This window comes from Capsicum annuum, chromosome 3 (genome assembly GCF_002878395.1).
Source record: "Capsicum annuum cultivar UCD-10X-F1 chromosome 3, UCD10Xv1.1, whole genome shotgun sequence".
Classification (NCBI taxonomy): domain Eukaryota; kingdom Viridiplantae; phylum Streptophyta; class Magnoliopsida; order Solanales; family Solanaceae; genus Capsicum; species Capsicum annuum.
Genome location: NC_061113.1, coordinates 8,635,682 through 8,707,770, shown reverse-complemented (window position 1 = coordinate 8,707,770; position 72,089 = coordinate 8,635,682). Strand labels below are relative to the sequence as shown.

Here is a 72,089-nt window from a genome sequence, read left to right as displayed (position 1 = left end):
AATATGACTATAGAATATCAAGTAGTTTTCATTTCTCATTTCATGGAAAACCATTTTTTCTCCCCCCTCAAAAGGTATTTTAATGATAAGTTTTATAGGAACTGGAAAACCCTACTTGGTCAAATACCTAGTGGAAAACTCATATGTTCCTCTCATTAGAATATTTCTAAACAAGTTCCTGGATAACAAGTCTAAACATTTTTTCTTAATGAGATTGATATTGATGATACCGACGATACTGGAAATCAAAAAAATATTTATCTAGTTTGGGGCCAATTTTAGGCGAACCGCACAAAAAATACATTGAAGCATACTTACATTATTTGAATTTTCTTTTTCTTTCACCTATTCGTGGACTTACTTTCTACATTAATTACAGAAAAAGTTTATGTTATATATGTGGATCATAAATAAGTATCTTATATGCTGACAAATATTAGAAATAGTTCTTACACTAATCCTAATAGAATGTTCATGTTGCACTTCATGCCATAGAACTTAACCCCAGTCCACTCTCTGGATTAATCTTCGAGGGATGTCAAAGGTAAAACAATAGAAGAAAATCGAGGGGAGCCGTATCCAAAAGGATACATCTTCTTTCATATGATATCTTTTTAGCATCCTTCTACAGGTATACGCTACATCTTTGTTTTGTTTTAAATCTATTTTTGTTAGAGTTGTGACTCAAATTATGTTGAGCTAGCCCTGAAAGTCCTGCGGTATGGACGTTAATATTTTTGGGCCTAGGAATTTTTTGTATGCATTTATTATATAAGTGCAATTAGTGGGTCTATTTTGATTATTCAGAGAATTCAGTCTTCTCCACATTGTACTCTTTCTCCATTATAGTGAAATCTCCTATGCCTCTGCCCGTTGTTTTTTCCGTTGGGGTTTTCACGTAAATCTTATGTGTTATTCTTGATTTTTTCTTTTCACTTGTGGTTTGCTTATTCTATCCGAATCATAAGAAACTGGTATCAGAGCATGTTCGATTATTTTCTCGGGGATGGAAACCATGAAGTATGATATTCCGCTGTTGGATCGCAACACCAGATTTTTATTATGGAAGGTTAAGATGCGGGATATGCTCGCGCAGATGAATTTGGAAGATGCTTTATTAGGGTTTTAGAAGATTCCTTCATAGTGGACGAACGGGGACAAACGACGTAAGGATTGGAAAGCTCTATCTCAGATCCACTTTCATTTATCCAAACAAATTCTACAGGTGTTTTGAAGGAGACCACAACCGCTGTGTTGTGGTTGAAACTGGAATCTTTATGCATGACAAAGAGCGTAACAAGTAAGTTGAATCTCAAATAACAACTTTATTCCCATCGTATGTCCGAGGGTTCGTCTTTGAAAGATTACCTATTTGGCTTTAAAGAAATCATCTCTGATTTGGGGACTCTAGAGGTTAAGTACAATGAGGACAATCTAGGGTTGTTTTTATTGTGTTCGCAACCTATATCATACACGACCTTCAGGGATACGATTTTATATAGTCATGATACCTTGATGATTGATGAAGTCTATGATGCATTATTCTCTAAGGAGAAGATGAAATATCTTGTGAATTTGTCGGAGACTCAAGGAGATCGTCTTATTGTTCGAGGAGGAAGGACTCTTGAGAGGAATTCTGGGGGTGATAACAGGAATAGGTCAAAGTTCAAAAACAGAAACAAAATTAGTAATTACTGCAAGAAGAAGGGTCATATCAAATACAAGTGTTGGAAGTTACAAAATAGAGAGAAAAGAGAAGCTCCAAAACCAAAGGGAAACCAACCAGAGAAGTCCAGTGAAGCCAGCTTTGTTGAAGATGGTGGTAGTGATGAAGAACTCTTGGTAGTTTTTTGTGGTAACTCCAAACCCTGTGAGGATTGGACTCTTAATTCAGCTTGCTTGTTTCATATGGTGTTGTGTTGATGGAAAATAACACACCTTGTAAGATATCTGGTATTGGAACAATCAGGATCAAGATGTTTGATGGGGTTGAGAGGACACTTGGTGATGTGCGGTATGTCCCAGACCTGAAGAGAAATCTTATTTCGTTGAGTACCCTTGATTTGAATGATTATAGATACACTGGTGAAGGTGGAGTCCTAAAGATTACTAAAGGTACTCTCGTTGTGATGAAGGAATAGAGTAAGTCTACAAATTTGAATTTCCTTTAAGGATCTACTATTACAGGTGATGCAGCTATTTCTACCTCCTCTCTATCAAAAAGTGACATTGCAAAACTTAGGCATAAACGTCTAGGGCATATGAGTGAAAACGGGATGGCTGAACAAAGCAGGAGAGGACTTCTTGATGGGCAGAGTATTACCAAATTGTAGTTTTGTGAGCAATACATATTCGGAAAGTCAGAAGAGAGTCAAATTTACTAAAGGCATCCACTCGACTAAGGGCACACTTAATTACATTCATTCCAATCTCTGGGGCCGTGCTAGAGTACATTCTAGAGGATATGCTGATTACTTGTTTACTATTATTAATAACTATTCCAAAAAAGTTTGGGTGTTCTTTATAAAGCAAAAGAATGATGTGTATCCTACTTTCAAGGAGTGGAAGATTATAATTGAAAAGAAAATAGGAAAACAGGTAAAACGCCTTCGGACTGATAATGGTCTAGAATTCTGTTCAAATAAATTTAATGCTCTATGCAAGTCAGAAGTAATTTTGAGGCACTTGATAGTTCGTCATACTCCGAAACAGAATGGTGTGGCTGAACGACTGAATAGGACTATAATGGAGAAGGTCCATTGTATGCTCTCTAATGCTAGTTTACCCAAGTCTTTTTGGGCTGAAGCTGCTTTTACAACTTGTCTTCTTATAAACCGCTCTCCCTTAGTCGTGAATAATAAAAAGACTCCACAAGAGGTATGGTCTGGTACTCCTGCTAGTTATTCTGATTTGAGGATATTTGGATGTCCTGCCTATGTTCATGTTGATAATGAAACGTTGGAACCTAGATCTATCAAGTGCTTATTTATGGGTTATAAGCATGGTGTTAAAGGTTATAAGCTTTGGTGTCCAGAAAGCATAAAGGTTATAATTAGCAAGGATGTTGTGTTTGATGAAACTGCCATGCTTCGGGATCCCTATGAATCTAGTGTTTCAACTCCAGATGAGCTTAGTGACATGAATTAGCAAAAGTCATTTACCCACGTTGAATTTCAAATTGGAGCAGAGTCCACATCAGTGACTACTTCTCAGTCAAGATCGGAGATACAGAGTGGTACTATTTCTTCTTCACCACTAGTGACGCCACAATGTTCTATTGCTAAAGACAGGCCTAGAAGAGATATTAGACCTCCTCAGAAGTATACTAAAGCTGATTTGGTTGCTTATGTATTAAGTGCAGAGAAAGGTATTGATTTCGGTGAAAAACCTTCTTCTTACTCAGACGCAGTTAGCTGTGATGATTTCGGCCGATGGATGATTGCTATGCAGGAGGAGATGGAATCACTTTATAAGAATGACACATAGGATTTGATGAGATTGCCAAAAGATAAGAAAGTTTTCTGTTGCAAGTGGTTATTCAGAAAGAAAGAAGCAACATCTGGAGTTGAAGATGCTAGGTACAAAGCAATACTTGTTTCTAAAGGTTTTAGTCAGGTTACCGTTAGGTTCTAGGTATTGACTTCACAGATGTGTTTTCTCCAGTTGTAAAGCATAGTTCGATTCGAGCCTTGCTTGGTATTGTAGCCATGCATGATCTTGAGCTTGAGCAGTTAGATGTCAGAACTGCATTCTTACATGGAGAACTTGAGGAGGATAGCTATATGCAGCAACCAGAGGGTTTTGTAGTCTCAGGAAAGGAGGACTATGTATGCTTTCTGAAAAAGTCTCGTTATGCCTTAAAACACTCTCCCAGGATGTGGTATAGGAGGTATGACTCCTTTATGACCTCTCATATGTTTTGGAGGAGTAGTTATGATAGTTGTTTCTACTTCACGGAGGTAAATGATGGTTCATTCCTGTATCTTCTTTTCATGACCCGAACTAGGGCCTGGCCATGAAGGACATCCCGAACCATGAAGGCCCGGACGTTCTACTCTATCTGGTAGCCATGCACAACATTCATATAAAAAAAGAACATGCGGAAATACAATTTGATGCGGAAACATGGTCATACTCTGAATTCAATTTAACAATAAAAATGAAATTCGAAATCAACTAAACAACATCTAGAACAATCTACGAAATCTCTACTACATGATCAAATGACAACTTTCTAAAAACTGGGACAAGTCCCCCAGTAGAACAAAATAAAAAAATAACATAATCTGATATAATAGGGCTTCTGGAACAAAGAAGACTCAATCATTTCTCTCTGGATACTCTATTGCTTAGCTAGGCCCCTAGATTGAGCCTCCCAACTTGTGAGGTGGGGGGTCAATACAGATGTACTAGTACGTAGAAAAAATCCAAAATAATAATTTATATTCAAGAAATAGAGGTCGAGAAGGTCGCGAAATAATTCATCAAAGATTGGGTGCTAAAAAAGATACTAAGTCCCTTTGAAACTTAGAGAAATTTTTGAGTTTTACTCTATAAACATGCTACTAGAAGCTAATACATGTATGATTTTTGCGGGGTGCTACATTATTCCCCCTTTGGGATCATTCGTCCCCCAATGATGGTGCGAAACACAAATAAGTACGATTTCAAGCAGACTAAGGCCATAAATGAATAAGACAAAGATTGTACCTTCTATTTCGTCATTCACCGGATCAAATAATTCTGGGTATCTACCTCTCATGTCATCTTCTAATTCCCAAGTTGCTTATTAAACTTTCTAATATTTCAACAACACTTTAACCGAAGTTATCTCCTTGCTCCTCAATTTCCTAACTTGGCGATCCAAGATTGCTATAGGTTCTTCTTCATAAGATAAGGAGGTCGTCACTTTGATCTCTTCTATAGGAAATACTAATGAATGGTCTTTAATAGATTTCTTCAACATGGATATGTGAAATACTGGATGAACAGAACCCATATTTTCAGGAAACTCTAACTCGTACGCAACCCCACCTATTTTTTTAAAAATCTGATAGGGCCCTACATAGCAAAGACTCAACTTACCTTTCTTCCTGAATCGCATGACTCCTTTCATAGGGGAGACTTTTAGAAACACCCAATCACCAGCCTCAAATTCCAAATCCCTCCTTCAAACATCGGCATAGGACTTCTATCGACTCTGAGCTGTCTTAAGCCATTCTCTAATGATTTTTACATCCTCCATTTCCTGATGAACAAGATTAGGCCCAAACAACCGTGTCTCACCCACTTCATACCACCCTATTGGTAACCTACATCCACTTCCATACAATGCTTCAAAAAGAGCCATCTTAATACTGGCATGGTAGCTATTATTGTAAGCAAACTCTATAAATGGCAAGTGATCTACCCAGCTACCTTTGAAGTCAATTGCACAAGCCCTTAACATATCCTCAAGGGTGTGAATGGTGCACTCAACTTTTCCATCAGTCTGAGGGTGAAATACAGTACTTAGGTTTACTTGGGTACCTAAACCCCTCTGAAAAGATCTCCAAAACTGCAAAGAGAATTGTGTACCTTGGTCAGATATAATGGATACGGGTGCTCCATGCAAAAGGACTATCTCCTCAATTTATAACTTGGCATAATCATCTCCCGAATAGTTGTTCTTCATAGGCAAAAAATGAGCTGACTTGGTCAGCTGATCAACAATTACCCAAATAGAATCATACTAATTTCGGAACCTCGAAAGTCCCGTGATGAAGTCCATAATGATCATATCCCACTTTCATATTGGAAAAGCTATCTCTTGGGAAGTACCACCTGGCCTTAAATGTTCAACTTTAACTTGTTGGCAATTCAAACACTTGGAAACAAAGTCAGCCACATCATATTTCATATTATTCCACCAATATATAGATTTTAGATCATGGCACATCTTTGTAGAGCCCGGGTGATCAACATACCTCAAAGTGTGAGATTCGTTGATGATTCTTTTCCATAAACCATCTACATCTGGCACATATAATCTACCTTGATATCTTAGAGTCCCATCACCACCAATTTCAAAAGACATCACCTTATGTTGCCCCATATCTCTCTCTTAATTTGCATCAAAATGGGATCTTTGGCCTGCTTCTCTTTAACTTCTGCACAAAGGAAAGATTTGGCCATCTCATGAATAACCAATCCTTCATCTTTGGAATCCAAGAGTCGTACACCTAGATGTGAAAGTCGGTGAATATACCTCACCATCTCTCTCTTCCCTTCCTCTACATGAGAAAGACTGCCCATAAATAACCTACTGAGGGCGTCGGCTACTACACTCACCTTGCCCAGATGATAGTGCAGGCACATGTCATAATCCTTCAAAAGTTCCAACCAATGCCTCTAACAGAGAATTAATTATTTCTGCGAGAAAACATACTGTAAACTCTTGTGGTTAGTAAATACATCAACATGTACCCTATAAAGATAACACCGCTAGATTTTAAGCGCAAACACGACATCCGCTAAATCAGAGTCATGGGTGGGGTAGTTTCGCTCATGCACCTTCAACTGCTTAGATGCATAAGCCACCACCTTGCCATGCTGCATAAGTACACACCCAAGTCCCACTCGGGATGCATCACAGTACACAACAAAACCCTATGTACCTTTCAAAATAATCAAAACAGGAGCAATTGTCACCTTGTCTTTCAACTTCTCAAAACTATTCTCACATGAGTTAGACCACACAAACATCACCTTTTTCTGAGTCTACTCAGTGAGTGGAGTAACTATGGAAGAAAAATTCTCTACGAACCTTCTGTAATATCCCGCTAAACCTAAGAAGCTCCGAATATCGGTTAGAGTCGTGGGTCTGGGCCATTTTTTGACTACCTCAACCTTTTGGGGATCAACCTTAATCCCGTCACTAGACATAATATTCCCCAGGAAAGCAATAGCAGTAAGACAGGATTCCCACTTTGAAAAATTTGCATACAACTTATGATCTTTGAGGGTCTGAAGAATAATTCAGTGATGATTGATATGATCCTCCTCACTCTTAGAATAAATCAAAATATCATCAATGAAAACTATAACAAACAGATCTAAAAACTGATGGAACACTCTATTCATCAGGTCAACAAAAGTTGCAGGGGCATTAGTTAACCCGAAGAACATGACTAAGAATAATAATGACTGTACCGAGTTTGGAAAGCTGTTTTAGGAATATCTGACACTCTAATCTTCAACTGATGGTATCTCGAACGAAGGTCTATCTTTGAAAAATATTTAGCACCCTAAAGTTGGTCAAAGAGTTCATCGATCCTAGGAAGAGGATATTTATTTTTAACAGTGACCTTATTTGATGATAATCTATGCACATACGTAGGGAACCATCTTTCTTTAGCACGAAGAGTACAGGTGCACCCCAGGGAGAAACACTAGGATGGATAAAGCCTTTTCTAGAAGATCTGCTAGCTGTTCTTTCAACTCTTTCAGTTCTGCAGGAGCCATTCTATAAGGTAGAATAGAAATGGGACAATTATCTGGCAACAAATTAATACCAAAATCTATCTCCCTATCAGGTGGGAGATCATCTGGAAAGACTTCTGAAAATTCATTTACCACAGGGATAGATGGAAAGGAAGGACTTTCAGTATTAGAATCTTTAACCCGAATAAGATGATACAAACAACCTTTGGAAATAAGTCTATGGGCTCTAAGATAAGATATAAATTTCCCTCTAGGTGCTAAAGAATGCCCCTCCCATTCTATCACTGGCTCATTTGGGAAAGAGAAAGTAACCTTTTGGGTTCTACAATATAGTACAACATAACATTAATAGAGCTAGTCCATCCCTAGGATAACATCAAAATCAACCATATCCAGGTCTACGAGGTCTGCTATAGTATACCGACCATAAACAGTCATCACACAGTTTCTATACACCCTCCTAGCCATAAGAAAATCTCCCACCAGAGTGGAAACAGAAAAAGGCTCAACAATTACAGTGGGCTCAAACCCAAGACCAAAAGCTACATAAGGGGTCACATAAGACAAGGTAGACCTGGGATCAAGAAACACATACATATCATGCGAGAAAATTTGTAACATACTGGTAACTACATCTAGTGAGACCTCTGCCTCTTGGAGGTTGGTCAAGGTATACAACCGATTACAACCGCTACCGACGGCTGAAGTGGAGCCCTTTTGAGATGGTGGTGGTACGAAAGAATTAGTCTGTGACTTGGCTCTTCCAACATTACCTCTAGTAGAAGGTCAATCTCTTTGAAGGTGACCCACTTAGCCACAGGAATAACAATTTCTCGTCTCGAAGTAACACTTCCTAGGATGATTCCTCCCGTAGATACTACAACGGGGAAAAAATCTGGCGGGCTACATCACGCTACCCTATGAATGGGTGTTCTACATCCTTCATCAACAATTAGCCTGAGGATAAAAGGGTCATTGATCACGTAGAGGTCTGGGCTTGGGGGCACTGGCTGTAGGCTGAGCATTACCCCAATTCTTTCTCTTCTGCCACTTGTTACCCCAATTTTCACTCTGCTGTTTTGGCTCTCTTTGCCTATCTATTTTTCTCCCTAGATTCAGTGACTTTATTTTTCTTCTTCTCAACTGCTGCATGTGGACTGATAGTCTGGTGAAGTCCATGTCCTAGTTCAGTATTTCTCCCTGACATTCAAGCACTAAGTCAACTGAAAGGCCAGATGCAAATTTCATCATTCGGGCTCTCATATTACCAGTCATATCTTGAGTATAATGGGCTTCAAAGTGTACTCCTCAGCTTTGGATTCCCTCAATTCAAGAGGAAAGAACCGATCAAGGAAGGCTTCCACAAACTAGCCCCAAACTGTGGGCTCAGCGCTCTTACCCTTCGCATCCTCCTACTCGTTATACCACTGATTTGCAATATCTTTAAGCTGATAACCTACTAATTCCACACCTTTCACCTCATATACATGCATAACTTTAAAGATCTTCTCCATTTCATCCATATACTCCTATAGATCCTCCTATTCCTTGGTGCCAGGAAACTTGGGTGGGTTCATTCTCATGAACTGACCCACCCTAGTAGCCTCAGATGTAGCAGATGTGGACCTAATATCTTCTGACTATTAAGTTCGTGTGGCCACAAACTGTGTAAGCATATGAATAGATTTTCTGAATTCTACATTAGACACCTCTCTCTCGAGGTTGGTTGCGGTTAGTCCCCATTCGGGGAGCTCTGGGTGCCCTGGGTGGGCTGGTCTGAGTAGGTGGGACTCACAAAGTAACATCAACCTACGAAGTCTGAGCTCTATTTTGGGTACTCATTCTATGAGTGGGACGGACCTCATCAGTCTAGGCATTATCGTTAGTATGATGAGGAGGTATGATCATTTTGTGAAATATAAGAGATCATTGATTAGAGGATTGATTAGAGTTTAAAGAATGAACTATATCACAAAGAGGTGAAACATTCCTAAATGACTAGTAGCCTCCTACTTATAAGTGTGGCGCACTACACACCCATAAAGAAGACTCTATCAGACGCGATTTTGCAGACACCCTGGGATTATGAATCATGCTCTGATACCAAGTTTTTTTATGACCCAAACTAGGGCCTGGCCGTGATGGACATCCTGAACAATGAAGTCCCGGACGTCGTACTCTCTCTGGTAGTCATGGACAATATTCATATAATAAGAGAAGATGCGAAAATACAATCTAATATAGAAACATGGTCATACTCTGAATTCAGTTTAACAATAAGGAATGAAATCTGAAATCAACTAAACAACATCTAGAACAATCTGTGGAATCTCTATCACATGATCAAATGACAACTTTCTGAAAACTGGGACAAGGCCCCAGTAGACCAAAACAAAATAAATAACATAATATGATAAAATAAACCTTTTAGAACAAAGAAGGCTTACCACTGCACTGATCACTTCTCTCTGGATACTCTACTGTTTAGCCGGACCCCTAGATTGAGCCTCTGAACTTGAGAGGTGGGGGAGTCAATACAGATGTACTGGTACGCAGAGCAAATCAAAAGAAATAATTTCTATTCAATATATATGAGAGCAATTTAAAATAGTTCATAATTATGTCATATCGTAAAAATCATATGGGCATTTTTAAAAGACTCTGTAAAATCATCAAAACTCTGTAACACTCTTTAGTTTTACTTCTACGCTAGGTTGTATACCATATAATTTCATAGTTTTCACCAACTACCTTATCTTAATTGCTGCCAAGATAGGAGTACTAGTGAGGCAAGAGCACACAAGATCACAGAAGAGGGTGCCACAACCCCAATCAAGTTATTATATCGTGGTTGGGCTCAAATCACGAAGCAGGGCTCCAAACCATAAGCCCCTATTTGGAATGACAAAGTACTAGGTACACAAGATAACATAGCAGGGTACCAAGTTCTCATGTTGGCAAATAACAGTTTCCAGCATAGAGTCATTTGACTAGGGCTTTCTTCAGGTAACCACCTAACTCACATCAACCCAGTTTTTAACTCTTAAAAACATAGATTTTCTTAAATCAAACTCTAACTCTATCATGTCATACATTTATATAGTATCGTTATACCATTGACTTGCAAGTCACATTCTATGAACCATATAGCAAATTATATCTCTGTTCTCAAAACACAGACTTTAGGACCACCATATCAACAATCCTTTTCAAGAAACTCATTCTTTAAAACTCATGTAAGCATATGCAAGGAAACTCTCTTTGTCAACATTTCAAGAATTCCAGGTGGTCATATCAAAGTTCTCAATTACATTCATTTCTTTCTCTTTAACACAAGAACATCTTAGTTACATCAAGAAACACCCTCTCATTATTTCTAAATCATGTTTCACTTACTATGACATTGATAAAACTACTTTCAAATCACAAGGTATGCATTTCAACTTTTTTCCGACAAAACCATAATCTTTAATTCAACATACGAGAAGGGTTTCATAATATGTGCGCTTAAACAATATTCAATATCAGTTTTCATACATATACATATACTTGTAAAAAAAATTCAAGGGGGAAAGACCTAAAGGCCAAATCAACAATAGGATAAAAACATTTAAAATGCATAATTAAAAATAGATTCTAAAACCCCCTTTAAAATTCATGCTTGATAATCTTTATATCATGATCTAGTGTTTACAAGCCAATATAGTTTTTAGGATAAACCCTACGTACCTCAAATTTAGAATTTGATAGATGTTTCTTGAAGCCTACAATTTGGGAATTCTGAATCTTCAATCAATTTCTAAAACCCACGGTAGAATCTTGAGGGATCTTGATTCTTAGGTTGAGACCTAAGTGTTTAGTTCTTGAGGGAGTTGGAGAAAATGACCATATTTTGGTCTATTGGGGGCTTGTAACGACCCGAGACTACCCCCTAGTCGTTACATAGTGCTCATGACCCCAGAGGACCACAAGCTAACCTTTTTTCTGATATTCGTACCTGAACACTGCATAATATCTGGAAATAAAAGCGGAAACAAGAAGAAACAAGCCATAAGGTTCAACACATCTATAAATACTCAAACTGAAAACTGGATACCGCTACATCTATCCAAAAAGCCTCTAACTAACTGAACTTTGGAGTTGATAGGACATGTCCCCAACTAACTCCATCAACTGAAAGTAAAAAAATTATGATACAATAATAGTATACAAAGGATCATCCTCCAATAAAGAGGACTTTTTATGTCTACTGCTGCTGACCGGGACTTAACTGCTGATGGAGCTCTCGATCTCGTGCCTCTGAACCTATGGTGTCAAATAAAACACCATAGTACAAATAAGTCAGTATGGAAATGTACCTAGTATGCAGATGAGGTAAGGCTAAATGCAAGGGCTCGTGCATAAACAATTACATAACTGAATAATCATGAGAGTACCGAATGAGAACACATACATGAATGCACAAACCATAATCACGATCATCACAACTCTAAATACTTAAACTCGAATATCACTTTATAGTAATCTTAACTCACTAGTAACACTGAGATACTGAATCACTGAATCATCTGATACTGATAACTGATTAACTGGATATACTCACATCAATGACTAGATTCTGAGCTCACTGCTCTTGACTGACTAGATTGGAGGTCAACCTCTCTAATATGACAACAAAAATACTAAACAGAATTTAATATGGAGATCAAGCCTATCTGACGGGAGATCTCTAGATATGATAAAAAGAATACTCAACTGAATCTGAGACTGTGAACAAGCCTATATGACGGGAGATCTTTATATATGATAACAAGAATACTCAACTAAATTTGAGACTGAGATCAAGCCTATCTGATGGGAGATCTCTAGATATGATAACAGGAATACTCAACTGAATCTAAGACTGAGATCAAGGCAAACTGATAAGAGATCTCTAGATATGATAACAAGTATACTCAACTGAATATGAGACTGAGATCAAGCCTATCTGACGGGAGATCTCTAGATATGATAACAAGTATCTGTATATGAGACCAAGCCTATCTGATGAGATTGTCCATGAATCAATGGAACTATCTGAGTTCCTTACTGAGATAGATGACTGTACCACACAGTCCTAATTTCTGAAGATTGATACTGAAACTGCAATTGTGGGAAGTAGTTACTTAACCGACATGCCCCGACCTCCCATAGGTGGGGTCCAACCTGTAACCCCAACTGGAAGGGTGTCAATACCGTGCCATGAGTAAAGACCTCTCTGGTCAAGCCTCTCTAACGGGTGACCCTCATAGAAAGTCGGCCTAAAATCTCTCTATCGGTGACAGACTCTACTGACGGGGATGCCTGCATCCTGCGCTGGCTACGCAATTCTGGAGTTTGGGGATTTCTCCTAATGATTCAACCTCTCTGACGAGGAGCCTCCATCCCTTCCCTCACTCGGTGCTAGCTCCTACTCCCAACTAAAAGACACTGAACTAAATTTTTTAACTGAATACAAACTGAGCTAAACCTGGTACTGATCCCATTTCTCAAATAACCTGATTAAATTAAGTTGAATTCACATGGTTTCATATCTGACGAAATACTACTGAATCACGGTATCGGACTGATGATACAGAGTTGAATAGATTACTCGGTCACTACCGAGGCCAGAACTAAACACTTGAATACTACAAGATCTGAGCTGAGAACAACACTAAGGTTAGATTACTAGCGATACAGAGATTACTGAGATTTCTGAGATTTTTTATGTTCTGTATCTGTCTAAGGATACAGGGTACTATAATTCACTGAGTTTTGAGAATCATGGTTCGACTGGATTATCGTGAAAACTAACACAGGCTCTCGACAATAGCTAAATTGTCCGGCATAAATACCACCAGGACTCAATAACATAGAAGTAAAAAATAACCCTTCTTGACTAGTCATAACCACGGTCATTCATTCATCATCACAATCACTAAATCATCTCTTCAAGCATTTAGGAATCATAACCATATATTCTTTATCACAATCACTAAGGCATCACTTCAAGTATTTAGGAATCATAACATATATTTACCATAACAATCACTAAGGCATCACTTCAAGCATTTAGGGATCATAACATATATTCACCATCACAATCACTAAGGCATCACTCCAAACATTCAGGGATTATAACATATATTCACCATCACAATCACCAAGGTATCACTCCAAGTATTTAGGGATCATAACATATATTCACCATCACAATCACTGAGGCATCACTTCATGCATTTAGGGATCATAGACATATAATAGAGTAGGAGAAGCATACTATTAGATCACACTTCATTCAATAAGGTCTTACATCAAGTACTTCGTACGTAGGTTAGTCTTGGCATATAATGAATAATGCATAATTGGGGAAACTTCATACTATCATGGCACAATTTACTCATCGAGCACTTGGCATTTATTAAAGGCTTAACATGTATCAAAGAGCACAGAATTGTGGAATTTCTTACTATTATGTCTCAACTTGTTCACTAAGGCCTTTCAACAAACACTAGGCATGCATGGGTTGCGCCTAATTGGTATTTTTATGTTATTATTCCATAATTCATTCACTAAGCCATTTCAATAAACACTAGGCATGCATGAGTTTATACCTAATTAGGGATTACATGCTATCATGGTACAATTCATTCATTAAGGTATTTCATCAAACACTAGGCATGCAAGGACTCGTACATAATTGGGGGGTTCCTAATCAACATGATCTAATGGCCTTAATTCCTTCACATAAGCATTTTATCAAACATATGGGGAGCATATTTTGCTCATTCAACCAATTCTACACTTAATTGAAATGAACAAATCATCTAACAGGCAACTTGAAGAGGATTTATCATGCACATCACATGGGTATCAAATACTAAGGTCAAAGCTTGATAATCTTGTAGAAAAACATGAATCACAACTCAATCATAGCAGGAACATCAATTTCAACTCATATGAATTATTAACAACTCATAAACATACAATCTTAGAGATTTAGAAAAGGGTACTTGAGCTTCTTGGATGAAAGGGACCCAATAATCAACATCTGCATACCTTGGGGAAACTTCTTTCTTAAAAGCCCTTGGAGTGATTCTTGATTTTTCTTGATTCTCTTAATCTTTCTTGAAGAAGGAGTAAGTCTTTTGGTTTTTGTAAAACCTTAGTTTGATGTTGAAAATGGGAAATCAGGCTGAGAAAGAGTGGGAAAAGACCCGAAATCCCTTGGAATTAAAATCCAAATTTAGAAAATAAATCCCAATTTTTCATACTGGCGCGATGCGCCATAATCGCATCTGCCAACTGGAAATTGGACAATTGGGAAATTGCATGACAACGCGATGCGGTGGAAATTGCATTGCCACTTTGGTTGCGAACTTAAACTACACCACAATGTGGTGGAATTGGAAAGGCTTATTGAAATTTGACAATTGCCATTTTGGCTGGCTAAAGTGCCAAGTGGCACACTGTCTCACTAAAATGGCTCTAACTCTTCACCAGAGTGTTGGATTTAGGAAAATTTGGTATCGATGGAAAGCTTATTTGATGCTTTACATGAAAAAAAGTCGATATTAGAGAAATTATACATGGTTCAAAATATTTCACATTTGGAAAGACATCTCTCAATCTTTAGGACCGAATTTATGCTTCGCCGAACACGCTCTAAGTCTCAGACTAGGAAAGAACTTTATGGAGTGTTACTGGGCTTAATCACATGTTTATGGCTGAATAAGGGTAGGGAAAATACTAAAATACCCCTAAGGAAACAAAGAAAGTCGCAACAGTCCCTCAGTTGATAGGTTGATGTGCTGAAGTAAATTTGGCATAACTTTTTATTCTAATGTTGGATTTGAATGAAATTAGTTTCATTGGCAAGAAGACTCAAATAGCTTTCATTTCATATAGAAAATATCTCCCAGTTCATTATATACAAAAATTTATGACATTTGAAATTGACCCTGAAATTATGGTCTGAAATGCGCCCAGAATGCTGGAGCATTTCAAAGGCATTTCAAACCAGTTTGTTATGCCCCTAAAATGCACCAAGACATACTATTTACTTTCCCCATTGCTTATCAATAAGAAAATCATGAAACGGAGGTCGAAAAGATCGCGAAATAATTCATCAAAGATTGGGAACTAAAAAAGAGACCAAGTCCCTTTGAAACTTAGAGAAATTTTTGAGTTTTACTCTATACGAATGCTACTAGAAACTAATACATGTACAATTTTCGCACAGTTTTACACTTCTCTTATATGTTAATGATATGTTGATTGTAGTAAAGGATATGAGAGAGATAATAAAAGTCAAATCCCAGCTCAGTAAGGAGTTTGAGATAAAGGATCTAGGACCAGCAAAGAAGATCCTTGGCATGAAAATTATATGGGATAGAGAAAAGTGTAAGTTATACTTGAGTCAGAAAAGGTATATTGAGAAAGTACTTCGTAGGTTCAATATGCAAAATGCCAAACCTATAAGTACTCCATTGGCAGCTCACTTCAAACTCTCGACCACTTTATCTTTAAAAACAGATAATGAGTGTGGCTATATGTCTTGAGTTCTATACACTAGTACCATCGGGTCTCTTATGTATCCGATAGTGTGTTCCCAACCAGATTTATCTTATGTTGTCAGTGTAGTTAGTAGATACATGGAAAATCCTAGCAAATAACATTGGAAAGCAGGTCAGTGGATTTTCAGATACTTGCATAGATCTGCTAATATTTTTTTGTAGTTTGGGAGAAACAGAGATGGAGTAATTTGGTATGTTGATTCTGATTTTGAAGGAGATCATGATAAAAGGAGATCCCTTATGAACTATTTTTTCACCATTGGTAGTTGTGCTATTAGTTGGAAAACTACATTATAGTCTATAGTTGCTTTATCAACTACTGAGGCAGAGTACATGGCTATTACCAAGGCTTTCAAGGAAGCCATTTGGTTGAAGGGTCTGTTTACTGAAGTTAGCAAAGACTTACAGATTATTACGGTCTTTTGCGACAGTCAGAGTGCTATCTTCCTTAACAAAGATCAGATATTTCATGAGAGGACCAAGCACATCGATGTTCGAAATCATTTTATGCCTGAAATTATTGCTTATGGTATTATTGTGGTAAGCAGGGTTAGTACCCGTGATAATCCTGCTGATATGATGACCAAGATACTATTAAGTGCCAAGTTTGATCATTGCTTGGACATGGTTGGTGTTAGCTGTTGAGATGTGCCCATAGGGTCTTTTGCGGAAGAGGTGGAGAGTTTGTCTTGGAATGGATTTGAGTTCTGAATTAGAATTTGTATCAAGGTGGAGATTGTTAGAGTTGTGACCGGAATTATGTTGAGTCGGCTCTAAAATTCCACGGTATGGACCTTTATGTTTTTGGGCCTAGGACTTATTTGTATGCACGTATTATATAAGTGCAATTAGTGGGTTTATTTTTATTATTCAGAAAATTCAGTCTTCTCTATATTGTACGCTTTCTCCATTATAGTGAAATCTCCTCTACCTTTGCCAGTGGTTTTTTCCATAAGGGTTTCTACGTAAATCTTGTGTGTTGTTCTTGATTTTTCCTTCGCACTTATGGTTTTCTTATACAACAAACTAATTGTTAGTGTTTGTCTTAACTTTCTTACGATAATTGGGTTTTCCATTAGGTACCATAATTGGGTTTTCCTTTTAGGAAAAGGAAAATATATTGTCCATATTTGGCTAATCCTTATTCTAGTAGGAAAAGGTTATAGACTTTATAAATAAAGGCTCATTTCTTCTAGTTTTGTATTATCCACAATGTTGTCCTAGGGGTTTTAGAGTTTTGTTTGGGGGGAGAGTTTGTGAGACACAAGTATTCAAGGATCACTTGTGTGAACCTCTTTTCTATTCTGAGTGAATTTTGTGAGGTTGTCTCTCTTGACAGTTTGTGCTCTCTTTTTATAGTGAATTGCTCATATTCTTTTGTGGAAGTAGGTCGACTGACCAAACCACGTTAAGTTCTTATTTCTCTTTTGGTGTATTTCTCATTTATCTTCTTATGTGGCATTTTTTGAGGTTTACTTTGGTAGATTTTGCATAACACCTAATTATTTAGATCCTAGCAAGTGGTATCAGAGTGAGATTAAAATCGGGGGGGTCATCTTGGCAGATTCAATTCTAGTCACAACCTATTTGACAATAATGAAGATTTTAGTTTGAGAAATTTTATCAGTGTTACTCTGTGTAGAGGCAAGATTTAATGAAGGAGATTTTGGAGATGAAGATTGAACTTGTTGAATACTACATGAAGAAGGTGGAGCAAATTTATTTTATCAGAAATTCAAGCCAAGGGAGAAAATTGTTGGTGTTTGTCCTAACTTTCTTACCATAATTGGGTTTTCATTTTAGGAAAAGGAAAACATATTCTTCATATTAGGCTAATCTTTATTCTTGTAGGAAAAGGTGATAGACTCTATAAATAGAGGCTCCCTTTCTTCTAGTTTTGTAGCATCCACAATATAGTCCGAGGGGTTTGAGAGTTTCGTTGGGGGGGGGGGGACTTTGTGAGATACAAGTGTTGTGGGATCACTTGTGTGAACCTCTTTTCTATTCTGAGTGAATTTTGTGAGGTTGTCTCTCTTGACAGTTTGTGCTCTCTTTTATATAGTGGATTGCTCTTTTACCTTTTATAGATGTAGGTCAATTGACCGAACCACCTTAAATTCTTGTGTCTCTTTTGGTGTATTTCTCATTTATCTTCTTATGTGGCGTCTTTCGAGGTTTGCTTTGCTAGCTTCCACATGACACCTAATTATTTCGATCCTAACAATTTTTAAATCGTGGAATGCTGTAATTTCCAACATTACATTCACGAAAGTTCATTGTGATCAATCCAAAGCTCTAGGATGTAAAATCTCTTGTTACTGAGATGCACTTGTGAGTTCGAATTTACATATATGGACAATCTTATTAGAATTATTAGAGAAAAACAACCATTTCCTCTTCTATGATTCCAAAGAACACATTTTTTAGGCTCAAATAATGGCTTGGCACTATTGAAGAAACCTAAGGCTTATAAGAAATTTGTTCGGTTGAATGCATCATCTAGACAAAAACACATTTTCGAGTGCCCATACATGAAACCTCATGAATACACATTTCCTCGTGCTTGTGGGTTATGTTATGATTCTTCCGACGATGATAACAAAATTGTGTATTGATCTATAACTTGTTTTATGTTGTGTACTCTATGAGTAGGGGTTCTTGGACAAATAAGAAACTAAAACCTACCCCCTGGTATCACAACAACATCTCCTTGGCTGCGAACTACTGCCTAAATCAAGTTCACGTGTGTGCAGTCAGGGAATTAGCATTGAAGGTTATGTATATTGGTCTCTGAATAAAAAACTTGATCATTATGTACGTAAAAATTCTACAAATATATACTTGATGTGAAGTCGGACGAATTGAAGGAATTTCTGACACTAATTTTGATTGTTACAGATGTCATTTGTCTACTCTGATAGGTAGCATTAGTGCATATGGAGGTGACAGTCATTTTAAAAAATTGGACATATGGATCATGAAACAAGTTAATTGGAAATGGTTAATGCTAATTTAATTGCAAGCGTTTTCTCAAAAATTATAAGCATTTGTGCCCCAAGGAAGATGGTGAAGCTATCTTTAATAGAGTAGGGTACAACAAAATTGAGTTCATTTCATTTTGCGCCTTAATGTGTGCTCTCTTTTTTAACTTAAACCCTATCCTATTTTTTAAATAATTTACACCCTAATCTCTTTATTTCTTTACAAAACAGTAAAACCACTCTTAAAACAATTTTTTCATGAGGACGAAATAGGAATAACAATAATAATGATTTTATATTTAGAGAGAGATCTCCAAACAAAAAACAACTAGCTACCACAATTAAACAAATCTTATTGACGGATACAAATGATTTAAGTACCAAAAAATCCACAATCGAGAATGGTAACTTCATAATCATATGCATTTCCTTTTAGAAATTTGATGTGTCCAAGTGCAAATGCACGTGAAACTTACTCTTGAAGACACTTGGAAGTACAATATATATATAATACATGAAAGTACAATATATAGAATACATTTCTATGACTAAAGAGCTCCAACTTAAACATCCGAAACTTCTTGCAAGATTTAATATCAATTCAGCGCGAGCAGAAGAATCTCATATTATTTCAGTAGTTTAGCAGCAATATGTTCTGTAATAGCCATGCTGAATGTTAGGCCTGGTGATTCAATCCCAAACTAGTTAACTAAACTAGATATTCCATGACTTTCCTCTCCCTGCAAAAAACGCATTTGAGGGACTGTCAGATTTAGCAGACAGAACTACAACTGAGATATAACTGAAAACTGATTCCGACAATACTTGTCAAAGTTTGGAGAAAGATCCGATGAGAGTACTTTCTATAACTTGCTCACAGGGAAATACCTGAACCGTTAATCTTGTAGTGATTACTGATCAGTTAATCACATGTGATCAGGGTAGCACAATACAACGATGAAATAGATCTACTACGGAACTTAAGGGACCATTCAGGTTGAAACTTAGAATAAATTCGATGTGTTACCTGAACAGCAAAATCAGTAGGACCCTCTTCTGGACCAAAAAGCTTTGGTCTGATGCCTTCATAACCTGGCTCAAAAGACCCATCCTTCAGACCGGTGTAGTATTTTTGTGAAAATACTTGCTAAGACTCCATTGATGGAGCTAAAAAGAGGAGAAGAATCAAAATTATAACTGCTTTAAAAATTGTTTGTTACAATCAGATTATTGTGCCTTCTATAGGCAACAACATATCGAATAACTACCTTTCTTCTAGAACACTCTATTTGACAGCTCATTGCCACTCACTAATCATTGTCTAACAACCTCTAACAACTTATACAGCTAACTCAGCAATATGCTCCTAACTAGTCGAATGTCTACTCCTAGCAGTATTACACATCAGTGGAACAGGTAGTCGTGTATGTTCCAAAACATTCCCCCTCAAGTTGCAGGGTACAGAACATTCAACACACAAAGCTTTCTAAGTAAGTGGGCATGTTGAGCAAGACTTAGGCCCTTGGCAAGCAGATCAGCAAGTTGATCTGTAGAGTGAACATGTAGGGGCTTAATCAATCCATCCTTGATTTTGTCCTAAATGAAATGACAGTCAATCTCAATATATTTGGTTCTCTCATGGAACACAGGGTTGTTGTCCTATTGAATGGCTAAATTTCTGTCACTATAAACTGAAATGGGGAGGTTGATAGGGACCTTAAGTTCCTGAAACAATCCAACCAGCCAAGTGAGTTCAGCAGAACTCCTAGAAACAGTGTAATGCTTCTTGGACTTCCATGATATGAGTGATTCACCAAAGTGAATAGCATAACCAGTAACTGATCTTTTGGTGTTTGGACAGGCAGCCCAATCAGAGTCACACCAGCAAGTCAAAGTATTAGCAAGTTTAGCCTTTAACCCGACACCTTGGCGAACAAAATTTTTTAGGTACCTGACTACCCTAGTAGGTGCTTCCCAGTGAGACTTCTTGGAATGTTGCATAAATTGGCTGAGAGTCTGGACAACAAAGTTAATGTCTGGCCTTGTAATAGTGGAATACATAAGCTTCCCAACAAGTCTTTGGTAAAAGGAAATATCAGACAACAGTTTATCATCTTGTGCACCTGTTGCATGATCATACTCAATAGAGGTGAGCCTGGCATTAGACTCTAAGGGATAATAGCAGGCTTAGCACCACTAAGACCAGTTTCAGCAATCAACTCTAGAATATACTTCCTTTGGTTTAGAATGATCCCTGATTTTGATCTTAAAACTTCAATACCCAAAAAATACTTGAGATCCCCCAAGTCTTTCATCTTAAACTACTGATGCAACTTGATTTTGGTATTATTGATCAAGGAGGCACTGCTTCCAGTGATTAGTAAATCATCAACATAAACAAGAAATATAACAGTATCATTACCTTAATGCAGGGTGAATAGGGAATAATCATGTGCACTTTGTGTAAAACCAACATCAAGTAAGGCATGAGTAATCTTAAAATTCCATAAGATGCAACTGGAAGTTGACACTTCTCCAATAAATATATAGTCCACCCTTTTGCCTACCAATCCCCTTCACCTTGCCATTGAAAAGGTCCTAAAAGATACACAAATCAGGATAAAAAGAAACAAAACATAAAATTTCCTTGGGTATCTTGGCAACTGACAAAAAATTGAGTTTGAAGTCTGGAACATGTAGAACATCTTTGATCACATCATCTGCAAAAATGTGAGCTTCTCCCATGTGTGAGATTGTCACTTTATCACCTGTTGGAAGGTACAACTTATCCACATGCTTGGAGTCTAATCTGGTACCTCCTTTGAACAAGTGCCTATGTGCAGACACATGATATGTATCACCTAATTCTACAATCCAACTGTCAGAACATGCTTTGGACAAGAAACAAGTAGTAATACCTGTTGTATTGACTTGTTTCATATCTGTTGTGTCTTTGTTCAACATAGTCATAATCTGAGTGTATTCTTTCTCAGTGAATGTGTGAGGCTTGGACTTTGGTGTGTGAGTCACTTCATGACTAAAACTATCAGCATCAACTTGTCCAGCTACCACAGTTGAAGCCTAAGAAATAGACCTGTGACCAGTGTTTACAAAGTTGTTACCACCATTGTTTCTGGATAGATTGTTACTGCAAGTACACTGTGATCTGAAATTAGAGTTGTATCCTTGTTTCTTTCTGTTCTTCCAGTCATTTGGATAACCTACCAACTTATAGCAAGTTTCCTTAGTATGACCCAATGGATGGCAATAATCACACTTTCTGCCTCTATAGTTAGAGTTTCTTTGTCCAAAACCATAATTTCGATTCACTTGCATAGCAAGTGGTTCTGATCTATTATTCACAGTCATCATACATGCTGAATATTGTATTTCATCCTCTATGAGCATAGCATAAGCTTGATTGAGAGTAGGAGTCACTCCTTTGAGCAATATCTGTCTTCTAGCATGGTCATCGGACTTGTTCAGGCCACTTTAAAATTGTAAAAGTCTAAGTTGACATATATGATCTGAGTATTCTCTAGATGTAGGGCAATCACAACTAGGATTTTGCACTAGTACGTTATACTCACTCCATAAACTTTTCAATTTGGTATAATAGGCTGAGATTGAATCTGTACCTTGAGAGTGCATGTTAATTTCGCGATGTAACTGGTATATACGCATACGATTCACCTTGTCATACCTCTCCTTCAAATCCTCCCAAACTGCACAAGCATTTGTGGCATAAGCAATGCCAGATAAAAGACTCTCACTCATAGTGTTCATTATCCAGGAAAGCACAATCGCATTACATGTTTCCAACTGCTTATGAATTTCTCTCTATATGATTCCTTGCTGTAGGCACCAGTGACAAATCCAAACATCCTCTTCCCTAAGAGAGAAATACTCATCGATCGACTCCATAAACTATAATTTTCTAAACCAGTTAACTTGATTGAAACAAATACAACACCGAAGCTCTCAGATGCACCAATGAAAAATGGATTACTTTGGTCGATTTTAGGTTGCTATGATTGATAGAATGCAGCTGTAATATAGATCGAAATTGCCAAAAAGGAGTTGAAGGCAGAGATTCAAAAAACACAGAAAACTTAGTGAAATGCGATCTAAAACACACACTTAGTGTGGAGCTCGTGGCTTTGATACCATGTGAAAATACTTTGCTAAGACTCCATTGATGGAGCTAAGAAGAGGAGAAGAATCAAAATTATAACTTCTTCATAAACTTGTTTGTTACAATCAGATTGTTGTACCTTATATAGGCAACAAAATATCTAATAACTACCTTTCTTCTAGAACACTCTATTTGCCAGCTCATTGCCACTCACTAATCATTGTCTAACAACCTCTAACAACTTATACAACTGACTCAGCAATATGGTCCTAACTAGTTGAATTCCTACTCCTATCAGTCAGTGGAACAGATAGCCGTGTATGTTCCAAAACAATTTTCTTGTCGCTAGGTAGAATTGATTTGAACGATCTTCATGCACAGAGTAATCAAACCTAGAATATCATAAGCATATCATATCAGAGACTAGATTTCTTCTACTCCTATATTAGTCTCGTAATGCAAGAAGAGTAACTATTTCCAGCTTTAAGCAAATCTTTGGACTATCCTGCGATTCCATTTTCCATTTTAAGTGGAAAGAATGTAATGGGTTGAAATACTCAAAAGGAAAAGATACTTTCAAACCTTTCAATATGCAAAAACTTACATTATCTAAACATTCATCACCTACAATTTCTTGAAACAGAAAGGAATGCACCAACTTTTGAGCTTCAGTTGGTGCAAACAAAGATGAAATGTCAATTCAATAGCTTGATGTCCATCATCAGAGATAATAACAAGGACATAACAGACAAATTCAAAATTTCTAGTGTCTGCAGTAACGTTTTGATACTAACTTAAATGTAATCTATTTATCCAATACAAAAGAATTTGAACTGTTTGATGTTTCGACATATATAAGAATCTTTTTTTCTAGTTTATTACTCTTGTTATAGTGAGGGAAACTGATATGTTTCTTCATATGAAAGAAAAAGAGGAGAGCAAATAGGTAAAAGTTGTTACACAAAAAGAAAAATAAAAAATATGGAGAGCAGGGCAAGAAACATATCATCCCAAATTTTTACCTTTCAATTTCTCCTTCTTCAGTCGATCTTGCAATTTTTTTTTTTATTTTCATCCATTGATATTTACTCATTTTGTAATTTATCTTCAAAATATGAAGAGATAATACATAAATATGACCCTAAACTTGACCCCAAATTAAAACTTTGACCTTAAACTTCGATAGTGTAAAAATAGGACCTTTAACTATTCAAAACCTGAACAAATGTGATCTCTGATTTTGCAACCCCATGCGTGATTTTCACTCGCTCCTATGTGGAAAGATAATCCAATCACACGGTTCCACATCGTTAAAATGGCTGACTTGGAGAGAGGTCATATTTGTGCAGTTTTGAATAATTAAAGGTCATATTTGTGCACTGTCAAAGTTTTGTTGTTTGTGTTAAAACAAAGTCGTTTTTATTATTATTATTATTATTATTATTATTATTATTATTATTATTATTATTTAAGGATTGAACCCAGGTAGTAGGCTGAAGGAAGTGCCCAAGATGAGCAAATTACACTCTAAGTGCCTTGTTTCATGTGGTTCAACATTAATGTACGTACATAAATATAGATTTTCTACCTTATATATACAACATAATTTTTTTACCGAGTGGGTTCCCCCATGGCAACCATGTAGGTCCGCCCCTACGGTAATTTAATAACGTTTTAATAATGTTAATTTAATAATATTTTAATAATGTTAATTTGATAACGTTAATTATACATACTACTACTACTATCTTTAATAACATTAATTTCATAAAGTTTTATTAAAACTATAATTTTTTTATTATTAGTATAGTTTCATCTTTAATTTAATGTTTAAATACATTATATTTAGTTATATTATATAACTTAAATTCACGCTCTGCTTTATAATATATATACATACTCGCACAATTTTTCATATGAGGATGACCCACCTAATTAATAAATCTTCAATATTGCTCTTTTTCCGCAATGACAAAAGAAATTAGATGTCATTTTAATCTTTGAGCCGAAAATAATGAAAAATAATAGTGAAAAGTCATTTAAAGGTCATATTTGTGCAGTTTTGAATAGTTAAAGGTCATATTTGTGCACTGACAAAGTTTAAGGTCAAATTTATGTATTATGCCGTTAGATTTTAAGCTGGACGCATCAGTTTTGCGTGTTGAACATGCGTTTTGCCACGTAGGATCGGATGTCATATTGTGCAGTTTCGAAGAGTTAAATGTCACATTTGTGCATTGTCAAAGTCTAAGGTCAAAGTTATAATTTGGTATCAAATTTAGAGTCATATTTATGTATTATCTCAAATATGAATTACCACTTTGTTTACGGTTGGAGAGTTTAACCTAGTTATTGATGAAAAAATGAATGGCAGGAAGGATTTATTTCATCTAACCTCCTACACTAAAAATTAAATAAATTTATTTTTTTTTAAAAAAATATTGTTATTCCTAGTTTGCCCTCATGAAAATGATTAAAAAAGTGATTTTACTATTTTGTAAAGAAATAAAAAGATTGGAGTAATGTAAGTTTAAAAAAAAAAAAAGAAACATTAGGGTGCAAAATGCAACCAACTCCAACTATATTTATATATATTATCCTAAATACCAACCATTTGTTGGGGCAACTTATAATTCAAATCTTAAATACTATGTGTATTCTCTTGGAGATACACGTTTGGATAGCTTATATTTCCCTAGACTTAAGGTCATACGTTACTTACTATTGGACCATTTATTTAAAAATGTTGATTTTTATTTAGGCACCTTTTGATCTGGGGTTTCCAAGATAGTGCTAAAGACCGAGTCTTTTCAACATGATCATCAGAAGGGATTTGTGGGGCTAAGTGATTGAAGCAAATTCATTCCATCTTGACTGACACCATTCAATCTTGGTCGTGAACTTTTCTCTTCTGCAGCTAATCTTAATTTGCCATATTCATGAATCGATTTGATGCAAAGAGGAGCCTTGGAGTAAGTGGTAAAGTTTTGTCACGTGATCAGTAGGCCACGAGTTCATGTCGTGGAAATAAACTCTTGAAGAAATGCAACGTAAGGCTACAAGTAGACTCTTGAGTTCAAGTCGTGGAAATACTCTTGCATTAAATGCAAGGTAAGGCTGCAAAATTGACTCTTGAGTTCAAGTCGTGGAAATAGACTCTTAAACAAATGCAAAGTGAGGCTAGTTACAACACACGCTTGCGGTTCGGCTCTTCTCTGGATCGTACATAGCGGGAAATTTAGAGCATAGAACTCCACTTTATGAATGCATTAGGTGTTGTGGGATATGTTTGTGTTTTTTCTTCACGTTTTCGCAGTTATTTCAAGTTTTTGCGAATCAAATTGATGGTTTTTAAGACCCGCCATTAACTGTATTGACTTTATTCCGAAATATGTATTCACTTTATTCTGGAATCCTTATTTGGTCATAAGGTATTTTCATTTTATTTATTTTTTCTTTTTAATTTTTTATTTTTTTTTTGAAAAAAGAGCTAATTTTTTATTTTCATAAAATAATTCCAGTTATATGATGTAAAAGGAAAAGCAATGAAACACAATCATGGAGAGTTGTCTCAAAAAGGATACCCTTGTTTTTCATATAATATCATTTTCAACAGCTTTATTAAGGTAAACGATGTATCATTGTTATGTTTTAAATTTGTTTTAAAATCATGGGATGCAATGATTTTTGATAATATTACATTAACAAAAGTTCATCGCGATCAATTCCAAGAACTAGGACGTGAAAAGATGTTAAAAAAGAGCATACAACTTAAGAACCATACACCATACAAGAGAAAAAGGCACAACATCAAAGACATGGGGCTTTATAAAGATACAAGAAAGCAATTGCTACAAAAACAACTACAACATACATAGCTTACATCCTTTACTACAAAGCACTAATATTATACAAGGCAGTAAGCAGAAATGCCCAAATGGTCGAAGAACACATACAATGACGAAATCGATTAAGCTAGCTAAAAAGCTGTAACGCTCCAAAATGGTTTCGAGACGTCACACAGTGCTTAGGACCACAAGTGATCCCAAACCCTTCTACTAGCATAACTCATAAGCAACTGTATAAATATGTATAAAATGATTGAGTTTACTGTGCGGAAACTTGAAAATGATGAAATCTATGAAACTACAATACTCTTGAAAATGATGAAATCTATGAAACTACAATACTAATACAACTTTTACAATCTGATAAAGTCTAAAAAGAGGGACTGAATTTACATAACTGACTCTAAATGACGTCTATGAAGCATCTACAATACTAACTATAGATTGCTAGGACGCGACCCCAACTACCACTAATCAATACATAGGAAAGTAAAGTATATAAATAACATCTAACTAAAGTTGCTGAAGTAGGAGGACTCATCATCTGCTAGCTGGAATCTGCAACTGTATGATTCTGATTGTACATACCACTACTTGTACCTATATTATGAGACAATGTAGCACATAGACGTATATGTGGTTCAGTACTTTGAGGATGTACTGAGTATATGGGAGGTGAATGCATAAGTAGCTTAAAATGGATGCACATTGCTCTTCTACATTTGGAATAAAATGGATCCAAATTCCACACTAGCACTAACAGGGCTAATCCTCACATGGTGAGCCTAGAGGTCTTTGACTACAAAAGGGCCCATCAATGGTGTTACAACTCATACAAGTGTGGAGAGAAGTGAAGTCCTGGCCATAGGTATAGGCTTAAACAACGAATTGCATCATTGGTGAAACTATGGAGATGATAGAGAACATGTAGGATGTGAAATTTTTCCCATAAGCAAATGTTTTAACTCTTTCCCATGAGACAAGTATTCATATCATTTCAAGATAATGAAATTACATTATTGACCAACAGGAAAAAAGTTAGAACTTAGATATGTTGCCCATTCTAACTCTTGCCTATAAAACAAACGTTTAAAATATTTTTAGACAATGAACTTGATTAATTAACTAGAAATTCTACCTTATAGGCAAAAGTTAGAACTTAGATATGTTACTCATAAGACAAACTTTCATGACATTTCAAGAGGATAAACCTGCACAATTGACCAAAAAATTCTGTCTTTTTGAAAACGTTAAAACAGGAACAAAAAAATCATCAAGGCCATACACTTTGGGGACAAAAATTCAAAATCGAGCATTTGGGGAACAAAAATTCAAACCGGTCGCTTTGAGGAGAACTAGGCATAATTTCCTCGAGTGAAAAATCAAAAAAAAAACAAACCAATTTGGGACCAATTCGGGTCGAGCCAAACTAAAAGTGCTTGGAAGCATATTGAACAATTATCGTAACATAGTGCAATCTTTGGGATATCAAAAAATTTATAATTATTAAAATTCTTTTTTTAAAAAGAATTTTTGAAAATTTTTATAAATTTCTTTTGTGATTTCGTTAAAGGAATTATGATTTTATTAAAATAAATAAAGTATTCGTGAAGAAATTCACATAATATTACTGAGATTAAAGTTCCGATTTAAAAGTGATATTAATTAAACATAGTAACTTTTAATGGAATTTAATCTACAATAAAAAATATGATTTTGATTCTTAGAATATAGGGGTATTGATTTAATTTTGTATTGTTCAATTTGGAAAAATGTCATTCAAATTGAATATAAAATTTTGTTTGGTTCAATATTTTTTCTTGATTACTTTCAAGCAAGTTTCACTAATTCAGCTACTATTATATAAGAGTAAACTTGTAGTGAACAATTATATTTTTCACTTATAAAATAATTTTTATTTAAATTGATAAATCAAATAAATAAAACAAATAAACATTGTCCATGTATTGAACCAGAACCAGAGCAATTAACCCGCCACCCTATTGTATTCACTAATTTAAAAAGCATAGTGTGTTTGTAAATATGAAATTTCAAACTCTTCATTAACTGCTTATTATTTATTTAACATCATTTTTTATCCTCTTAGTACAAACAAGAAAAACTTACTAAATTTCCATTGTGGATTTACTTTTCTACCTTAAGGTAAGAGAATTAAATATTTTGGATGACTCCAGATGATAAAAATATATATTGCAGTATGCCCATTTATTCTTGCACCGTCAAACTTGACCTCAATTCATTTTCTTTATCGCTCTTCAATAATAATGTCAAAAATGAAATCACAAAAGACAATCGAGGAAAGCCGTTGTCAAGAGGATACACCTGTTTTTCCATCTGATATCTCTTTCAACATCCTCAAAAAGGTAAACACTACATCTTTGATACACTTTAAGAGTGTTTCAAAATCATGGAATGCTATGATTTCGACATTACTTTCACGAAAGCCCACTGTGATCGATCCAAAGAGATAGGATGTAAAAAGAAAGTGTTACAAAAAAATACGGGCGAGTTTGATTTTTTTATATTTAAACAACCTCAATGATGTTATCATAGATAATCGACAATTCCCGCTCAAAGAATTCATAGGTGCTCAAATCCTGTGCTCATATGATGGCTTAGTATTACAGAAAAAACCTAAGGCTTATAAGAAGTTCGTTTTGTGGAATCCACCACCATCCGGACACCACCACATTCTTGAGTGTCCATATATGAAACCTTAAGAATACACATTTTCTTGTTCTTATGGCTTAACAGTGATAGAATCATAACACATACCATAAGCACAAGAAAATATATGTTCATGAGGTTTCATATATGGACACTCAAGAATGTAGTATTGTCCAGATTATGGATTCGACAAAACAACTTTCTTGTAAGCCTTAGGTTTCTTCAATATTACCAAACCATTATATGAGCATAAGACATGAGCACCTAGGAATTCTTTAAGAGGAAATTATTGTTTATCTCCGATAACTTCATTAAAATTGTTTAAATGTATAAATTCGAATTCGCCAATATTTTTTGAAACAAAAGTTTTCACTTCATAACGCTTTGGAATCATCACAATGAGGTTTTGTAAATATAACCTCGGAAATCATATCATTTCATGGTTTTGAAACACATTCAAAGTGTAACAAAGATATAGAATTTACTTTATAAGGATAGTGAAAATGATATTATCAGGAAGAACAGATCTATCATCTTTGATACAGTTCCCCTTATTATCTTTTGTAATTTTGCTTTTGATATCATAATTGAAGAGCAATATAGAGAGTGGCTCAGGATCAAATACTGGGACGCAAGAACAAATATCATTCTTTGTTTTGGTAACATTGTAAATCATTACCATAGACAAACAAAAAGTCATCAGTTGTACATCCTAAGAGCCCTTTAGTCAGCCATGCCTCTACAAGGCAGATGAACTAAAGCCTCATTCCAAAACTATTACATGTGTAACCGTTGCATTAATTCCCTACATCTACCCAATTTCTTGGCTATATAAGAGAACTCTAATCTATGATCTAGCTCCTGTTTTATCTGTACTATAGTTGTCTCAGTATGTACAGTTTGTCTTCTAAATATTTTCCAATTACGCGCCCTCCAAAGTTGATAAACCAATGCACTCCATATAGCAGCAACAACCTCCTAATGAATGGATGGCCAACGTTTCCCTCTAATTCGCGCTAAGACTTGATTCAGATTGCCTCTCAGAAGCGCAATGCCCATCGAAGCCAGAAAGGAATTTCGCACTGTATTGAATCAGGTGCATTCCACAAATAAATGTTGTGCAGTCTCCTCCTCATTTGAGTTGCATAAACAACAATTTGGATTATCAACAAGTATTTTCAACTTCACTAGCCTCCCCTTAGTCAATAACCTGTCATTCTATTAGGGTTTATTGTAACATATATTTGTATCATTGGTCGTTGGCAAGATATTTATAAATGGTCAACATAATTACACTCTTACCTTAATATAGAATAGTAAGTCCATAAATTTTGCTGTGAGTACTTTATTTGTATATGGTTCTCATGTTGTATTCAACAAATTTTGCCGCGAGTACTTTATTTATTATAATTAATTCATAACTACCTTTAACCAAATTACATAAGAAATTTAGGGAGATTTTATTTTAATAAATAGAAAAAAAGAGAATTTTAACTAGCTAAAGTTAATAATTAGTAGAATACTATCACACACTTTTAATTTCTATTTTGAAAAATAGAATTCTAAACTTATGCCACAAATGAACGTCTAGAAAGTTGGGACTCATGAGCTCTCCTATGTGATCTGCACACATAATGTTAGATCGAGGTATGTTCAATACGCATTCAAAGAAAAAGTACTATAAATTTCCTTATGTCCAAAAGGCTGCTCTATGTTTGACGATAACTGTCCAATATGCGTCAATGTATTTTTAGTGTGACTCACCCCAAATTGGCTCCAAAATATCTAAATAACTTTATTTTAATTTCCCACTCTATATCCCACACGCAAATTAGAGACCGATTAAATTCAAATTCAAGCTGAGAAGGCCCACATCAGGGAGATGAGGGAGCTTTCGACAAAGGTCATAGATTTGAGAAGACACTTGTGATATCGACAAAGCAATGACAAATATATAAAATTCAATATATGCATTGATGTGTAGTCCTTGGAAAAAATGATCGTTATTACTATTGGCGAAACCAAAGATGGAGTTGGGTGGTTTGAGTATGGTCGTGGGGGTGCTTGTGTCGATGTAGAGGGTAACCTTTTTAAGGTGTTGCTACAGTAATGATTGCAACCATAAGGGTGGATCACGACATAGCACATGCGGAGCATGGTGAAATGATCAATGAGGCTAGAATCGGAGGGAATTGATTGTTGTTGTTGCATTTCTTGAACACTCGTTTCTTTTTGCAGTTTCTGTGCAAAATTTTACTAAATTAATTTTGGAAGAATTTGAGCACGAGAGTATTAAGGTGCATACAGATATTTATAGATGAGTTTATTTTCTTTTAGTTTATTCTACGGATCTTTTGGTTGTCTTGTTTCCTATATTAGCTAGCAATGTGGTATCCCATTTTGGTGTGTGCTTTTATATTATTTTGTTTGTTATACTGTTATAGTTGGGGCTTTATTGAAAACAACCGCTCTACTTCATCTGAGGTAGTGGTATGGACTGCGTACAGATTACCGTCGCTAGACCCCTTGTTTGTGGGAATAAACCGGGTATGTTGTTGTTGTATAACAAATAATGGTAAAAAAATCATTCCTTTTAACCTATAGGGTCATCACTCTTGTGTAGATTAGTCTTTCTCCCTTTTGAAATTAATAAAGATTTTAGGCTAACATAAGGGTTTTTCGAGGCCAAAACGATAACAAAGAGCCAAAGATATAGATTTTCAAATATTGTTGGACCCTTGTTTCTATAGATTTTCACACACTTCATTGGCTGTTAAACCATAGCTTTGCTGGAAATCAAGAGTCCCCAATGATAATTGAAAAACCAAGCTAAGGCCCTCAAACAAACCACCTCTTGGACTTCTTGTTATTTCAAGGTTCATGTATTGGATCTGTCGCATCCTACTTGTTCTCTATCATCTACCCAGTTTCACCAATGATGCAATTCAGTTGCTTAAACTACACTGATGGAAAGGACTTCACTTTTCTCCACACTTGTAACACAATTGGTTGGTCCTTCTGTACTCAACGACCTCTTAGCTCATCCTATGAGAATTATCCTGCAAGTTCTGGCCTTAGTTGTATATGGTATTACTGTTCCATTGACTTTAGGACTTAATGGGATGGTAATAGGATTGCATCCCTAGCACTCCTCTTCCCCATTTTCTCCATAGCCCCTAAGGCCTTTTGCTGCATTCCAGCAATTTTAATAGCAGCCTTCAGAATCTCATAAACATTGTCATTTAGATCAAAGATATTATACCTAAGACTTATTGGGATCTCACTCATAAAGGGGACAAGGAATGGATCGACAAAGGAGCAAATTATATGTCATATTTTAGTTTGACAAGATATAGTTCACTTGTGATACATGTTACCTTTACATCTTATAGTCTAATTTGTTTTCGAGATTGTAGAGTCAAGTTAGGATACTATATATAAGAGTCTTAATTCAATCATTAGTCTTTATTTTTTTCCTTTAGTGCGATGACATTAATTTGTTGCAAACATTAATAAAACTGGATAATAGGTATCTCGCATCGTAGATTTACATTAATTAGTCAAGTTTCGTGCTTTTAATCCTCCTAGCTAGAAATAAAATGAATTCATACAAGAGTATCAAATGTTAGTCACAGATAAATCAAAACCAAACATAACTTACAACAGAATCCATCCTTCGCCAGAGACAAGGAAATTTAGTAATGAGGCATATCCCATTCCCTCCTTCAAGCTATGAGCACGGACTTGGCCCTTAAGATCACCAGTCTGTACGTATAATAGTAAAAGAACAATGTTAAGACTAGTGTTTTTCCAAGACTTCATTTGGATAACTAGTATATATATATATATATATATTTACCTTATGGATTTGAGATTTCCAAGATTGTGCGAAAGGCTGAATTTTTTCAGCTTGTCATCAAAAGGAAGCAAATTCATTCAATCTTGAGAGTGATTTTTTCTCTTCTGCAATTGTTGTTCTTGATTTTCCATATTCATCTATGTATTTGATGTGTTGTTGGGTTAGTTTGTATGTTTCTTCAAACTCTTTCTTCACTTTTTCAACTTCTTGTCTTCCTCCACCACTTGGTCCATGGGTTCCTTCAAATTTTGTGAGTTTTAGCATAGAAAGATTCTCTAGGTATTTTTGGATATGATTTTTAGGGTTTACTGTTGGCTTAACCTACTGTCAAGCTAGTCCAATTCAGCCTGTAATTTGATAAGATTATGCTAAAAATTTTTAAGCCCATTTAAGGACTTTTTAGCCTGGTTCGTATAAGCCCATAGGTCTATGAGGCTTGAGTAGTGGATTGAACTGGTTTGTGGATCAAATAAAAAGTAATTAAAAATAAAAATAAAATAAATTACTAAAAATATCAAGATTACAGGAGAACCCTAACTCGAAGTCCACTTAAACCATCATTTAATAATATTACAAAGTTCAAAAATTTAAATATTAAAATTTAAATATTGTAAATAATAAAAATGCAAAATCCTAAAATTTTTAAAGAATTACTATTTAATATTTACTTGCTTTTACTCTTGATAGTCCACAACCATCACCTTATTTTTAAATTATAGTAATATTTTAAAAAGTCAGCTCACACGTCGCGGCCCAAAACCCACAAAATGATGGGTTGGGTTTGCTATTTTCTGGCCCATAATCTTAATGGATCAGTCCTTCGTCAAATTCCAAAGCTCGGATGGACTAGCCCAGCTCGGATTGACAACTCTAATATGAAGTCATCTTTGTTAGTAACCATTTTACTCGTTAATGTAGGAACTTCCAACTCAAATACAAATTTAGTTGGACTTTAATATGACTTTAGAATATAAAGCAGTTTTCATTTCCCATTTCATGGAAAACCATTTTTACTTCCCCCTCTAAAGGTATTTTAATGATAAGTTTTATAGGAACTGGACAACCCTACTTGGTCAAATACCTAGTGGCAAACTCATATGTTCCTCTCATTAGAATATTTCTAAACAAGTTCTGGGATAACAAGTCTAAACATTTTCTTCTTAATGAGATTGATATTGATGATACCGAAGATACTGGAAATCGAAAAAATATTTAGCTAGTTTGGGGCCAATTTTAGGTGAGCCGCAATAAAAATGCATTGAAACATACTTACATTATTTGAATTTTGTTTTTCTTTCACCTATTCATGGACTTACTTTCTACATTAATTACGGAAAAAGTTTATGTTATATATGTTGATCATATATAAGTATCTTATATGCTGACAAATATTAGAAATAGTTCTTACACTAATCCTAATAGAATGTTCATATTGGACTTCATGCTGTAGAACTTAACCCCAGTCCACTCTTTGAATTGATCTTCGAGGGATGTCAAAGGCAAAACAACAGAAGACAATCGAGGGGAGCAGTATCAAAAAGGAAACATCTTCTTTTATATGATATCTTTTTAGCATCCTTATATAGGTATACGCTACATCTTTGTCGTGTCTTAAATTTATTTTTGTTAGAGTTGTAACTCGAATTATGTTTAGCCGGTCCTGAAAGTCCCGCGGTATGGACCTTTATGTTTTTGGACTCAGGACTTATTTGTATGCATGTATTATATAAGTGCAATTAGTGGGTCTATTTTGATTATTCAGAAAATTGAGTCTTCTCCACATTCTACTCTTTCTCCAATATAGTGAAATCTCCTTTGCCTCTGCCCGTGGTTTTTTCCGTTAGGGTTTTCACGTAAATCTTATGTGTTACTCTTGATTTTTTCTTTTCACTTGTGGTTTGCTTATGCTTTCCGAATCATAATAAACTGGTATCAGAGCATGTTCGATTATTTTCTCAAGGATAGCAACCATGAAGTATGATATTCCGCTATTGGATCGCAACACCAAATTTTTATTATGGAAGGTTAAGATGTAGTCTATGCTTGCGCAGATGAATTTGGAAGATGCTTTATTAGGGTTTTAGAAGATGCCTTCACTGTGGACGGACGAAGACAAATGACGTAAGGATCGGAAGGCTCTATTTCAGATCCACTTTCATTTATCCAATAAGATTCTATAGGTGTTTTGAAGGAGACTACAACCGCTGCGCTGTGGTTGAAACTAGAATCTTTATGCATGACAAAGAGCATAACAAGTAAGTTGTAACTCAAACAACAACTTTATTCCCATCGTATTTCCAAAGGTTCTTCTTTGAAAGATCACCTATTTGTCTTTAAATAAATCTTCTCCGATTTAGGGACTCTGGAGGTTAAGTATGATGAGGACGATCTAGAGTTGTTTTTATTGTGTTCGCTACCTGCATCATACACGACCTTCAGGGATACGATTTTATATAGTCATGATACCTTGACGATTGATGAAGTCTATGATACATTATTCTCTAAGGTGAAGATGAAACATCTAGCGAATAGGTTGGAGACTCAAGGAGATAGTCTCATTGTTCGAGGAGAAGGACTCGTGAGAGGAATTCTGGGGGTGATAACAAGAATAGGTCAAAATCCAAAAACAGAAACAAAATCTGTAATTTTTGTAAGAAGAAAGGTCATATCAAATCCAAGTGTTGGAAGTTATAGAATAGAGAGAAAAGAGAATCTCCAAAACCAAAGGGAAACCAACCAAAGAAGTTCAGTGAAGCCAACTTTGTTGAAGATGGTGGTAGTGATTAAGAACTCTTGGTATTTTTTGATGGTAACTCTAAACCCTGTGAGGATTGGACTCTTAATTCAGGTTGCATGCTTCATATAGTGCTATGTTGATGGAAAATAACACACCTTGTAAAATAGCTGGTATTGGAATAATCTGGATCAAGATGTTTGATTGGGTTGTGAGGACACATGGATATGTGCGGTATGTCCCAGACCTGAAGGGAAGTCTTATTTTCTTGAGTACCCTTGATTCGAATGGTTATAGATACACTGATGAAGGTGGAGTCCTGAAGGTTACTAAAGGTGATCTTGTTGTAGTGAAGGAATAGAGAAAGTATGAAAATTTGTAAGTCCTGCAAGGCTCAGGTGATGCAGTTGTTTCCACCTCCTCTCTATCAAAAAGTGACGTTGCAAAACTTAGGCATATGCATCTGGGGCATATAAGTGAAAACAGGTTGGCTGAACTAAGCAGGAGTGGACTTATTAATGGGCAGAGTATTACCAAATTGGAGTTTTGTGAGCAATGCATATTCGGAAAGCAGAAGAGAGGCAGATTCACTAAAGACATCCACTTAACTAAGGGCAAAAATGATTACATTCATTCTGATCTCTGGGGTCCTGCTAGAGTACCTTCTAGAAGAGATGCTAATTACTTGTTGACTATTAGTGATAACTATTACAGAAAAGTTTGGGTGTTCTTTCTGAAGAAAAAAAATGTTGTGTTTCTACTTTCAAGGAGTGGAAGATTATGATTGAAAAGCAAACAGGAAAGTAGGTAAAACACCTTCAGACTGATAATGGTCTAGAATTCTGTTCTAATAAATTTATTGATCTGTGCAAGTCAGAAGGAATTGTAAGGCACTTGATAGTTCGTCATACTTTGCAATTGAATGGTGTGGCTGAACGAATGAATAGGACTATAATGGAGAAGGTCTGTTGTATGCTCTCTAATATTGGTTTTCCCAAGTCTTTTTGGGTTGAAGCTGCTTCCATAACTTGTCTTGTTATTAACCGCTCTTCCTTAGTCGTGATTGATAAAACGACTCCATAAAAGGTATGGTCTGGTACTCCTGCTAGTTATTCTGATTTGAGGATATTTGGATGTCCTGTGTATGTTTATGTTGATAATGGAAAGTTGGAACCTAGATCTGTCAAGTGCTTATTTATGGGTTATAAGAATGGTGTTAAGGGTTATAAGCTTCGGTGTCCAAAAAGCAGAAAGGTTATAATTAGCAAGGATGTTGTGTTTGATGAAAATGCCATGCTTTGGGATCCCTATGAATCTAGTGCTTCGCCTCTAGATGAGCTTAGTGACATGAATCAGCAAAAGTTATTTAACTACGTTGAATTGCAAATTGGAGCAGAGTCCAGTGCCTACTTCTTAGTCTATCCCGGAGATACAGAGTAGTACTATTTCTTCTTCACCACCAGTGATGCCATAATATTCTACTGCTAAAGAAAGGCCTAGAAGAGATATTAGACCTCCTCAGAAGTATGCTAAGCTGATTTGGTTGCTTATGTATTGAGTGTATCAGAAGGTGTTGATTCCGGTGAAGAACCTTCTTCTTACCCAGGGGCAGTTAGTTGTGATGATTTCGGTTGATGGATGATTTCTATGCAGGAGGACATGAAATCACTTCATAAGAATGGAACATGGGATTTGGTGAGATTGCCTAAAGTTAAGAAAGTTGTCCTTTGCAAGTGGGTATTCAAAAAGAAAGAAGGAACATCGGGAGTTGAAGATGCTAGGTACAAAGCAAGACTAGTTGCTAAAGGTTACAGTCAGGTTACAGTCAGTTCCAGGTGTTGAAATCACAGATGTGTTTTCTCCAGTTGTAAAGAATAGTTCAATTCGAGCCTTGCTTGGTATTGTAGCTATGCATCATCTTGAGCTTGAGCAGTTGGATGTCAAAAATGCATTCTTACATGGAGAACTTGAGGATGATATCTATGTGCAGCAACCAAAGGATTTTGTAGTCTCAGGAAAGGAGGACTATGTATACTTGCTAAAAAAGTCTCTATATGGCTTAAAACACTCTCCCAAGTAGTGGTATAAGTGGTTTGACTCCTTTATGACCTCTCATATGTTTCGGAGGAGTAGTTATGATAGTTGTGTCTAGTTCATGGAGGTAAGATATGGTTCATTCGTGTATCTTTTTGTCACGACCCGAACTAGGGCCTGGCCGTGATGGATATCCCAAACCATGAAGGCCTGGACGTCCTACTCTATCTGGTAGCCATGCACAATATTCAAATAATAAGAGAAGATGCAGAAATACACTTTGATATGGAAACATGGTCATACTCTGAATTCAATTTAATAATAAGGTATGAAATTCAAAATCAACTAAACAACATCTAGAACAATCTACGGAATCTCTACTACATGATCAAATGACAACTGTCTAAAAGCTGGGACAAGTCCCCCAGTAGAACAAAATAAAAGAAATAACTTAATCTAATATAACAGGCCTTCTGTAACAAAGAGGGCTCACCACTGCACTTATCACTTCTCTCTAGATACTCTACTGATTAGCCAGACCTCTAGATTGAGCCTCCGAAACTGAGAGGTGGGCGGGGGTTAACACAGATGTACTGGTATGCAGAGAAAACCCAAAATAATAATTTATATTCAAGAAATAGAGGTTGGGAAGGTCGCAAAATAATTCATCAAATATTGGGAGCTAAAAAAGAGACTAAGTCCCTTTGAAACTTAAAGAAATTTGTGAGTTTTACTCTATAAGCATGCTACTAGAAGCTAATACATGTACGATTTTCGTGGGGTTCTACATTATCACCCTTTTGGGATCATTCGTCCCCTAATGATGGCGCAAAACACAGATAAGCAAGATTTTAAGAACACTAAGGCGATAAATGATTAAGAGAAAGATTGTACCTTTATTTCAGCATTCACCGGATCAAATAATTCTGGGTATCTATCTCTCATGTGATCTTTAGATTCCCAAGTTGCTTCTTCAACTTTCTAATTTTTCCACAATACTTTAACCGAAGTTATCTCCTTGCTCCTCAATTTCCTAACTTGGCAATCCAAGATTGCTACAAGTTCTTCTTTATAAGACAAGGAGTTTATCACTTTGATATCTTCTAAAGGAAACACTAATGAATGGTCTCCAATAGATTTCTTCAACATGGATATGTGAAATATCGATTGAACATAACCCAAATTTGTAGGCAACTCTAACTCGTATGCCACCCCACCTATTTTTTTCAAAATCTGAAATGGCCCTATATAGCGAGGACTCAGCTTACCTTTCTTCCTGAATTGCATGACTCTCTTTATAGGGGAGAATTTTAGAAACACCCAATCACCGACCTCAAATTCCAAATCCCTCCTTGTAATATCGGCATAGGACTTTTATCGACTTTGAGTTGTCTTGAGCCGTTCTCTAATGATTTTCACATCCTCTATTGCCTGATAAACAAGATCAGGCCGAAAAAACCGTGTTTCACCCACTTCATACCACCCTATTGGTGACCTACATCTTCTCCCATACAATGCTTCAAAAGGAGCCATCTTAATACTGGCATGGTAGCTATTATTGTAAGCAAACTCTATCAATGGAAAGTGATCTGCCCAACTACCTTTGAAGTCAATTACACAAGACCTCAACATATCCTCAAGGGTCTGAATGGTGCCTCAGCTTGTCCATTTGTTTGAGGGTGAAATGCAGTACTTAGGTTCACTTGGGTACCTAAACCCCACTGAAAAGTCCTCCAAAACTGTGAAGAGAATTGCGTACCTCGGTCAGATATGATGGATACGGGTGCTCCATGCAAACGAACTATCTTCTCAATATATAACTTGGCATAATCATCTTCCAAATAGTTGGTCCTTATAGGAAGGAAAAGAGCTGACTTGGTTAGTCGATCAACAATTACCCAAATAGAATCATTCTAATTTCGAGACCTCGAAAGTCCCGTAATGAAGTCTATATTGATCATATCCCACTTCCATAATGGTAAAGCTATCTCTTGGGAAGTACCACCTGGCCTTAAATGTTCAACTTTAACTTGTTGGCAATTCAAACACTTGGAAACAAAGTCAACCACATCACATTTCATATTATTCCACCAATATATAGATTTTAGATCATGCCAAATCTTAGTAGAGACTGGGTGAAAAACATACCTCGAAGTGTGTGCTTCATCAATGATTCTTTTCTGCAAGCCATCTACATCTGGCACATATAATCTATCCTAATATCTTAGAATCCCATCACTACCAATTTCAAAAGACATCACCTTCTGTTGCCCCCGCATTTTTCTTAATTTGCATCAAAATGGGATCTTCGGCCTGCTTCTCTTTAACTTCTGCACAAAGGAAAGCTTTGGCCATCTCATGAACAACCACTCCTTTATCTTCAGAATCCAAGAGTCGTACCCCTAGATTTACAAGTCAGTGAATATCCCTCACTATCTCTCTCTTCCCTTCCTCAACATGAGAAAGACTACCCATAGATAACCTGCTGAGGGCGTCGTCTACCATATTCGCCTTGCACGGATAATAGTGCAGGCTCATGTCATAATCCTTTAAAAGTTCCAACCAACGCATCTGCCTGAGATTTAATTTTTTCTGCGATAAAACATACTGTAAACTCTTGTGGTCAGAAAATATATCAACATGTACCCTATAAAGATAATGTCGCAAGATTTTACGCGCAAACACCACAACCGCTAACTCCAAGTCATGGGTAGGGTAGTTTCGCTCATGTACCTTTAACTGCCTAGATGCATAAGCCATCACCTTACCATGCTGCATAAGTACACACACACGTCCCACTCGAGACATATCACAGTATATAACAAAACCCTTCGTACCTGTCACAACCCAAACTATGGCCTGGTCGTGACAGACATCCCAAACCATGGAGGCTCGAAACGCCCTTCCCTATATGGTAATCATGAACAACATTCATATAAATAAATAAGATGTGGAAACATAATCTTCTACAGAAACATGGTCAGTTCTGGATTCAACATAAGTATGAAAATTGAAAATTAACTACACCTAACAATATCTGACTCAGTCTGCGAAATCTCTACTACATGAAAATCTGTCAATTTTATGAAACTGGGACAAGGCCCCCAGTAGACCAAAATGAAAATAATTAACATAATCTAAAAAGACAGGACTTCTGGAATATAGAAGGCTGACCAATTAGACACCTGTAACTCTGTCCGTTAAACTCTACTACTTTTCTGGAACCCTAGACTGAGCCTCAGAACCTGGAGGAAGGAGGGGGGGTTAATACATACGTACTGGAACGTAAAGAAATCCAAAATAAAGCATTAATATAATTAAAATATTTTAGAGAAACTTTGAAAAAACATCATACATCAAGTTGTTTTCAAAACAGATGGGATCTTTCTGAAAACATGAAACCTTTCTGTCAATGCTAATTCTAATCTTTTTATTACTTTTGAGTTAGGTGGCACTCCCATACAAGTCTGATATTCTATGGGTTATATCGAATACACCATTGACTTATCGGGAAAGCCCCCAACCCAAGTGTGCCGTAAAGGTTGGAGTGTCTGAGTCTGATACGCCACAGGGCTCTTGGCCAGCATAATATATAAAAACGGATCGGCAAATCACGATTTTGGCCAATGAGTTATCTGAACTCATGCCCTTTTCGGGGAACCACCTAAGCTCTCTTTATGCCCAATTTTATCATGTTCTGAATCATGCATTTCTTTCTAGTTTTAATATCTAAAAATTTGATTTCAAACATGTGTTCTATTTTGTTTTGAATTATCATGGAATAATCTGAATTGGTGTCGTCACACCAAGACTTGCAAGTCCTATTTCTGAGCCATAATGCATCATGCATAATTCTTTCATTAAAACACAGTTCAAACCACCCAAACATGCAAACAGTATAAAAGATTTCATATTCCAAAAATACAAGTCAAAACTATGCTGAGATTATTCAAACATATGGTGGTCACTTGTTGTTTTAGCAAACCATGCGACTCTTTGTCATATGCGTATTCAACATTTATCAACATGCATAACCCTTTCCTTTTTATTTCGAAATCATATTCAAGTTAGAGCATAAATCAAGATATTTCATATCATGCTTTCTAGTTGCAATTTAGAACAATTTATATCATATGAAAGATGGGAAAAAAAAATCATAACAAGAGAGGAGTTCATTATAATTCATGCTCCCAATTGAAAATTCATCCTTAAACACATTCATACACACACACACACACACACACACACACACACACACACATATATATATATATATATATATAATTTTTAATCAATTTGGGGGAAGGTCTGAAGACCAAAACAATATCGTTAAAACTTCTAAAACATAATTATATTCATAAATCCAAAACCCTTTTCTTAAAACATGATTTCCATACCCATGAGATTTTAGGAAAACCCCGCGTACCTCGATTATGGAGAGTAACGGATAATTCTTGAACCCTATGGTTTGGGTATTCCAAATCTTCAATCAATTTTGAAAATCCACGGTTGAATCTTGAGGGATCTTGATTTTTGTTTGGGACTAAGGGGTGTTGTTCTTGAGATAAAATTGGAAGAAGAAGTATATTTTGGTGTTTTTGGAGTAAAATTACGTGTTTGTGGCTTATATAGGGGTGGAAAAATGACCATTTTGCCCCAAATATGGAGTGTTTAAGTCACTTGAACCACAATGTATGCGGCGCACACCTTAACTCATAAGCTAGGTTGTGCGGAGCACATTTTATCACACACATTAGGTTGTGCGTCGCACACCTTATAGCATAAGTTAGGTTGTATGTCACAGACCTTATCCTAGGTGACACACTCCACTTTGTAAAGCCATAACTTCTTGCTCGGGTGTCGGATTTTGGTAAAATTGGTATTGTTGGGAAAATAACTCGAATAATTTTCATTTTATATATAGTAGGTACCTTTAATTCTATATATATTGGGAGTTATGGTCGCTGGAAGTTGACTCAAGTTGAAACATCCTCTAAAACTTAATCGATAGAAATGTTTTCAACTTGTCTTAGAGTTAAGAGATTTTTGTGATCTCAAATCATATTCAAAGGTATTCCTATGATTTAGGACTGATCACCTTACATATATTAATAAGTAATTTCTTAGTTCGGATCTATACGTGTAGGAACGATGGTCTAAATTATAGTCCGAAAGTATGGGGTATTACATTATCTCCCCCTTAGGATCATTCGTCCCTGAATGATGGGTATGAACATTAATGTCTTAAAGGTCTAGGATAACACGGATATGTTGTGTGTTCCAAGAAAGGATATGATTGATCTGATACATTTAAACTTCTATCATGAAACTGAAGTCTGAGATGACTTGACTTTACTTGCTTCAAGGAGCTGATTAATACTGAGAGTTTAGGATTTCCTTGGAGTGGTCATGATCTAATCATACATATTGAATTGAGAAGTGATAACTTATGCAAGTAAGATTCATGAAGCAACAAGACTTAGATCATACCAGGGTATTATACTGCCTGAGCTAAAATATCTGAAAAAATTTGATATTATGCGTTGAACATTTATGAACTGAGTCATGACTGAATAGCTGAATCTGAAACATAATGCTAAGACTAAATTGAAATCTCAACTTACATGGATGGAATAGATTATCTCTTGGGATGGTCATACACATGAGAGTTCGGATAGTAGTACTGGGTGAAAAGGTGGGAAATCACAGTAACTTTCCTGCCTGACTGTTAAACTGAATTGCTGGTTATACAGGCGGAATTATGCTGGAACCTATACTTAACGGGAGTATCTCTTCACCACTCTTTCTAAAGAAGTCATATCAGCGTTAGGGAACAAAGAACCTTGGGCTTGATTTACCCAAGTCACCCAACCAAGGAATCACAACAATGACACTACCTTATAGCATGGAATAGAATTACCAGGCCCTAGGCCATGCAACTTCTTACTTTCAAGCTTAGCACACTTCTCGAGTATCCCTTAACTATACTATTCTCCATAATTACCATACTCATTGATTCAAGTTATAATCCTTATAAATCTTTTTACTAATGTCTAAAGTAGCTTAAATCCTTTCATCGTGATCAAGCCTAACTTTAAATCACAAAATACAACATGTCACACCACGATATTATTCTAAACCATATGATTCAACCTTCTATATATTTTTTTCACATCCTAAGCATAACGTGCTTTACCACTTCAATGACCAACCCTGAACTCTTACTATGGATTCGCTAGCGCATATTGCATTCCTCAACTTACATCCCAACATATCATTCAAGCCTATCCTTATAGCTACATATGAAGTTCAAGGCAACATTAATCAAGACGTACTTCAGATATTCTCTAAACCACCATCAATACAACTCCCACGCGCTACCCCAAGAACATACACACACAAAAATTTCCACTAACCATCATATTTATCAAAGACTTCGCCTCAAATCTTACTTCACACTTCTGGCCTCCTCCCAAACAAGCATACAATGTTATTTCATCAACAAGAACCATTCACTCATCACCACTATCATTACATAAGGAATCACCAAAATGTTAGAATATAAAACCTTGAAGCATAGAAGGATATTATATGAGACTTAACACTTAGCTGAGGCCTGAGGAATAAAAAATCAACATCAGGGATTTATCAAAGTGAATCTGAATTGAGGGCATACATGGCTATAAGCTGATTCTCACCAATCATTTGGTATAAAGCATGAGTTATGGAAACTGAGCACATTATAAGACATAAATACATGAGTCATGAGCTACATGACCTCAATTTGGAGTTCATAACATATGGAATGTGATTCCGACTACTAAATGAATTGGAACTCCTCATTTTAGAACTGGAAGAGCACGTGATTCTCTATGACAAACATGAACATAAACTATGATCACGGAACTGAAATGTGAGGCATGAGTAGGTACTGGGATAACTGAAAAGTACTGAGATAAGAATGGGTTTTAGCCTCACCCTCACTAGAATTGGTAATTTGTTCTATCATCTCGCCCTTAGCTTCATGCCATCATCTTAAGTTTGAGAGATCTCTTACTAGTCTCTAACTGAACTACACTTACTGCACTCTAGGGTGCACTCTAGGGTCTAGAAAACAATCATACATGCATATCATAGAACTTAACCTGAATGACTACACCTAAAAGTGGAAAACCCACTGCTACTACTACTTTCTGAGATACACTCTATCTTTCTATAGCCCCAATAGTCATCGTATAATACTTGAACACTTAATAATTTTGGTTCTTCATGAGTATCCCCATAGTCGGAGTGAACACCCTCTAGCGCTTCAACTCTTATTTATATCTGCTCAACCTTTAAAACTCAAACATAGATTCTAACTCTTAACTTGGATATCACTAAGCCTTTGATGAACCATACTATTTCTGACATAGCCTACTAATATGCAACTCCAAACTTATATCTCTCTACAATGAGAATCAAGATCATATAAAAAGGCTCAACACTATCAATCAAAACTCCTTAACTTGGCTACTTATAACACCATATACCATCTACTAGTCTTTCTCCACCTAGCAACTCAACGATACTACTAGCCACACGCAGTATGTAATAGTCTTAGAAAATTTTGCAACCCCATATCACCTTGGGCATACTTCTACATAATACATACAACATCAGAGTTCATTAAAAAACAAACAAACTTAAGCTCTTGCATACACTGTTCAAGCCTATTAGATCACTTTCATATAACTAGTATCATTAATTAAGAAATCATCACATCCACTTTTATGGCTATCAACTGCCCAAACTTAATGTCTAGAGATATACATGATTTACAACCCAGCCTTACACACAATTCTAACTTGGAAACCATGAAATAAACATCAAGAAATACAAATACACTGTAACATCATAACTACAATAATCGATCATGACCTTACGGTTTTCCTTATCATAACTAATTATCATGCACTATTTCTACACATCAAGCCTACTAATTTATTCCCACAAAACATACATCATTAATCTCATTCCATTATTCTTACCACCACATTCTACATTAAATTCAAGCCAATAGTCTAGCATCAATCATCTACCACCAATGAAGAATACAATATGATATACTAGTCCATCAAATTAGGAAATTCTACCCAAATACTTCAAAATCTACCACATACCTTCTCATATGTAGTACTAGTTTACAACTACCAACGAAAAGAAGGTCAAGGGGGTTAAAGTTACATAATAGACATAGTCATCCTTAATCTTATATTATAACCCCATACAATCTTATCTACTTATACATCTTTCTCACATCACACTTAATTACCTAAGCATATATTTAGACTACCTTTAAATTCCACAAACAACCATGAGTCTATAATTATAACTTACTGGCTAATTTAGCCATTTTCATACCTCAAGGAAACAACAATTCACCTTGACTGATAACTCCTTCTTTACCTTCTACTAAACTAACACACAAGGACATATCACTTTATTACCATCTCAATCTCATGCAAAAATATTCGGCTATACATATATTCAATAAATCGTCCTTACCACTTTTCTTTCCATTTTACCTCTAGACCCTAGTTCCAACCAACACAAGAACAACAGGATGAATAACAAGTTGCTAGTGAATCGAAATAGGCCTCACATGACTTCACTAGACTTTGATTTTTCAAAAACATCATAATAACAAAATTACATATTACAAACATTCCCCCCACAGACTACCATACAGTCCATACATGCTACTAGCTACTACATTAGTCTATCACTATAAAGTGGTAAATCATTCTCAAACATCGGTTATTCACCTAAAATATTTATTTACACAAAAGTCACCCTCTCTCTGACTTCTAACTTTGTTACTTCATATCACAAGGTTCATGGTCTAATCTCACTACAAATAGGTCATCACACTGATACTTTAAGTTATGCTACTCTCGGGTGAAAATACAGTTCCAATATTCTACTACACCTCATTAACTCTAAAGTGTGACATTGGCAATGTAAGTTCTGAAAAGGACTGAATACACTTAATACTGCAGGCTGAAAAACACGATTTCATTAAAATCAAGGTTCACACTAGAACTAACACACACTGAAGTACTAACATACTCTTCTCAAGTCCTTACAGAAACCTGATATTATTCAATCTGAAAAGACCATACAATTTAGACTCTAAACTTCTATACTTGAATCAGCCCAATAATAAGATATGTCTGAGAACATCAGAGTAAGGAACAAATTAGGATAACTTTAATTTCGTATGGGCGACACCATAGCACGAATTAGAATATAAAAGAGGAATATTCTGGACTTATTGCACGAACTAGAACATGAAGAAAGAGGGACATTCCTAACGTCTAGGAGTTTGAGCTCTATTTTGGGTCCTTATTCTATGAGTGGGACGGACCTCATCAGTCTGGGCATTATCGTTAGTGCAATGAGGAGGCATGGTAGTTTTCTGTAATACTACAGATCATTGATTAAAGGATAAGTTAGACTTTAAAGAATGAACTAAATCACAAAGAGGTGAAATATTCCTAAATGACTAGTAGCCTCTTGCTTATATGTGTGGCGCACTACATACCCATAAACAAGACTCTACTCGATGCGATTTCGCAAACACCCTGCGACCATGAATCGTGCTTTGATACCAAGTTTGTTATGACCCGAACTAGGGCCTGGCCATGACAGACATCCCAAACCATGAAGTGTTGGACATCTTACTCTATCTGGTAGTCATGCACAACATTCATATAATAAGAGTAGATGCGGTAATATAATCTGATACAAGAACATGGTCATACTCTAAATTCAGTTTAACAATAATGAATGAAATCCAAAATCGGCTAAACAATATCAAGAACAATCTGTGGAATCTCTACCACATGATCAAATGACAACTGTCTAAAAACTGGGACAAGGCCCCCAATAGACCAAAACAAAAGAAATAACATAATCTGATATAATAGGCCTTCTAGAACAAAGAAGGCTCACTACTACACTGATCACTTCTCTCTGGATACTCTACTGCTTAACTGGACCCCTAGATTGAGCCTCCAAACCTGAGAGTTAGTGGGTCAATACAGATGTACTAGTAAGAAGAGAAAATCCAAAATAATAATTTGTATTCAACATATATGAGAGCAATTTAAAACAATTCATAATTATGTCATAACATAAAAATCATATGGGTATCTTTAAAAGATTCTGTAAAATCATCAGAACTCTATAACACTCTTTGTTTTTACTTCTTCGCTAGGTGGTATACCCTATAATATCATAGTTTTCACCGACTACCTTATCTCGATTGCCGCTAAGATAGGAGTACTACTGAGGGAAGAGCACACAAAATCACACAACAGGGTTCCATAACCCCAATCAAGTCATTATATCATGGTTGGGCTCAATATCACGAAGCAGGGCTCCAAACCATAAGCCTCGGTTTGAAATTACAAAGTACTAGGTACACAAGATCACATAGCAGGGTACCAAGTTCTCATGTCGGTAAATCACAATTTCCAGCATAGAGTCATTTGACTAGGGCTTTCTTTGGGTAACTACCTAACTCACATCAACCCAGTTTTTAACTCTTTAAAATATAGATTCTCTGAAATCAAACTCTAACTCTGTCATGGCATACATTTATATAGTATTGTATAACAATTGACTTGCAAGTCACATTCTCTGAACCATTTAGCAAATTATATCTCTATTCTCAAAACATGTAATTTAGGACCACCATATCAACAATTCTTTTCAAGAAACTCATTCTTTAAAACTCATGTAAACATATGCAAGTAATCTCTCTTTGTCAACATTTCAAGAATTCAAGGTGGTTATGTCAAAGTTCTCAATTACATGCATTTCATTCTCTTTACCACAAGAACATCATAGTAATATCAAGAAACACCTTCTCATTATTTATGAATCATGTTTCAATTACTATGACATTGATAAAACTACTTTCAAATCACAAGGCATGCATTTCAATTTGTTTTTTGACAAAACCATAATCTTTAATTCAACATACGAGAGGGGTTTCATAATATGTGCTCTCAAGCAATCTTCAATCTCAGTTTTCATACGTATACATATACTTGTTAATCAATTCAAGGGGGAAAGACCTAAACGCCAAATCAACAATATCATAAAAACATTTATAATGCATAATTAAAACATAGTTTCCAAAAACCCCTTTAAAATTCATGTTTGATAATCTTTAAATCACGTTCTAGTGTTTACAAGCCCATATAGTTTTTAGGATAAACCCCACGTACCTCAAATTTAGAATTTGATAGATGCTTCTTGAAGCCTACGATTTGGGGATTCTGAATCTTCAATCAATTTCTAAAACCCATGGTTAAATCTTGAGGGATCTTGATTCATAGGTTGAGACCTAAGTGTTTAGTTCTTGAGGGAGTTGGAGAAAATGACCATATTTTGGTCAATTGGGGGCTTGTAACGACCCGAGACTACCCCCAAGTAGTTACACGGTGATCATGACCCCGAAGGACCATAAGCTAACCTTTTTTATGATATCCGTACCTGGAAACTGCACAATACCTAGAAATAAAAGAGGAAACAGTCTGAAAAAATACATAAGGTTCAACACATCTATAAATACTCAAACTAAAAACTAGATACCGATACATCTATCTGAAAAGCCTCTAACTGACTGAACTGTGGAGTTGATAGGACATGTCCCCAATGAACTCCATCAACTGAAAAGAAACTAAGTCTGATATAATAATAGTATACCAAGGATCATCCTCGAATGAAGAGGACTCACTTCTATGTCTACTGCTGCTGATCAAAACTAAACTGCTGAAGGAGCTCTGGATCTCGTGCCTCTGAACCTAGGGAGTAAAATAAAACATCATAGCGCAAATGCGTCAATATGGGAATGTATAGAGTATGTAGATGAGGTAAGGATAAATGCAAGGGCTCGTGCATCAAAAATTACTTAACTGAATAATCATGAGAGTACCAAACGAGAAAACATACATAAATGCACAAACCATAATCACAATCATCACAACTCTAAATACTGAAACTCGGATATCACTTTACTGTCATCTGAACTCACTACTATCACTAAGATACTTAATCACTAGTCATCTGATACTAATAACTAATTATCAGAATATACTCATATCAATGACTGGATTCTGAGTTCACTACTCTCGACTGACTAGATAGGAGATCAACCTCTCTAACGGATGATTCCAGAATCTATTATCAATGATAAGAAAATGATCATGTCCAAATCTGAAAACAAGAATACTCAACAGAATCTGAGATAGAGATTAAGCCTATCTGACGGGAGATCTCTAGATATGATAAGAAGAATACTCAACTGAATCTGAGATTGAGATCAAGCCTCTCTGATGGGAGATCTCTAGATAGGATAACAAGAATACTCAACTGAATCTGAGAATGAGATCAACCTATCTGATGGGAGATCTCTAGATATTATAACAAGAATACTTAACTAAATTTGATATTGAAATCAAGCCTATCTGACGTGAGATCTCTAGATATGATAACAAATATACTCGACTGAATCTGAGACTGAGATCAAGCCTATCTGATAGGAGATCTCTAGATATGATAACAAGTATTTGTATATGAGACCAAGCCTATCTGACGGGATGGTCCATGAATCAATGAAACTATCTGAGTTCTTCACTGAGATAGATGACTATACCATAAAGTCCTAATTTTTGGGGATTTATACTGAAACAGCAACTGTGGGAAGTTGTTACTTAACCAATATGCCCCAACCTCCCATAGGTAGGGTCCAACCTATAATGCCAGCTGGAAGGGTGTCAATACCGTGCAACGGGTAAAGACCTCTCTAGTCAAGCATCTCTAACAGGTGACCCTCACAGGAAGTTGGCCTAAGGTAATATAATAGTCAAATCTCTCTAATGGTGATAGCCTCTACTGATGGGGACTCCTACATCCAGCACTAGCTACATAGTTCTGGAGTTCAGGTATTGCTCCTAACGACTCGGCTTCTCTGATGGGGAGCCATCATCACTTTCCTCACATGGTGGTAGCCCTTACTCCAAACTGAAAGACGCTGAATTGAATTTTCAACTGAACACAAACTGAGCTAAACCTGGTACTGATCCCATTTCTCAAATAACCTGATTGAATTAAGCTAAATTCACATGGTTCCATATCTGACGGAATACTACTAAATCACGGTATTTGACTGACGATACAGAGTAGAATAGATTACTCGATCACTACTAGGGCAAAAACTAAACACTTGAATACTACAACATCTAAGATGAGTACAACACTAAGGCTAGATTACTAAAAATACAGAGATTACAAAGATTACAGAGATTTCTTATGTTCTATATCTGTCTGAGGATACAGGATTCTATAATTCACTCAGTTCTGAGAATCATGGCTCGACTGGGATTATCATGAAAACTGACACATGCTCTAGACAACAGGTAAATTATCGGGTATAAATACCCAAGACTCGATAACATAGAAGTAAAACATAACCCTTCTTGACTAGTCATAACCACGGTTATTCATTCATGATCACAATCACTAAAGCATCTCTATAAGCATTTAGGAATCATAACCATATATTCTCTATCACAATCACTAAGGTATCACTTCAAGCATTTAGGAATCATAACATATATTCACCATCACAATCACTAAGGCATCACTTCAAGCATTTAGGGATCATAGCATATATTCACCATCACAATCACTAAGGCATCACTCCAAGAATTTAGGGATCATAACATATATTCACCATCACAATCACCAAGGTAACTCCAAGCATTTAGGGATCATCACATATATTCACGATAGCAATCACTACGACTTTACTTCAAGCATTTAGGGATAATGAATAGGGGAAGCATACTATTAGATCACACTGCATTCAACAAGGTATTAAATCAAGTATTTCGCACGTAGGTTAGTCTTGGCATATATTGGATAATGCATGATTGGAGAAACTTAATACTATCATGCCACAATTTACTCATCAAGCACTTGGCATGTATTAAAGGCTTAGCATGTATCAAAGAGAACGTAATTGGGGAATTTTCTACTATGATGTCTCAACTTGTTCACTAAGGCCTTTCAACAAACACTAGGCATGCATGAGTTGTGCCTAATTGGGAATTTCATGCTATCATACAATAATTCATTCACTAAGACATTTCAACAAACACTAGGCATGCATGGGTTTACACCTAATAAGGGATTACATGCTATCATGGCACAATTCATTCATTAAGGTATTTCATCAAACACTGGTAATGCATGGACTCGTACACAATTGGGTGGGTTTCCTAATCAACATGCTCTAATGGCCCCAATTTCTTCACATAAGCATTTTATCAAATATATGGGGAGAATGTTTTGCTCATTCAACCAATTCTACACTTAATTGACATGAACACATCATATAACAAGAAAATTGAAGAGGATTTATCATGACCATCACATGGGTATCAAATACTAAGGTCAAAGCTTGATAATCTTGTAAACAAACATGAATTACAACTCAATAATAGCAGAAAAATCAATTTCAACTCACATGAATCATTAACAACTCATAAACATAAAATCTTTGAGATTTAGAAAAGGGAACTTGAGCTTATTGGATGAAAAGGACCCAAGAATCAACATCTGCATACCTTGGAGAAACTTCTTTCTTGAAATCCTATGGAGTGATTCTTGATTTCTCTTGATTCTCTTGATCTTTCTTGAAGAAGGAGTAAGGGTTTTGTTTTTTTGTAAAACTCTACTTTGATATTGAAGATGGGAAATGAGGCTGAGAGCCTCTTATTGGGTATAAATAGGGGCTAAGAAAGAGTGAGAAAATACCCAAAAGCCCTTGGAATTGAAATTTTAAACTGGAAAATAAATCCCAATTTTTCATGTTGGTGCGACATGCCATAATCTTGCCTGCCCACTAGAAATTGGACAATTGGGAAATTGCATGACAGCGCGACGCGGTGGAAATCGCGTTTCCACCTTGGCTGCAAACTGGAACTACACCGCGACGTGGTGGAATCGCAAAGGCTTACTGAAATTTGACAATTGCCATTTTGGCTGGCTCCGCGTCGCGCTAAAGTACCAGGTGGCACACTATCTCACTAAAATGACTCTAACACTTTATTCGAGTGTCGAATTTGGGAGAATTTGGTATCGATGAAAAGAGTATTCAACGCTCTACATGACAAAAAGTCAATATTAGGGAAATTCTACACGGTTTAAAATATTTCACATTTGGAAAGACACCTCTCAATCTTTTGGGATCGGATTTCTGCTTTGCCAAACAATCTCTAAGCCTCAGACTAGGAGAGAACTTTGTGGAGTGTTATAGGGCTTAATCACATGTTTATAGCTAAATAAGGGTGGGGGAAAAGACTAAAATACCCCCAAGGAAACAAAGAAAGTTGTAGCAGTCCCTCAGTTGACAAGCTGATGTGCTAAAGTAAACTTGGCATAACTTTTTATTTTAATGTTGGATTTGGATGAAATTAGTTTCATTGGAAAGAAGACTCTTATAAATTTCATTTGATATATAGCAGCTCTCCCAGCACATTATATGCAGAAAGTTATGATCATTTGAAGTTGACCCTAAAATTGTGGCCTGAAATTCCCCCAGAATGCTGGAGTATTTCAAAGGCATTTCAAACCAGTGTGTTATGCCCCTAAAATGCACCAAGACATACTATTTATTTTCCCCATCACTTATCAACAAGAAAATCAGGAAACGGAGGTCGGGAATATCGCAAAATAATTCATCAAAGATTGGGAGCTAAAAAATAGACTAAGTCCCTTTGAAATGTAGAGAATTTTTTGAGTTTTACTCTATAAGAATGCTACTAGAAGCTAATACATGTATTATTTTTGTGCGGTGCTGCACTTCTCTTATATGTTGATGTAGCAGTAAAGGATATGAGAGAGATAATAAAAGTTAAATCCTAGCTCAGTAAGGAGTTTGACATGAAGGATCTAGGAGCAGCAAAGAAGATCCTTGGCATGGAAATTATGTGGGATAGATAAAAGTGTAAGTTATACTTCAGTCAAAAAAGGTATATTCAGAAAGTGCTTCACAGGTTCAATATGCAAAATGCCAAACCTGTAAGTACTCCATTGGTAGCTCACTTCAAACTCTTGGCCACTTTATCTCATAAAACAGATGATGAGCGTGGCTATATATCTTGAGTTCCATACTCTAGTACTATCGAGTCTATTTTGTATATGATAGTGTGTTCCTGACTAGATTTATCTTATATTGTCAGTGCAGTTAGGAGATACATGGAAAATCCTAGAAAAGAGCATTGGAAAACAGTTTAGTGGATTTTCAGATACTTGCATAGATCTGCTGATGTTTGTTTTCAGTTTGGGCAAAATAGAGATGGAGTAATTGGATATGTTGATTCTGATTTTGAGGAGATCATGATAAAAGGAGATCCCTTACAGACTATGTTTTCTCCATTAGTGGTGGTGCTATTAGTTGGAAAGCTACATTACAGTCTATGGTTTCTTTGTCAACTACTGAGGCAGAGTAAATGACTATTACTGAGACTTTCAAGGAAGCTATTTGGTTGAAGGGTCTGTTTAGTGAACTTAGCAAAGACTTATAGATTATTACAGTCTTTTACAACAGTCAGAGTGCTATCTTCCTTACGAAAGATCAGATATTTCACGAGAGGACAAAGCACATCGATGTTCGATATTATTTTGTGCATGAAATTATTGCTCATGGTGATATTGTGGTAAGCAAGGGTAGTAACCATGATAATCCTGCTGATATGATGACTAAGATAATACTAAGTTCCAAGTTTGAGCATTGCTTGGACTTGGTTGGTGTTAGCTGTTGAGATGTGACCTTAGTGGCTTTTGTGGAAGAGGTGGAGAGTTTGTCCTGGAATGGATTTGAGTTCTGAATTAGAATTCGTGTCAAGGTGGAGATTGTAAGAGTTGTGACCCAAATTATGTTGAGCCAGCCCTGAAAGTCCCGTGGTATTGACCTTTATGTTTTTTAGCCTAGGACTTATTTGAATGCACGTATTATATACGTGCAATTAGTGGGTCTATTTTGATTATTCATAAAATTCAGTCTTCTCCATATTGTACTCTTTCTCCATTATAGTGAAATCTCCTTTGCCTCTGCCAGTAGTTTTTTCTGTAAGGGTTTCTATGTAAATCTTGTGTGTTGTTCTTAATTTTTTCTTTGCACTTGTGGTTTGCTTATTCTGTCTGAATCATAACAAACTAATTATTGGTGTTTGTCCTAACTTTCTAACCATAATTGGGTTTTCCTTTAGGTACCATAATTGGGTTTTCCTTTTAGGAAAAGGAAAATATATTCTCCATATTTGGCTAATCCTTATTCTTGTAGGAAAAGGTCATAGACTTTATAAATAGACGCTCCTTTCTTCTAGTTTTGTAGCATCCACAATGTAGTCCTAGGGGTTTGAGAGTTTCATTTTGGGGGAGACTTTGTGAGACACAAGTGTTGCAGGATCACTTGTGTGAACCTCTTTTCTATTTTGAGTGAATTTTTTGAGGTTGTCTCTCTTGACAGTTTCTTCTTTCTTTTTATAGTGAATTTCTCATCTCCTTTTGTGGATGTAGATTGATTGACCAAACCACGTTAAGTTCTTGTTTCTCTTTTGGTGTATTTCTCGTTTATCTTCTTATGTGGCATTTTTTGAGGTTTACTTTGCTAGCTTTCGCGTGACGCCTAATTATTTCGATCCTAACAAGTGGTATCAGAGCGAGATTGAAATCAGGGGTTCATCTTAGCAGATTTAGTTCTAGTCGCAACCTATTTGACTATAATGAAGATTTTAGTTTGAGAAATTTTATCAGAGTGTTACTCTGTGTAGAGACAAGATTTAATGAAGGAGATTTTGGAGATAGAGATTGAACTTGTTGAATACTACATGAAGAAGGTGGAGCAAATTTATTTTATTAGAAATTCAAGCCAAGGGAGAGAATTGATGGTGTTTGTCTTGACTTTCTAACCATAATTGGGTTTTCCTTTAGGTAACATAATTGGATTTTCCCTTTAGGAAAAGGAAAATATATTCTTCATGTTTGGCTAATCTTTATTCTTGTAGGAAAAGGTTATAGACTCTATAAATAGAGGCTCCCTTTTTTCTAGTATTGTAGCATCCACAATGTAGTCCTAGGGGTTTGAGGGTTTCGTTTGGGGGAGACTTTGTGAGACACAAGTGTTGCGGGATCACTTGTGTGAACCTCTTTTCTATTCTGAGTGAATTTTGTGAGGTTGTCTCTCTTGACAGTTTGAGCTCTCTTTTATATAGTGGATTGCTCATCTCCTTTTATGGATGTAGGTCGATTAACTGAACTACATTAAATTCTTGTGTCTCTTTTGGTGTATTTCTCATTTATCTTCTTATGTGGCGTCTTTCGAGGATTGCTTTGCTAACTTCCGCATGACACCTAATTATTTTGATCCTAATAATTTTTAAATCGTGGAATGATATAATTTCCAACATTACATTCACAAAAGTTCATTGTGATCAATCCAAAGCTCTAGGATGTAAAAACTCTTGTTACTGAGATGCACTAGCAAGTTCGAATATACATATGTGGACAATCTTATTAGAATTATTAGAGGAAAACAACCATTTCCTCTGATAGGATTCGAAAGAACACATTGGTTAGGTTCAAATAATGGCTTGGCACTATTGAAGAAACCTAAGGCTTATAAGAAATTTGTTTGGTTGAATGCATCATCTAGACAACAACACATTCCCATACATGAAACCTCATGAATACACATTTCAACATGCTTGTGGGTTATGTTATGATTCTTCCGACGATGATAACAAAATTGTGTATTGATCTATAACTTGTTTTATGTTGTGTACTCTATGAGTAGGGGTTCTTGGTCAAATAAGAAACTAGAACCTGCCCCCTGGTATCACAACAACGTCTCCTTGGCTGCGAACTACTGCCTAAATCAAGTTCACGTGAGTGCAGGGAATTAGCTTTGAAGGTTATGCATATTGGTCTCTGAATGAAAAACTTGATCATTTTGTATGTAAAAATTCTACAAACATATACTTGATGTGAAGTCGGACGAATTGAAGTAATTTCCGACACTAATTTTGATTGTTACAGATGCACACTTGTTTCATTTGTCTACTCTGATAGGTAGCATTAGTGCATATGGAAGTGACAGTCATTTTAAAAAATTGGACATATGGATCATGAAACAAATTAATTGGAAATGGTTAATGAAAATTTAATTGCAAGCGTTTTCTCAAAAATTATAAGCATTTGTGCCCCAAGGAAGATGGTGAAACTATCTTTAATAGAGTAGGGTACAACAAAATTGAGTTCGTTGCATTTTGCGCCTTAATGTGTGCTTTCTTTTTTAACTTAAACCCTATCCTATTTTTTTTTAATAATTTACAACCTAATCTCTTTATTTCCTTACAAAACAGTAAAACCACTCTTATGACAATTTTTTCATGAGGACAAAATAGGAATAACAATAATAATAATTTTATATTTAGAAAAAGATCTCCAAATAAAAAACAAGTAGCTACCACAATTAAACAAATCTTATTGACAGATACAGATGATTTAAGTACCAAAAAATCCACAATCAAATATAAGAATGGTAACTTCAAAACCATATGCATTTGCTTTTAGAAATTTGTTGTGTACAAGTGCAAATGCACGTGAAACTTACTCTTGAAGTCACTTGGAAGTACAATATATATAATACATTTCTATGACTAAAGAGCTCCAACTTAAACATCCGAAACTTCTTGCAAGATTTAATAACAATTCAGCACGAGCAGAAGAATCTCATATTATTTCAGTAGTTTAGCAGCAATATGTTCTGTAATAGCCATGCTGAAAGTTAGGACTGGTGATTCAATCCAAAACTGGTTAACTAAACTAGATATACCATGAGTTTCCTCTCCCTGCAAAACACGCATTTGAGGGACTGTCAGATTTAGCAGACAGAACTACAACTGAGATATAACTGAAAACTAATTCCGACAATTCTTGTCAAAGTTTGGAGAAAGATCCGATGAGAGTACTTTCTATAACTTGGTCACAGGGAAACACCTGAACCGTTAATCTTGTAGCGATTACTGATCAGTTAATCACATGTGATCAGGGTAGTACAAAACAGCGATGAAATATATCTACTACGGAACTTAAGGGACCATTCAGGTTGAAACTTAGAATAAGTTCGATGTGTTACCTGAACAACAAAATCAGTAGGACCCTCTTCTGGACCAAAAAGCTTGGGTCTGATTCCTGCATAACCTGGCTCCAAAGATCCATCCTTCAGACCACGGTTTATTTATTTATTTATTTATTTTAAAAAGTACTTTAACTAGTCAAATAGTTTTAAAACTATTCTCTAGGTAGAATTGATTTGCACGATCTTCATGCACAGAGTAATCGAACCTAAAATATCATAAGCATATCATACCAGAGACTAGAATTCTTCTACTCCTATATTAGTCTCGTAATGCAAGAAAAGTAACTATTTCCAGCTTTAAGAAAATCTTTGGACTATCCTCCGATTCCATTTTCCATTTTAAGTGGTAAGAATGTAATGGGTTGAAATACTCAAAAGGAGAAGATGCTTTCAAACCTTTCAATATGCAAAAACTTACATTATCTAAACATTCATCACCTACAATATCTTGAAACAGAAAGGAATGCACAAACTTTTGAGCTTCAATTGGTGCAAACAAAGATGAAATGTCAATTCAATAGCTTGATGTGCATCATCAGAGATAATAACAAGGACATAACAGACAAATTCAAAATTTCTAGTGTCTCCAGTAACGTTTTGATACTAACATAAATGTAAGCTATCTATCCTATACAAAAGAATTTGAATTGTTTGATGTTTCGACATATATAAGAATCTTTTTTTCTAGTTTATTACTCTTGTTATATTGAGGAAAACTGATATGTTTCTTCATATGAAAGAAAAAGAGGAGAGCAAATAGGTAAAAGTTGTTACACAAAAACAAAAATAAAAAATGTAGAGAGCAGGGCAAGAAACATGTCATCCCAAATTTTTACCTTTCAATGTCTTCTTCTTCAGTCCATCTTGCAATTTCTTTTTATTTTCATCCATTGATATTTACTGTTTTGTAATTTATCTTCAAAATATGAAGAGATAATACATAAATATGACCCTAAACTTGATATCAAATTATAACTTTGACCTTAAACTTTGATAGTGCACAAATAGGACCTTTAACTATTCAAAACCTGAACAAATATGACCTTCGATTTTGCAACCCCATGCGTGAGTTTCACTCGCGCCTATGTGGAAAGATAATCCAATCACACGATGCCACATCGTTGAAAGGGTTGACTTGGAGAGAGGGCATATTTGTGGGGTTTTGAATAATTAAAGGTCATATTTTTGCATTGTCAAAGTTTTGTTGTTTGTGTTAAAACGGCGTCGTTTTTATTATTATTATTATTATTATTATATTATTATTATTATTATTATTATTATTATTATTATTATTTAGGGATCGAACCCGCGTAGTAGGCTGAAAAAAGCGCCCAAGAAGAGCAAATAACACTACTGGGCTATCTAAGTGCCTTGTTTCATGTGGTTCAACATTAATATACATACATAAATATAGATTTTCTACCTTATATATACAACATAATTTTTTTTACCGAGGGCGTTCGGGTGAACCCCATGGCAACCACGTAGGTCCACCCCTGCGTTAATTTAATAACATTTTAATAACATTAATTTAATAACATTTTAATAACGTTAATATTACATACTACAACTACTATCCTTAATACCATTAATTTATTAACGTTTTATGAAAACTATAATTTTTTTATTATTAGTATAGTTTCATCTTTAATTTAATATTTAAATAAAATATATTTAGATATATTATATAACTTAAATTCACGCTCTATATTATAATATATATACATACCCGCACAGTCTTTTCATATGAGGTTGAACCACCTAATTAATAAATCTTTAATATTGCTCTTTTTCCGCAATGACAAAAGAAATTAGATGCCATTTTAATCTTTGAGCCGAAAATACTGAAAAAATAATAGTGAAAAGTCATTTAAAGGTCATATTTGTGCAGTTTTGAATAGTTAAAGGTCATATTTGTGCACTGACAAAGCTTAAGGTCAAATTTATGTATTATGCCCTTAGATTTGAAGACGGACGCGTCCAGTTTTGCGTGTTGAACACGCGTTTTGCCGCGTAGGATCGGAGGTCATATTTGTGCAGTCGAATAGTTAAATGTCATATTTGTTCACTGTCAAAGTTTAAGGTCAAAGTTATAATTTGATGTCAAGTTTAGAGTCATATTTATGTATTATCTCAAATATGAATTACCACTTTGTTTACAGTTGGAGAGTTTAACGTAGTTACTGATGAAAAAGTGAATGACAGGAAGGATTTATTTCATCTAACCTCCTACAATAAAAATGAAATAAATCTATTTTTTTTAACAAATATTGTTATTCCTAGTTTGCCCTCATGAAAAATGATTAAAAAAGTGATTTTACTGGTTTGTAAGGAAATAAAGAGATTGGAGCGTAAATTATAAAAAAAATAGGATAGAATGTAAGTTAAAAAAACAAAAACACACATTAGGGTGCAAAATGCAACAGACTCCAACAATATTTATATACATTATCCTAAATACCAACAATTAGTTGAGGCAATTTATACTTCAAATCTTAAATACTATGTGTATTCTCTAGGAGATACACGTTTGGATAGCTTATATTTTCCTAGACTTAAGGTCATACGCAAGAACAAGCAACACAGTACTCCATCGAAACAAAGTTCATATATTTGAGAAGACACGTGTGATATCTACCAAGAAATGACAAATTTTTCAAATTCCATCTTATGCATTGACGTTTGATCCTTGGAAATGACGACTGTTATTACTGTTGGTGTCACAGAAGATGGAGTTGGGTGGTTGAAGTATGGTAGGGATGTGTTGGTGCTGTAGGTATAACTTTTTTCAAGCATTTCTGCCGCGGCCGGAACAATGGCGACTGTAAGGGTGGATCACGACATAGCTAATGCGGAGCATGGTGAAGTGATCAATGGGGCTAGAATCAGAGGGAATTAATTATTGTTATTGCATTTCTTGAACACTAATTTCTTTTTGCGGTTTTTATGGAAAAATGTATTAATCATATTCTGGATGAATTTAAGCGTGAGAATATTAAGTTGCATCTTGATATTTACAGAGGACTTTCTTTATTTTAGGTTATTCTACTCTTTTTGGGGGCTCTATGCATTCAGTATTTTTTTCCCCCTTCTTTTCTGTCTGTTTATTTAGAGTTTTATCAAAATTTTGGATGCTTTTTATTTATTTCAAATGTTTAATTCACAATCCATATAACATTTTTTTGTAAAAGCCATCCCTTTTAACCTATAGGGTCATAACTCTTGTGTAGATTAGTCTTGCTCGCTTTTGTCATCAATAAAGACTTCAAGAAAATGCAAGGCTCTCCCGAGGCCAAAATGACAGCAAAGATATAACACGTCAGATATTCAGTAAAAATATTGTTGGACTCTTGGTTCTAAAGATTTTCACACTTCATTGACTGTAGACCATAGCTTTGTCGGAAATCAAGAGTCTACAATGATGATTAAAAAAACTCACATAGTACAGACACCTTGATGTTACCGAGACAAAACTGAATAAACTACATCCTGGACATCTTGCCTCACTTGTTCTCTATCATCTCGCGAATTTCACCAATATAATGATGCAATTCAGTTGCTTAAACCTATACTGATGGTCAGGAATTCACTTTTGTCCACACTCGTAACGCAAGTGATTGTCCCTTCAGTACTCAACGATCTCTTGACTCACCATTTGTAGATTAGCACTCCAAGACGCTAGTCCTAGCCTTAGTTGTATATGGTATTTGTTTTGGAACATACATGACTACCTGTTCCACTGATGTGTAATACTTATAGGAGTAGGCATTCAACTAGTTAGGAGCATATTGTTGAGTCAGCTGTATAAGTTATTAGAGGTTGTTAGACAATGATTAGTGAGTGACAATGAGCTGTCAAATAGAGTGTTCTAGAAGAAAGTTAGTTATTAGATATTTTGTTGCCGATATAAGGCACAACAATCTGATTGTAACAAACAAGTTTTGAAGCAGTTATAATTTTGATTCTTCTCCTCTTCTTAGCTCCATCAATGGAGTCTGAGCAAAGTATTTTCAGATGGTATCAGAGCCACGAGCTCCACAATAAGTGGTCATTTTCGATCGCATTTCACTAAGTTTTCTGCATTTTTTGAATCTCGGGCTTCAACTCCTTTTATGCAATTTCGATCTATATTACAGCTGCATTCTATCAATCATGGTGCCTAAAATCGATCAAACTGATCCACTTTTCATTGGTGCATCTAAGAGCTCCAGTGCTGTACTTGTTTCAATCAAGTTAACTAGTTCAGAAAATTATAGTTTATGGAGTCGATCGATGCATATTGCTCTCTTAGGGAAGAGGAAGTTTGGATTTGTCACTGGTGCCTGCAGCAAAGAATTAAATAGAGAGGAACTGTAATACCCCGCATGTTTGTAAGCTAGGAAGTGAATAAGTATTCCTATGTATGAAATCTCCTATCCTGTGATTCAGACTTGAGTACATGACTTACAATGAATATCCTAGAGACAGGATATCTTATGATGCATTAAGCATGTTCATATGAGTCACTTAAGGTAATACAAGCTAAGAGTTTTTGAATCCATCAAGTTTTAGTGTTCGATATTGCAAGGGTCATCTTTGAACGAGTATAACTCGATGCTAATGTAGTAATTTATCTGATTTAGACCCACCAAATTTTAGATAATTGAATTATCTTTCCAATGATACAAATTTCGTCTTAATCCAATACCCGAGCGAAAGGTTATGCCCATTTTCGTGAGAGACAGTAAGCATAGGCGATTGGTTAGGTGCCGCCCAACCCAAGCATAGGTGATCACTTGGGCGGCGCCTAAGTCAATCCCAGGTGTCAAAAACACTCTATTTTGAGTTATTTTAAAGGTAATTAAGTCTTTAAATACTCCTTACGCATCCCTAAACTTAACCCTATGAAATATATAGCATCTAAACATATTACAATCCTATTTTCATCTCAAAGCTCTTCATCCAAGAGCACTAAAGGAGAAAAACAACTAGGATTGCATAATTAAGCTTGAAGATCCGATTTCAAGGAAATACCTCCATTAATCATCAAGAATCTTCCTTCTAAGGTATGCGTAGTGTTCATCCACGGATTCCTTTCGTCCGTGGAGTTCAAGAATCAATCTTCAAAATGCAAAAGCTTGGTTGATTGTGGTGATATGATCATACCCATGTTGATGCTTGTTTGTTTTGCTATATAATTGAATGCGTGAGTTGATTTATGGATCCCTTTCATCCATAAAGCTCAAAAACCCTCTTTTTCATTATAAAGTATGATTTCTATATTTTTGGGTGTTGAAGATCATGTTGTTGATATTGGGTGATTCTCAAGATGGAATCTTTATATGTTTTTCTGAATTCATGATATCATATGAGTTGGAAACATGTAAATTTGGTTGTTCATGATTTATAATTTTATGATTTCACCTATGCTTAAGATGTGCATGTAAGGTGTTTGATAAAATGCCTAAGAAACTAGAAACCGTGCAATATAGCTAAATTGTAACTAAGTGAAGGATTCATGATATGCCCTTATGTTCCAATGACTTCTATGTTGTTAATGTGCCTTGTAAATGTTGTTGGAATACTTATGAACTATACATATGAGGTTATGCTTTGTTTACTTGCAAATCCTACTTATGAAAAAGATGTATGCTAACCATTCAATCCACATGAACTTCCATGCTATTGGTATGTGTTGCCAATATGATTACGTAATGAACATGATATTAAGATTGTGCAAGCACTTCCATGTGATATGAAATCCTTTCCATGCAATACGTTGTTGATAACCATGCTTAGTATGAGATCCCTACTTATGATATTATAAATTATGGACTCTACTCTTATGATCAAGTCAGTCATATGTGTCAGTTTCCTTCCATCGAGTCCTGGGGGTAATTGTACCCCAAAACTATAGCTGTGTGCCTAGATCTATGACATGCTTCACGATATCCAAACTCAAGGTATGATTCCATAGACTTCAGTCAGTCATGTGACTCAGGAAAACTTCATGATCTTAGTCAGTTGTCAGATATAAGTAACTTTCTGCCAGTCAATGGAATTCTATAAGATTAAGTCATAAACAGTCAATTATTCATGTCAGTCCCTCCAGATAGGAGTAGAGGTTACCACCGAGTGAACCCAAGGATGGAAACTCACCCGCCAGTTCAGGGTGTGATTCTTAGCAGCAATCCTTGTGTTCCAGAACTACACAGCCAGCGTAGGTTTAGACATCTTAACTCATCAGATTAGGGTTGATGAGGTGGATTAACCCTTCAGTTTAGGGTTCCCACCATTCTTATTGAGTACCCGCTAGATAAGGGTCACTCACAGGCTATCCTTACCCGTGGCACGGTATTAACACCCCTCCAGTTGGGGCAGAGATTGGACACCAGATTAGCCATAACGGCATACATGGGGCATGTCGGTTAAACACTACTTCCCACAGTTTCAGTATCAGTCTCAATAAAAGAAGTCAGGGTGTTCTTCAGATTTTAGTATATATAGGACTGTCAAATACAGTCGTCCATGTTATCAATTTTAGTATCAGTCATGACAGTTATCAGTAAACCATGTATTAGCTTACAGGTCATGCTATCACGTGTTCACGGTCCCAATTTCTATATATGTGTGTTTACACTCCCACGTTCATATTAGTCAGCCAGTGTTGTTCCTCCATGAAACCCTTTATGTTCAGCCTACTTTCCTCGTATACTCAGTACTCCAGTTGTACTAACGCATTTGTGCTATGGTGCTTTCTTTTCATGTAACACCATAGGTTTTGAGACATGAGCTCCAGCTCAGTAGTAACGGTAGCATTCCTGTCGTAGAGACACAGTGAGCCCTCATTGATTCGAGGACAATATGATTTGATCCATTTATTTTTTCTTCAGTTCAGTTTTATGGAGTTAGTTGGAGATATGTTCCTTCAACTCCTTATTCAGACAGTTTAGAGGCTTTCAGATTTATGTTCAGATTTACGTTCAAATTGAGTTATTTTAGGTATTTTCACCCATATGATTGTATCCAGCTGAACCTTATGGCCTTACAGTTCTATGTATTCCACATTATCATATTATGATTTGTAGTATACAGGTACATATATCAGTCATGGGTTAGCTTGTGGTCCCTCGGGGTGTTACCGTTCTGTGTAGCATTTCGGTTCAGCAAATCGGGGTGTTACACAGTTGGTATCAGAGTCTAAGGTTCAACAGTGTTCTAGGAAGTCTGTAAGCCGCATCTAGTAGAGTTTTGTACATGGGTGTGTTGCGCGCCACATTTATGTGCGGGAGGCTATAAGATGTTTTAGGAACAGTCCCCTTTCTTTATTATTCATGTCATACTAGTGAGCATAATCACAAGTTAAACTCTCAGTCTAATCCATTCTTCTCTTATTCCAGACCATGGCCCCAAGGAGAAGAAACCAACTAACTCCTCAGCCCGAAGATCCTTTGGGTAAACATGTTTCCCATGTAGAGTTTAGAGTCACATTTACCACACTTGCTCAATCCATTGCTACACAGAATGAATAGCCATCAATTAGAGTCACATTTACCACACTTGCTCAATCCATTGCTACACAGAATGAATAGCCATCAATTATTCTAGCCAATCCAGTGACCACTCCTAAAGCAGCTAGGGTTTGGGACTTCACCTGGATGAACCCTCCATCTTTCCAGGGTCTAAGTCTTATGAGGACCCTCAGGAGTTCATTGACCAAGTCCAGAAGGTCATTGATATCATGGGTGTTACTTCTATTGAGAGTGCTGAGTTAGCCGCCTACCAGTTACAGCATGTTGCTCATGATTGGTACAAAATATGAAAGTCTAAGAGGCTAGATGATATAGGCCCTATGGAGTGGGAGGAATTTGTCACAGTCTTCTTAAATAGATTATTTCCCCAAGAGCTGAGGGAAGCCAAAGTTCTTGAGTTTATCAACCTCAGGCAGGGGAATATGATGGTTAGGGAGTATTCTCTAAGATTTACTCAGCTAGCCAGGTATGCTCCTCATGTGGTTGCAGAAAATAGAGCTAAGATGAGCAAGTTTGTGTTAGGGGTCAATGATAGCATGGTAAATGAGTGTAGATCTATGATGCTGATCGGTGATATGAACTTAGCAAGACTCATGACCCATGCACAGCAAGTAGAAGAGCATAAGTTTAATACTAGGGAGAGGCAAAACAAGAAAGCAAGGTCAGGTAATTTCAAATTTGCTCACTCCAAGTCAGATGGAGGAAACCGTTCACAGTTTCACTCCAACTTAGCCATTCCAGCTCCTTCCTCTGCTATCGCTCTAGTGCCGAAGTTCAAAGACAGCAATAGAACCAAAGCTCCAGCTCTAAATCTCAGGGCAGTGTTAGCAGTGCCTGAATGAATCCCCTTTTTTAGACTTGTGGTAAAACCATAAGGGATTTGCAGAGCCGGGAGTGATGTCTGGTTTGGTAGTGGCAAGCCAGGCCACAGGATTAGGGAGTGTCTGCAGTCAAGTCTTCAGGGTCAGCAAAATCATTCTACAGCTCAGTCCATTCACTCGAACCAGCAAGGTGCCATTTCTAGTACTACCAGTGGGCAACGCCCAAACAGAATCTATGCTCTTCAGTCCCAGCAGGATCAGGAAAATTCTCCTGATGTCGTTACTGATACGTTACAGATTTTCAATATTCATGTTTATGCTTTGCTAGACCCAGGTGCATCTTTGTCTTTTGTTACTTCATACATAGCAGCGATTTCAAAATCAGTCTTGAAGTCCTAGAAGATCCCTTCTCAGTCTCTACTCCAGTGGGTGAAACCATCATAGCCCGGCGGGTATACAGGAACTGCCCAGTTATCATATCTCAGAAATCCATGTCAGCAGATTTAGTGGAGTTAGAGATGACTGATTTTGATGTCATTCTCGGCATGGATTGGCTTCATTCCTGCTATGCTATAATCGACTACAAAAACAGGATAGTTCAGTTTTAGTTCCCGAATGAGCCCATCCTAAAGTGGAAGGGTAACATTTCAGTGCTCAGGGGTCAACTTGTTTCCTAACTTCAGGCAAGGAAAATGATTTCTAAGGGGTGTGTGTATCATCTCGTGCATGTTAAAGATTCCAGTTCTGAATATCCCAGCCTTAACAGAGTCCCTGTTGTTAATAAATACTCAGATATCTTTCCCGAAGATCTTCCAGGCATTCCTCCCGAAAGGGAAATAGACTTTGGCATAGACCTTCTTCCTGATACTCAACCTATTTCTATTCCGCCATACAGAATAGCACCAGAAGAACTCAAGGAACTAAAAGATCAGTTGAAGGATCTCTTAGATTAGGGATTCATCAGACCCAACATTTCCCCATGAGGTGTGCTAGTATTATTCGTGCACAAGAAAGATGGTTCTCTCAGGATGTGCATTGATTACCGTCAACTCAACAAGGTCACGGTCAAGAACAGATATCCTATTCCTAGGATTGATGATCTATTCGACCAACTTCAGGGTGCTAGTTACTTCTCTAAGATAGACCTCAGATCAAGCTATCATCAGCTTAGATTTAGAGAATGTGACATTTCGAAGATAGCTTTTCGTATTCGGTATGGTCACTTCAAATTTTTAGTCATGTCATTGGTCTTACCAATGCCCCTGTAGCTTTTATGGATTTGATGAACCGTGTGTTCAAGCAGTACTTGGACATGTTTGTCATAGTCTTTATAGATGATACTCTAGTCTATTCTCGCACAGAGCGTGATAATGCTGACCATCTCAGGATTTTTCTTCAAACTTTCAGGGATCATCAATTATTCGCTAAGTTCAGCAAGTATGAATTTTGGCTAAGATCAGTAACATTCCTTGGTCATATTATTTCCGGTGATGGCATTAGAGTAGATCCTCAGAAAATCGAGGAAGTAAAAAACTAGCCCAGCCTGTATCTCCATCAGATATTAGGAGTTTCTTGGCTTTGGCATGCTATTATAGACGGTTTGTCGAGGTATTTTCTTCCATTGGATCTCTCGTTTCCATATTGAATCAGAAGAATATTAAGTTTCAGTGGTCAGATTCATGCGAGAAAAGGTTTCAACAGTTGACGACTCGACTCACCTCCACTCCAGTTCTAGCTATTCCAGATGGTTCAGATGGTTTTGTAATCTATTATGATGCATCCAAAGTGGGTTTAGGTTGTGTACTTATGCAGCATGGTAAGGTCGTAGCCTACGCCTCCAGAAAGTTAAATCCACATGAGAAGAATTATACTACTCATGATCTTGAGTTAGCAGCGGTAGTTTTTGCGTTGAAGATTTAGAGGCATTATCTCTATGGAGTTCATGTAGATGTCTTCACAGACCATAAAAGCCTCCAGTATACATTTTCCCAGAAAGATCTTAATCTTTGCTAGAGAAGGTGGTTAGAGATCATGAAGGATTACGACATGAGTGTTCTTTATCATCTGGGTAAGGCCAATGTTGTTGCCGACGCTCTCAGTCGACTCTCCGTGGGTAGTATTTCTCATGTTGAGGATAGTAAGAAAAAGATGGCTCAGTACATCTATCAGCTTGCCAGAATAGGCGTTCGCTTAGTCGATTCTTCAGAGGGTGGTGTATGTGTTCATAGTAGTTCAGATTCATCTCTAGTTTCCGAGGTGAAAGAGAAACTAGACAAGGATCCTAGCCTTTTCAAGCTCAAGGAGTCAAATCAGAATTAGTAAGTGGAGGTTTTCTCCCAAGGGGAGATGGTGTTCTTTATTGTCAGGGTCGTCTATGTGTTCCAGACGTAGATGAATTGAGGCAGTAAATTTTTGCAGAAGTGCATGGTGCGCGATACTCTATTCATCCAGGGGCCACTAAGATGTACCGCGACATGCGGGAGATCTATTGGTAGAGTGGGATGAAGAGAGATGTTGTAGAGTTTGTGGCTAAGTGCTCTACGTGTCAGCAGGTTAAGATAGAGCATCAAAAACATAGTGGTTCTATGCAAGAGTTCACCGTTCCTACTTGGAAGTGGGAAGAAGTTAACATGGACTTAGTGACGGGTTTGCCTAGAACTCGTCATCAGCATGATTCAGTCTGGGTTGTTATAGATAGAATGACCAAGTCAGCTCATTTCCTACCTGTTCGTACTTCTTATTCCACCGAGGATTATGCCAAACTCTATATCAGGGAGTTAGTCAGGTTACACGGTGTTCCACTATCTATCATCTCAGATAAAGGTACCCAGTTCACTTCTCACTTTGGAAAATATTCCAAAAGGGTCTCGGTACCCAAGTCCATCTCAGTACAACATTTCATCCTCAGACAGATGGTCAAGCAGAAAGGACAATTCAGACTCTTGAAGGTATGCTAAGGGCATGAGCAATTGACCTCTAGGGAAGTTGGGATGACCACTTGCCTTTGATTGAGTTTGCATACAACAATAGCTATCATTCTAGTATTCAGATGGCTCCATTCGAAGCTCTCAATGGTAGGAGATGTAGATCTCCGATTGGTTAGTTTGAAGTTAGTAAGGCCTCAGTCATAGGTCCTAACTTAGTATTCGACGCCTTAAAGAAAGTTCAGTTGATCAAAGAGAGACTTCCGACTTCTTAGAGACGACAAAAGTCCTATGCAGATGTTCGTAGAAAGAATCTCTAGTTCGAGGTCAATGACTATGTCTATCTTAAGATCTCTCCCATGAAGGGAGTGAAGAAGTTCGGAAAGAAAGGGAAACTCAGTCCCTGGTATATCGGTCCCTTCAGAATTCTTTGTCACTTCAGCAAGGTAGCTTATGAGCTTAAGTTGCCTTCAGATCTAGCCTCAGTCCATCCAGTCTTCCATTTCTCTTTGCTAAAGAAGTACATAGGTGACCCAGCAGTTGTTGTCCCTATTCAGAGCATCAATATTTAGGACAACCTCTTTTATGAAGAGATTCTAATCCAAATCTTAGATTATCAGACTCGTAGATTGAGGAACAAGGAAGTCCCTCTACTCAAGGTTCTTTGGTAAAATTAGTCTCATGAGGGAGCTACTTGGGAAGCAGAAGCAGATATGCATACCAAGTATCCTCACCTCTTCCACACCAATTCAGATCAAGCTCAAGGTAACAGTTCTCCTTAATTTTATTTAGTTCACGTTCATGTTTCCAGTATAAACTTAGTACCTATTAACCGTTTCATACTCAGTCATGCATTCATGTGTTAGTTGTCCGTGCATCAGATATGCACGAGTTTAGTTTTGCATGTCAGTCATGAGATCAAGTTTTAGTTCTTCTTGTTCAGTTTAGGTTCTATTGTCTTGTATCCCTTCCCAGTAAATTTTCATTCGAGGACAAAGGTTCCCAAGGGGGAGATATTGTAATACCCCACATGTTTCTAAGCTAGGAAATGAATAACTATTCCTACGTATAAAATCTCCTATCCTGTGATTCATACTTGAGTACATGACTTACAATGAATATCCTAGTGATAGGATAGCTTATGATGCATTAAGCATGTTCATAAGAGTCACTTAAGGTAATACAAGCTAAGAGTTTTTGAATCCATCAAGTTTTAGTGTTTGATTTTGCAAGGGTCATCTTTAAATGAGTATAAATAGATGCTAATGAAGTATTTTCGTTGATTTTGACCCACGAAACTGTAGAGTATCGAATAAGCTTTCTAATGATACCAATTTCGTCTTAATCCAATACCCGAGCAAAATGTTTTGCCCATTTTTGTGAGAGACAGTAAGCATAGGCGATTGGCTAGGTGCCGCCCAACCCAAGCATAGGCGATCACTTGGGCGCCGCCTAAGTCAATTACAGGTGTCAAAAACACTCTATTTTGGGTTATTTTAAAGGTAATTAAGTCTTTAAATACTCCTTACACGTCCCTAAACTTAACCCTACGAAATATATAGCTTCTAAACATATTACAACACTATTTTCAACTCAAAGCTCTTCATCCAAGAGCACTAAAGGAGAAAAAGAACTAGGGTTGCATAATTAAGCTTGAAGATCCGATTTCAAGGAAATTCCTCCATCAATTATCAAGAATCTTCCTTCCAAGATATGCATAGTGTTCATCCACGGTTTCCTTTCGTCCATGGAGTTCAAGAATCAATCTTTAAAATACAAAAGCTTGGTTGATTGTGCTGATATGATCATACCCATGTTGATGCTTGTTTGTTTTGCTATATAATTGTATGCGTGAGTTGATTTATGGATCCCTTTCATCCATAAAGCTCAAAAACCCTCTTTTTCATTATAAAGTATGATTTCTATATTGTTGGGTGTTGAAGATCATGTTGTTGATAGTAGGTGATTCCAAGGATGGAATCTTTATATGTTTTTGTGAATTCATGATATCATATGAGTTGGAAACATGTAAATTTAATTTTTCATGATGTATAATTTGATGATTTCACCTATTCTTAAGATGTGCATGTAAGGTGTTTGATAAAATTCCTAATAAACTAGAAACCATGCAATATTGCTAAATTGTAACTAAGTGAAGGATTCATGATATACCCTTACGTTCCAATGACTTCTATGTTGTTAATGTCCCTTG

General features: G+C 36.2%; 1 long non-coding RNA gene across 1 annotated transcript; it reads right to left on the bottom strand.

The window, feature by feature from the left end:
* Positions 1 to 33,306: 33,306 nt before the first annotated feature.
* LOC124896983 lies at positions 33,307 to 33,875 on the bottom strand. Its single transcript, XR_007053361.1, has 2 exons — positions 33,591 to 33,875; positions 33,307 to 33,496 (listed from the first exon to the last, which is right to left on the bottom strand). It is a non-coding gene; the product is annotated as an uncharacterized LOC124896983 (long non-coding RNA).
* Between the last annotated feature and the right edge of the window lie 38,214 nt (positions 33,876 to 72,089).